Source organism: Bactrocera tryoni, chromosome 4, assembly GCF_016617805.1.
Source record: "Bactrocera tryoni isolate S06 chromosome 4, CSIRO_BtryS06_freeze2, whole genome shotgun sequence".
NCBI lineage: Eukaryota > Metazoa > Arthropoda > Insecta > Diptera > Tephritidae > Bactrocera > Bactrocera tryoni.
The window spans coordinates 61,093,422-61,165,510 of record NC_052502.1 but is presented as its reverse complement, the minus strand read 5'-3'; the positions used below and the strand labels follow the sequence as shown (position 1 = coordinate 61,165,510).

Below are 72,089 nucleotides of genomic sequence, written 5' to 3'. Positions count from 1 at the left end.
CTTGCAAAAACTGTTTACCTCTGATGCAGTAAACACAAAAAAGGCGGCAGACTTCAAGTGACATCTGTCAAACATTAGCAAAAACTGGCCATTTTTGGGCATTGTTGCCTACTCAAATTTGGTTAGTTCAGCTAAATGCACGGTTTTTTTGTGCATTACTAAAATGCATTAACAGGGGTCAAATGAGCAAGCTAATGCAAATTAAGCCCGCTAAAGCAAATTAGCGCTGTCGTCTGTCAGGGCTATTATGACATGAGGAAGACATGAATTACAGCTATTTAAAATGAAAACTCTCTTCTTACAATTAGCTTTATTATACTCTGATCAGGGTATATTAGTTTGTCAGAACAGAAGCAAACATAGGAGAAAATATAAAATATTTAAGTATATATAAATCATCAGCATGATAAGCTGAGTCGATTTATTCATGTGTGTCCGTCTTTCTTGTATATGCGAACTAGTTTTAAGACATGTTTTTTATTTTATTTTGAGATCTGAAATTTTTCACTTCCTTCTCTCTTCAAGAAGCTGCTCATTTGTCGGAATCGCCGATATGGGACCTCCATAGGATATAGCTACTATAAAAACTCACAAAAATCAAATCTTTGCATGCCTAAGATGTCACCATAAAAAATTCCACAATAAATTATGTATGTACAAATGTGCTAATTTACCCTATAAAAGTAGTTTATAAATAACGAGTGTTATAAAGAATTACTTTAGAAGATAACAAGCACACTAGAGCCTATAATGACTCGCAACTAACCTCAATAACACATACTAAATAGTATAATGGATTATTATTGGGGTTAGTGTGTTTGCGGAAGTGAAGAGTGGTTAATGAGTTCCAAGCATTAAAATATGTAACCAACTATTTAAAACTTTATTACTTCAATATTTATAATAACTAATTACTTTATGTCGAACATTTAATCAGTTAAGCCATTGGACACGCCGCGCCACGTCAGTACATAAAGATTTTCCACAACAACCAAAAACATACTTTGAATAGCAATTTGGGATGTGTGTGCTTCGATACACACACACTCTACACTAAATGTAATAAAGATATACATACATAAGTATGTATGTACATGTATATACATGGGTGAGTTATGGTATATAATAATCAGTTTTTTTGCGACGCAAAATAAATAGAATGCCAGTAAACGATTCAGAGTGCGATAAGAGTAACGTGTATATAGGAGGAAAAGTGTCGTTATCTAGAGTGGCAAACAAGTAATTGTTATGAAAAAATAGTTGATAAAACAACAATTCTGAATCACGCATCTTGTATATTTATATAACCTAAATAAGAATATAAATAAGCCTTATCTACATACGTAAGTTATGATAAACCAGAATATTATATGAGGATAGCTTAATATATTTAACTAAAATTTAAATGCTATTTATATAATGACAGCAGCTGCTCTGATTGGCGCTTTTCCCCAATATGTAACTATTAATTAAAATCATTCTTATTGACAGAAATCTTATTTGTAACACTGTATCACATTTCAAATTACGATATGGACGTAAAAATTGTTATTTATTGTGGTTATTATAGTTAAATACTCATTAAAGCGGCTTGTTAAAACTTAAAATTTATTTTGATTTCATTTATTTTTAATATTTGTACAATTTCTTTAAATTCCACATTTTTACAGTTTTTTTATAAAAAAAAATAATAATAATCTACTACGGCACAAAGCAAATTCTACTTTTTTTTCATTTCTTATTATATCTCTTCCTCTTCACTATGTGAAGCAATTAATCACAATTTTATCGCAATGTTCTTGAACTTCAGCATTTTTGCACATTTATACTTGAATAAAATTCAATGAAGGCTGTAGATTAGATAGCCAACGTGCTGAAGTTGTTTAAGATTACTTACTGCTTAAAACAACAAACAAGTGCAATTCTATTTCAATCCGCAAGTATTATTACAACTACTTGGACATTTAAAATGTATGTACTTATGTACATACATAAACATACTATATGGGTATTCAAAATTTTCTCATTGAGATTATCAATAGCGCCAACAAACAAAGCTGAAATAAAACAGTGAATATTTAGGTTATCACCAACATATTTCATAATTCTTTTCTTACGAAATAAATGCATCAGAAAGCACTAATAAGTCATGTGATAGTTCAGTTACTCAAATATCGCATTAGCGTTATTTAATGCTTCTAGCAAGAAAATACATACATATCTGAAAATAGTCGTGTAATGCTATGAGAGAGATAGAGGTACTAATTTCAATAGCCTTTTTTTGGCAGATCGCGCGCGAGTCGTGTCAAGCTGTTCTGATATTTTTTATTCAGTATTGTTTGATTTTCATCACTGGAAGACTAAGACTTGAACAACGTTTACAAATCGTTCAACTTTATTACGAAAATTCACGTTCTGTAAAGACTGTTTTTCGCGCGCTTCACTCAACTTATGGTCAACATAATCGGTGTACTATTTACACCACCATCACCCATCCTGAGACTCAGCATTCATTATTGGATAATATTCGACCGAATAGGCCACGTGAAGAGCAAACTGAAAAGACTCAAGAGCTGTTATTTCATCCAGAAAAAATAACTGTTTGGTGTGGTTTGTGAGCCGGTGGAATCATCGGTCACGCGTGTCATTCGCCAGTTACCAGTCGAAATTCAAATGCTTGACTATTTGACGAAATAATGTAAATATTTACTTATAAATTTTATTTCATCAACTTATATTTGTTGTTTACATACTGTATTGTAACGTTTTTCATGTACTTACTTGATTGTAAATATGAACGCAGTAGAATTTAGCCGCAAATCTTACTTTTATGCATACCCTAGTATCGAAGAATTCTACATACAATTTTCTTCGGAGCATTCTTCAAAGAAAAATGTAAGCGGTGAACCATTATCCCGCTGGGAACTATCAGTATCATCCTTACACATATGCAAACAAAAATTACTGTACCCACCCAGTACCTGTTTTAAGAAAAACGCGTTTAAAGTTTCGCGTGGGGCAAATAAACAAGCGAAGACAATGTTAACTCAATGTTTAGTACGTAGGCGTATTGGTCTCTGTATTAGCGGCCAATACGAATCGTGCATACCGTCCGGAAAAATGACGGTATCTTTTGAAGATTCCTCCTCCAATATCAAAAAAAAACCCCAGTACCTGTGTGATGTTATTATTTGTTTTTTGAAGCAAAAAGAATTCGAATGATTCTTACATGAGAATTGAACACATGCTTTATGATTTGTATGTATAGTATATTAATTTTTGTGTCTTTGAATGCCCGTTCCGAGGTCCCAAGCTACCTCCTCCCCAATTTTCCATAATATGGGTTGATTTGTAATAGTTGAACCGTTGTTCGGTTATAATTTCTCTAATGGAAATTTTTATTTTTTCAAGTAAATACCATGGTAATGAACTGTGAGAAATCAGTGAGAGAGGAATGTACAAAGGAAATTGATATACATATGTACATACATACATATGTATTACAGCTTAAGGGGGTATTCTGGTCTAGAAGCATGAATTTCAGGTAATTTGTAAAGTGTTGTAAAAAAAAGGCAATTAATATTTTTACTATCCATTTTTTTATTAGTTATTTGTTAATTTTAGAAGAGTACAGAAAAATATTAAAAACTAAAAAAGTAAAAAGTTTCGAAAATTATGAGCTGACGAAGTGGGTGGTCCCTAAAAATTCCCACGTGACAATACCCATGGTTTCAACCCTCCTAGTTATCTGAAACCAAAAAAAAAGATTATTAATCTCGAATAATGTCGCAATGGCCGGAACTACGGAAAAGTGGGAAATTTTTTTTTTCACAAAATGGCGACTGCCTGAAAAAAAGTTTTTTTGGATCACTTTTTCTGACTATTTCGAATTTTTTTAAATAATAAAAATAAAAATTTGGGGATGGGGCTAGTTCCAACCATAGACTAGCCCATAAAGAAGACTCTATAAATATTTGAAGTAAATCGCTTCAGTAGAACCTGAGAAATCGTGGGTATCGTTCAGAAAAAGTCAGTTTAGAGAAAAACGCGTTTAAAGTTTCGCTTAATGTCTTTTGTTCGATTAGTTCCGGCCGAACCAGTTTGGATGCCGGGTCAGAAAAATGCCTATAACTCCGAAAATAATTTGAATTTTGAAAAATCTCCTTGTACACATATTCTTGAATAGTTAAACTTTGAAAATGTAAAAAAAAAATTTTGATTTTTTTAAATTTCTAGACCACCTACCTACTTTTTAAGTCTAGTTTCTTTATTTTGTTATTCCTATACCCCCTTAAAAAGTTGTTATTCCTTAAGGGGTATAGGAATAACAAAATAAAGAAACTAGACTTAAAAAGTAGGTGCCGTTGAGTGATTAGGCAGGAGGTAGGACGGCAGAATAAGACGATTCAAACTCGAGTTTCTCTTTTTTCGAGTTACTTTTCATATTTCAATTTACATGTTGTTAATACATTTTGGCATTTGTGCCAAAACATGTAAGTATTCATAAAACTACACACTGACAACACCATATTCATGTAAATTAAAACAGCTGATCTTTACAAAGCCGTTAGACTGCAGTAAACGTCTAGGCTGACTAATTACAACATTCATTACACCTAAATATTCAACACTGCAGCAATGTACTTGTAAGTAGGGAGGGGTGTGTAGCAGTGTTGTAGTCGTTAAACTCACAAAAAAAAAAAAAACAAATAAATAATAATAATGATTACCATTAATTTATTACAGACGACGAGTCAAGTGTAGTGTTATATGGTAAAGTATGTTATTTAGATTTCAAGGTTAAAGGCACCACTAACTCTAAAGCTACATAGCAGCTGATAGTTTGTATGCTAACCGGTTCAGTCTAAAAGCAAAACTTGGCTGCAGAGTTTACATGCAAGAACAATTCAAAAATATTTGAATTAAAATAAATATAACGAGAAACAAACGTAGTTAGGTGAACGGTATATTCTTATACTACTATAAGGAGTATAATATATACACGTTCGATTTTAATAATAAAACATTTTAAGAAAGCGCAAGAATATATGTACCAAGGACATATCTAATTCACATCATTATTTACATATAAATATGTATGTTTAGAACAATTCAGAAAAAAAATATTTATTACACTACTCAACAAATCTGAGAGAGAATTTGCGACAGATATTCTAAGAGGTTTGTGGGCTATTTGATTTGTCCTAATTACTAATTTGAGTTTAAAAAATTTTCCATTACTTACAGATATTTTTTATTCATATTCAGTTAAGTAAATGGTTGTGGTTTGACTCCTACAACCCTTGACTGCAACACAATTCTTTCGTGTTATGAAATTTTTACTATCAGTTTAGTTTTTATCAACTCAAAATTAGCTATAAACAACCTCTCACATCATAGTCGCAAAATGAGTATAAACTAGTGTTACAGTGTAGTATAGTATAGGTTATTAATAAATACGTACACATATACTTACAAATCTAAGTCTTCAATGGCCGGCAATTACTTTTGTGGTGTATCACCGGCCAAATGACCACTGTTGGCAGCCAGTAGAATAATGTGGTTTGGACTAGAGTGCTTACCTGGAATTATAAGTAAAAAAAAGGTTGGTTAAAATGGTTTCGCTATATAATTATAGCTAACATTTGATGCTTCGATGTTAACAAGCAAAAGTACATAACCTTAAAATAAATATACAGTATACATAAAGCTAACATATTTTATCTATACTGTTCGCAAGGCATGCTGATAACTTCCTTGGGAACCAGAACAGATTTTGTAGTTAATTGATAAGTTGAGCAGAATTGGTGTGGTTCCATGTAGTTGAACTCTATCATTTATTCATTTTGTATTCGCAAGTATTAAATGCAACAAGACATGTATTATTTTACCGTCAGCTCAGCTTAAAAATTTAATGAAAACGAATACAAGTAATAAATAGAATAAGGAAAAAACGTTAAGTTCGGTTGCATCGAAGCTATAGCATATTTCACAAATGCAAAAGATCACCTAGAAACTCTTGATTTGGATCTGTCAGTTCCATGTTAAATTTGATAAAGATATTCTGCCAAAGTAAAACGTTTTCCATAAAAAAACTTGATTCCGTTCGTTATGTTTGTATGGCAGCTATACGCTGTAATGCTGCGATGTTGACCGTTCCGACAGCTCCTTGAGAAGAAAAGCATGTGTGACTTTCGCCCATCTTTAGAAACTGACAAACAAATGAACCGAATAGATGTGGAGAAACAACTTCACAAAGAAGGCATATTTCGGAACCCTTAACTAAAAACATTTCTTCTTCTTTATTGGCGTAGACACCGCTTACAGCTTATAGTCGAGTTTACAACAGAGCGCCAGTCGTTTCTTCTTGTGGCAAGTTTGCGCCAATTCGAGATATTAAGTGCAGCCAGGTCCTTCTCCACTTAATCTCTCCAATGGAGTGGAAGTCTTCCTCTTCCTCTGCTTCCTCCGGCCTTATACCTTATAATTTATATATATTTGAATATCAGAAGCCACTTCGGTGATATCGTAGACAGTTATTATAAAAGTAATTCGCGTGTCAAACGCTATTGTTGCGACAGGTCTTCTTCTTACTTTATAGAATTTTGTTTTGTGTTTATGGCCGCACGCTTAGTATAAACTGGCCAATATGTTGTCAAGAGTGTGAAATTTTCAATTAGTTTCATAGCTCGTAGCTTCTATTATTTATTACCTTTTTTAATATTGGTCAGTTTGGGAAAGTTAAAATTAAAGAATTAAAGCTGGAGATAAGCCAATAAATGGCTTAAGAAGAAATGTGAAAACAGTTTGCATATGCATAAACCTATTTACTTGTATGTATGAGCAAGAATGGAGAACGTGTTTACACATATGTATGTACATACATATGTCTATGCAAACAGTGTGAGAATTACGTCAATGAGCCAAAACGAAAAGCGAAAATTTCGTTAAAATTTTCAATGATGTTACTTGTCGATCTGCCTGTTGGAGTTTACATTTGACACAACGGGAATAAAAAAAAACAACATGACTGAAAAGGCAAAATGCATGCTTCCATACAACGAGTAGTACGTATGTGTGTGGTGCAGTTGCTTGTCAATAAGTGCAAATAAGTATTTAAAATGCACAGCGGCAGCGGTTTGTGAATGAGCAAGTACTCTGCTGCCTATTAGGTACAATGACTCATTCAAGCATATTACAATAGGTTCAGAGCAACAACTTTATTTTTATTGTATATAACATATTCATGTGCACATACATATCTACATATACTTATTCATGGCTAGGTACGGCAAACGCCATTTTCCGTGTTTATAATTTAGTAGCACACCGCATTAGGTAATTAAAGCCAAGTAATAACTACTGTCTAAAAAAGAAAGTACGGGCAGTTGCTGTATATTTATAATGTAGGTATGTACATGCCATACTGTATCTAAACACAAAGCTCGTTTATGATTAAAACGTGAATGCAAAATCTTTTGCAAAAAAAACAAATGTTGCAAGTATACAACAATGTAATATAGATTTCTATTTCTATACCCTGTACAGCTTATTTATGGAAAATAATGGATATAATGACTCATTTTGCATCGAAATAGATATGGAAATAATTTTTAGCTTTACCACAAAAGAAACCTGTTTTTTTAATAGTTATTTGTTCTTCAAGTAGACGAATTGCTTTTGCTTTGTGAGTCTTGTCTGAGAGTTAAATTAATTTTGAATTTGAGGCTGTTGCAGGTATCATATCCGAAATTCTTGTTGCAGTTAGTGGTGTACATCCCAAAGTTCGAATGCCTTTTAATCCCTCAACTTTTATATATAGAGGTAAAGTGTAACGCTGACATTCTTTTCAATGGAACTTAAAATTACTTGTTTAAGGTATCCATCATCTATTCCAGAAATCACTTATTTTTTAAATCGATCCAAACCTATAAGGTAATGAAAATGTGTTCTTTATGAAAATCTCTTAGCTATGTCCTGGGTAGAACTTCATTATGTTCACAAGGGCCTCAAATGAATTTTTGTCGGTGCAGTTTTGCCAGTTGGCTCCAAAATTCACCTTTATAACCGAATTTAGTGCTCAATCGCATTTTTGTTTAGTGCTAAATTTATCCACTTAATTTCATTTAAATATCACACATTTTGAACAACCTATACAGTTTAAATTCGTCAATATATGAGGTATATTGGGAACAGAGAAAGTTCTGGGCATTAACCTTTGACTTTTCTCTGGTATATTTAAGAACATATGTATTTATTTATATAACTCGCACACTGATCGAAATATTCTGCATAAGCGCTTTAAAAAAAAATATATAAAAAATTCATTATATACCAGCTGACCCCGCAGCCGTTGTCCTGCGTGAAATTATGTGTTTTGAAATCAAAAGAAAGATGAATTTATATTGTGTTGACAATCATTAATTTGCGATTTTTCTACATTTTTTTAATGTAGTTTGATAAAAAAACATTTTTTGGTTTCTGTTCTGGTGCGTAAATGTACAGAAAAGATGGGTTTCCAGCTCGTGAACACGCCTCGTATATCTGGCCGTGTGAAAAACATAGCATTTCCAGATTTATGCCACACTCTTCCTGTTGTGATGAATTTATTGAATTTCGAATATGATTCAAGTCACTGGCGACTGTTTATTGACTCTTCAAAAACTAGTTTGAAAGCAGTGTTACTGCATAACGGAAACAAACTTCCTTCAGTGCCGATTGCTCATGGTTCTAATATGAAAGAGACTTACGAAAATATGAGATTTATACTTGAAATAATTGAATACAGTAAACACGTAAGTTTGTGGTGATTTTAAAATCATTGCACTTTTACTTGGACTACAGTTTGTTTATACGAAATTTTGCTGTTTTATTTGTGAATGGGACAGTAGAGACAGAAAAAGATCCTCTAATGAACCCTGATGACATACCACCGTTGCACATAAAGATTGGCCTGATAAAAAAATTTTGTAAAAGCTATGCCTAAAGAGAGAGATGGATTTTTATATCTAAAAGAGAAATTCCCTAAACTCAGCGAGGCGGAAATCAAAGAGGGAATATTTGTTGGCCCACAAATACGGCAATTGATGAAGGATAAGAGCTTTGAAGAAAAACTGAATGATCAGGAAAAACTCGCCTGGAAATGTTTTGTGAATGTTGTTCAAAATTTTCTAGGTAATCATAAAGCGGAAAATTACAAAGATTTAATAAATGAACTTATGATATCATTTAAAGCCTTGAAAATACATATGCTGGACTCTCATCTGGATTTCTTTCCGGCAAATTTGGGTGCTGTGAGTGACGAACAAGGTGAGAGGTTCCATCAAGACATTTCCTTAATGAAGAAGCGTTATCAAGGGAAATGGAGTCCAGGAATGCTAGCAGACTATTGTTGGAGACTTAAAAGGGACCTACCGGAAGCCAAATATTCAAGAAAATCATTATCACAATATTATAATTGGTATAATAGAGATAGTGGAGTACTAACTTACTACCATATTTATTTATTTTAGGCACAAAGATGCTCTGTTGTTAGTAAAACATGCTCTATTAATTTCAATAAGATAACTCAAATATTGGCTGTTATATGAAGCAATTAATTACATTTTCCATTAACTGCTACAAACTCTACTTCTTGTGTTTTCAATCAATACCAAACTTAACACACCAAGTAACTGGTGATTGCGTATTGCTTACATAATATAACAATTTCCATAATATATGTATGTATGCATAGGGAAAGGGAAGTGTAAAAATTAGTTAAATAAATTTTACACGTGTAAGCTTGCTTGCAAAAATTACGACACCTGTTTAATTTTTCATAGAAATTGGTGGGTCTTTTGCTGATTCATTGTACTCAAAGTATTCACCCATTCTGCGGTCTCCAAAGGTATAGTTAAAAATGTTAGAATAGTTGAACGTGGCAGCAGATGTAGTTTTTCGCTCAGTGGACCCAATCTTTAATTTGTTAAATGACTGTTTGTGAATACTCGGCCTTGCTATTTCGACGCGTGTTGGATTGCTCACAGTGTTGTGTTTATTTTCAACTTATCTTGGAGTTGATGATTTTGTTTTTGTGAGTGATTGGAATTTATAAATTTTTCATTCAAATTGCAGATACGTATATTTCAGCTTTTTATTCTGAAGTAAAAAAATAAAGCCATTATAAGAACCAGTTATATATTTAGATATACATATGTATAGAAATATACCGGGTATTTCACACTGCCTCTACTTAAATAGCACATTAAGATCAAAATACATAAAATAAAAATCGCAACTATCCGTAGAGGGCTTCTTTACGGTGTCGCGGAGGTTGTGCAAATAAAACGTTTTTGTATTGACGAACTTTATCAACAGCAAATTGTGGTTCAAACAGAGCATAATAAAGCGAGGGCATTTTAATATCGGTAGTTTCATAACATGACTTTGAAAGGCCCAGCTGCTTCGTCGGACATCTGTCTACCTAAGTACAATGCCCCAAACAAAAAATGTAAAAATTAATTTAATTAATTAAAATCTATTACGACGAGTTTATAATAAGTAAAGTGTAGCAATTGCTAAATAGAAATTTCGTAAAAGAGAATTATTTGAATTTTGTACAACTTCACTAGTAATTTTAAGTAAAATTCGTTTGTCGTTGTTCATGCTTTCATGCGAGCATCCCACGCTATTTTCACAATAATACACGAATTTTTGGTTCATTATTAGTGTTAGCTTATACTAAGAATTATTTTTCACTTTTTAGTTTCACGTGGTTTAAAATCGTGTTTTTTTTAGTTTTTTAAGCTATATTTATTTTTTGTTTAAAAGGGAACAAAAATATGTGATGAATGGCAGTTAACTTTGTATCAGCTAATCAATTCATCACAAGTTTTTGTATTAGCAACTACGAAATGCCAAAACCTCTTAAACTTTAATAATTTTGTGAAAAATGAGATATACAAACATAAAAGAGGAAACCCAAGAAATGGGAAATTTGCGTACGAAAGATGCAAACAGAAAAATTATTCAAAAAAAAAAGGCTCCAAAGAATGGTAGACATAGGAAATGAATGCGTGGGTGCAGCTGCGGAACAGGAGTACTCATTTTGTAAAGTTTTCGGAGCTGCTTTTGACATGCATGCATGCTTAAGTATACCTTAGAAAGTGTGAATACTTAAGGGGCGGGTGCGTTTGAGTGTGCTGCTATGTAAGCCCACCTACTGCTCCACTTTTAGAGCATTCACTTGAGGCAGCTGCATAACTCAGAAAATGTGGCTGGTGGAAACTTCTGCTGTTGGCTGTGGTTGCTACATATGTACATACATAGCAAAATACAAACGGTACGGCACTAGGCTGCGGTCGGTCGGAACTAAGCCAATGCGTTTACTGGCATTTTATGGCATCTAAATACTGAGTTATTTAGTAAAAGCATTGGTTAGGAACTCTTTGGTTTGCGTTTTTATTTAAATAGATCTTTATAAAAGCAGCTGCATGACAGGCGGTGAATGTATGTGAGCATGTACAAAAATATGTTGCCAATAGTGGTGTAATTTGCGAATATTTCTAATTCTAATTGAAAGTAGAACAAATTAAAAAGAAAACCAGCATTGTAAAAGGTTAAGCTAGTTAGGAAGTGGGTTAACGACAAAACTGAAATGAAAACATAGAGATAATTGTATACAGAAATATAATGCTGGTATAGATATTGACGAGAATTAAAATTAAATTTAGAAATTCAATAAATATTTGTATTTTTAAATGGAGTGTCCTGATTTTCAATAACTTAACTCAAACTAATTAGCGGAAGGAAACTGTAATATTTATTTTACAGACCAGGCTTGCAAATAATTAAAAAATAATTGAATTTAATGAATTTATTTTTTTTCTTTTGTAATCCCGAAAATCTTAATAAAATATAAATGTCACATATCACAGACTGAAAAAAGGTAATGAAAATTTATATCCAAATACATGATTAAAATAAAATTTAATAGCAAATGCCGTATTAAAAACCCAATCAGAAAGAACCAAAATAATTAAAAAAGAAATTGTTCTAGAATTGACATTTTCGCATTTGCGTACTTCGTGTTCTACCATTTTGCACAGACTTCTTTATCACTTTTAATATCCTAGAACACTCACTGGTCGATAAGCTTACACGAAATATACATACATACATATATTAACAATTTTTAATTCTTTTTTTAGGATTAAAAATTAAATTTTTGTCAATAAATTAAAAACTAAATTCGTTTATTTTTTATTCCCATACAAAATCGGAAAGTTAATTTTTAAAGCTACTATCTTGTATTAAAAATTGAATCAAATGGAATTAAAATTTTAATTTCTAATCCAAAAATTTTTCAATTGTTAATCTTGCTTTAGACGTATACTGGCATATAGTATGAACGTGTGTATGTTACATAAGGTTAAAATGAAACATTTTCACTTCCTTTTTGCAAATAAAAATAGTTCACACACCTTTAAATTTATAACTTTTCAATTGGTTTAGTTTTTATATGCGGAATATGACTAACATTTATTTATAAAATATGTAAATGTTTTTATTATGAACTTGGCTTTTCCGCCAAAACGACGCAAATAATAAGTCGGTTAAAATAATAAAAAATAAATAAACATTCTTTTAAACTCTTTTAATTTGGCAATGAGTTCAAGTTATTAAAAAGCAAATCAAATATATGTATGTATTTTGCTTATATATTTGAGAGTGTGTGTATGTGCTATTTTAAGACTCAAAAATAATTTAGAAAAAATCACTTAATTGATGAACTAAAATAGCATAAAATATGTAATATACATACGCTTTTAGGCTATTACGTACGTTAAGCTAAAGAATAACAACAAATTAATGTTTGAAATTACTTTTTCCACTCTACAACAAGTTTGTTCTATATATTTCTTTTTTAAATGCCACAAATATTTTATTTAATTTTCGCTTATTTTTTTTTTCTGTTGCTACCGACGTTCAACACATGTATCTACATGGGTACATACATCAGTATTTGTTGTTGGCGACAAGGTCACTCAATGACGTTGTTTGCGCGGTAGTAGTAGCTAGTGTCACATACATATGTATTTTGAACAAGATTTGTATATTTTTTGTTTTTCATTATTATTTAATTGTTCTATCGTACTTTATTGTATATGTTGATTTTATTTTATTTGCATTGTTTTATAGCTATCGTTCTGTGGTATTTTTACGGTTGTTGTTGTTGTTGCTGCTGATTTTATTATTACTATTGAACACTTAATTATGCATACAAGTGTTTATCTTGTCGCATTTGTTTTGATTTTTATACACTTTTTTGTTATGTTTTTTTTTTGCACTTGATCACGCCGTTTTAGTTTTTTCTTGGAAAAAAGTTGTCTAAACTTTTATATTTTCTTTTTAATTCCCTTAGAGGAAAGAAATGCAAAACCTTAACCCGTTTCAATTAAATGTTGCTACGTTAAAAATTCTGTTTCAAACTTCCAAAATTTAGTTAAAACCGATTAAACACTTTGTTTTTCCTTCTTCTAGTTTCGGATTTTTTTACGTGATGAAGGACATTCAGTATCATATGTTTGGGCAATAAATGATATTAATTATTTCCTTTATAATTTTCTTCTTTTTTACTATCATAAAAACCGCGACATAAAGGCAGCTCTTTTTCGTGCTGTCAAAAGTGGTGTGTGTCGATTCTCTTTTCACGGGTCCAAGATTTGGCACATGGTGAATATCTGGTCGATTGTTGATTTTCCAGGTACAAATATGCATATTTTAATCAGTTTGTTGACGGTGGGCTGTAATCTTTCACACAATACGCTTGATAGAACTTTATATGCCATGACTTATCCCACGGTAGTTGGCGCAGATTTTATGTGTGTGCCTCCTTTTTTGTGGCTTGGGCAGAGCGTACTTAAATTCCAATCGTTCGACCATATTTTACAAAGAGCTGCTCCTTATCAGTTCTTCGCCGCCCTTTGTTGTTTTTCAAGCGGGTAATTGCTAATCGAACTTCTTCATGGTCGGGCAATGGACCGTCTGCTCCATTTATAATTTTCACTTAGTATATTTTAGCATCATTCGCGTTTCAAAAGCGTTACAATACGCGACTCATATTTTACTTTCCTTAAATTTTTCTTAAATTACAGCTCAAGATTATTATTTGTTATTAATGTATCCAAATTATTTACAGAAAATGCAATAACCACAAAGTATTGTTATCAAGCCTGCGTAGTGACTAGTTATTCAACACAATCTTAATAAAAGGTTTATTTGGGACCACCAGTGGTCAGCTGACTGATGTATGCTGCATTTTCAAATTGAAAACTGTGAATGGTACTTGCTGACTTGCTGTACATTGCCGATACGAGAAGAATGAAAAACTTGATCAATACACATGCTTAAGTGAACTGCGTCAACTGCTGCAGCTGCTTGCATACAAATGAGTGATGGCGGCGTAGAGAAATGTGCAAGAATAGGATTGAAGGATACAGGAAACTCAATGACATGCTGTGAGAAAAAAATTATTTTACAATGCATATAGAAATACTTGGAAAACTTTTAATCGACAAATCCAAATCACGTCCGATAATCACAGCACGTTTTAGCTTCGAATTTATACAACACTTTTGCATTTTCATCGAAAAAAAAAACAAAAGAGAAGAAACGTTAACTTCGAATGTACCAAATCTACAATACCCTTCACAATTTCAATTTCACAATAATCTATGAAAAATTTCTTGACGTTATAAGTACTTGAAGCTGATCGTTGCAGCTTCTTCGAAAGAAAAATCGTGTCCCAAATTTCAGATCGATATCTCAAGAACTAAGGAACTAGTTCGCGTATATACAGACCCACAGACGTGGCAAGCTCGTCATGCTCCCAGTTTTCTTCTGGGTGTTGCAAACATCGTGGCGAACTTAATATAGTACTTTGCTCAAAATAGTATATATTATAATAAAATGAAAGTAAATGGAATTCACCAAATATGGTATCATTACATGTTTTGTTCTCTAGAAAAAAATTAAGATACAAATAAGTAATTTTGTAAACTTAAACTTTCCAATTTTTTGTATGAAACCCCCACTTTTGAATCCTAAATTGTGCTGGAAATTTGTTAAACTTGATTTTTTTAACATCTCACTAATACATGATTTGTAGGTATAGCACATCTCTAATTAATCGCGTTGTTGTTTGTACATTCATTAAATTCTATTAACTTGTCTCTAATTATTATAGGCGTTGCAATAAAATTCCCCGAAATTCGAGTGAAAAATTAGCATGTGAAAATTGTATAGAGAATTCTGAGAAATCAGTGATAATTATCATCAAATGGTTCACAGAGCCTTTATTTAGAAAGTTACAGCTCCGTTGCAGGTAATCCTATTACAATAAAATAGTAAACAAAAGCTGTTATTACAATACTATTATTTTTAACTAAACAAATACAGAACAAATTATCACAACTAAATAAATTTATGGTCTTATAAGCTATTCTATAGAAACCTATAAGTGTTGCGAAAGTTTTTATAAACACATTATTTACAGCCACAAACGACTCTCAATGCATAGCGAAATGCACAAAGTCATCCGCCTGACATCAAAATTAGTTATCACGAAACTGGCCTAGCGCATTTTAAACCTACATATATGTATATATAGTATATACCCGTATTATGTACATTTGTCAATGGCGTTGTATAGTAATTGATATACATTTTGTAATAAATTTGTCAAAACTCGTACTAAATTATTGTACCCTGAACAAGTAACAGTTTGCCTTCCTTGATGCTTGTAAACGTTGGAAACATAAAAACAAATAAGGAAGGGCTAAGTTCGGGTGCAAGTGAACATTTTATAATCTTGCAACTTGCAGGAAACAAAGCCAGGGAAATATGTACCTTAAGGTGTAAACCAATCACATAGAATAAAGTCAGCCGTATGTTCGAAAATCTTAATATTAGTTGTATGTATACAGGCTAGGCAGAGTTTTCGCTAAAATTTATCTATTTAGGTACAAAGATACACTGTTATGAATAAAACACGCTCGTTTTTTTCATTGGGATAACTCACTTATTGGCCGATATATACGATACGAAGTCACCCCAAATTTCGAAAATCTTTATAATAAGTATATGGGGACTATGGGAAGTATAGGTCCAATTCAACCCATTTTGACATATAAACATATCATTATAAGAGCAGGATTATCTTTAAATTTCAGTTACATATATCACACATTGACCGACATTTTCGATCAAAAGTCAACTATAGGTTCCGGGGTCTAAATATTCGGTACCAGGAGCTTGAACAATTTTTATTGGATTTAAACAATTTTTGATCATAAAATGACACACACTAAAGACATTATTTGTCCAAAGTTGTATCCCTTTAAATTAATTGCTTCTTGATTTGTGTACTGGAGACTGACCTAATCTATATCATATCTATATGGGAAGTAGGCGTGGTTGTTGTCCGATTTCGTACATTTTCACAATGTGACATAACAATATAAGAAAAATGTCACGTACTAAAATTTGGTTGGGTCCCGAGATATGGGATTTCTCCTAAATGTGGGCCCATCGTCCGATTTTCACACCGGCTCCCATTAAGCTCACTCATGCCATCTCGGTGTTAAAATTTAATGTCTCTGGCATAGACATGGAGTCATGTGTAGAAGTTCACACAAGTGAGGAAAGTTCTCTGATTACCATTCACTTGGGAGTGGGCAGAAACGATTCTTTTACATATGGTTCAAGCAGCACACGACTTCCGGTCCTAGAACAAGTATCCTCTGGGTAGCCAAAGAACATCCGTTTGAAGGCGAGCTAAAGTGAGAAGGCGAAACATCCTCTCCACAGGGTTGTGCGCTGAGTTTGGGACCCGCCACGTCAAAACCGCCCTCAATGAAAAGTTAACTCGGCTATAACCACGTGAGCGGTTTCCACGCCAGTAAAGAAGACGAAGATAATTAGTTATTGATTTATCTCGCTTTTAGTCGTTTTTAACAGTACCTTTAGATGGGGAGTCATCCATTTTCACACTGTCGGTAGAAGTTATTGTAAGATATGTATTCAGCAAATTTTCTTGTTGTAGCTTGAGGGGTTTAGGAGATATGTACATTCAACTTGTTAGAGGGTGGGCCCACGCCCACTTTAAAAAAAATTTGCCTACATTTGCTCCTTGCTACTATGATCCTCTGTACCAAATAACAGCTTTATAACTTACTTTAGTGTTTAGATATGGCACTTTATATGCAGTGGTCCGATTACGCCCATCTACGAACTCAACATTCTTTTGTACTAACGAACCCACATGGCAAGACGGACAGACGCTGTGAGTGCCTCAACTGAAGCACCTCCTACATTTGACAAATACGACAGCGGCGTATATAATATCCCACTTACGGCGTTAAATTTATTTAAATTGAGGTGCAGCTGCTAACTACACAGCGCTATATAGTATTTATGCATTATACTATTATTTTATTTTATATAATTTATATTATACCATATGCATATGCCATAAAATAAAACGAATCAACTTTGCACAAGCAATTGGTTGTAGTCCAGTGTCATCAATTATTGCATAGTTTTAATACTCTTGAAACATTTTCCCACAGAGTATAATAAATTTGTTCACCTAACGGTTGTTTGTAACATCTAAAACTAATCGCGATAGATATAGGGTTAAATATATAAATGACGAAGTTGAAAACCGGGAAACCTTCTGACTGTCCGTGAAAGTTGTAACTTGAGTAAAAATTAAGATATATTTCCGAAATTTGGCACACATGGTCTTTGGAAGAGTTCCTAGATGACCGAACTAGAACTAGAGAACTCAAATTTAGCACAACGAATCACACCTCTAATAAGTTTAATGTATATATCTGCCAAACTAATAAAGCAGTATCAACCAAATTTGAACAGGAAATTTTTTTCAACCCTTCTAATGATGAAAGAAAATCGGTGAAACCCTGCCTACTCTACTCTACCTACTCTAAGTTTTGTTAAAAACTACTAAAAGTGCGATAAATTAATTAAACTTAATGTGTCAGAGACAATAAATTTAACATTCAGGATGGCACAACAGGGAGCAGGTGTCAAAACTGGACGATGGGCGTGGCACGGTTCACTTTTAGGGGAATTCACGTGTATATCTCGGGACCTACCCGGCTGATACAAATTCGGTACATAATATTCTAATTGGTGAAATCCTGTATTTTGGGATCCGCCCTACCTATTTTGTCTAAATTTAGTACGCAGCATTATTTTATTACAACCACGCCAACTTCATAATATAACACAATTTTCAAATTCCATCTGATTCTCTCACATTCCAGAATATAAAGCAACAATTAATATAAAGGCATAAAACATGAACCTCATGACCAAAAATGGTACTAATCGAGCCAAAACTGTTCAAACCCCTAGGTACCGAATATGTGGACCCCAGTTGACCTTTTACTGAAACTGCATACGATTGAATAGGATCAATACTTCCCTTAGCCCCCATATACCTAGTATACAGATTTCCGAACTTCTGGGTGACTTTACACCTCCTATAACGGTTTACTAATCGTATTAACGTAATTGTGAGAGCTTGTTTTTCTAATACATAGCAGTGCATCTTTGTGTCTAAAACGGATAAATCGGGTGAACATTTTATCCAACTAATATTAGAATTTTCGATCCGGCTTACTTTACCCCGCATAGATTTGTACCTCACATACATACCTTAATGAATTCAGGGAGTACTTTATTAGAAATAAATAAAATTGAGTCAATACTACTCCCAAATCCCATACTACATATACAAGTAATAATTTTCGTTTTTATAAGAAATTTTATGCCAATTTTCGGGCATCTTCGGGCATCTCAGTATATTAGCCTCTTCGAGTTTGTATCACATTTCAGGATGATTTTAATATAATTTTAGCTGATATTTATGAATTCAAATACAGCAATAAAATTAAAGCTAAGTTAATGACCTTCAATATGAAACAAAAATATATCAAATTTGAATAATGATCGTTGAATCTTTCGCAACATTTTTTAAGGGTTTACATGGGTTTTCTCGGGTTAAAACAGCCTTCTCAACAATTTTTTTCTGATATAAAAATTAAATATTTTATTACAATTTTTTATTGGTACAAACAAACACTGTTAACAAGGAAATTCTGAAACTTTTGAAAAAAAAATATTTTAAACTCGGTCATTACGCCACCATGCGCTCGCGTTGACAGGATAACTCCTTACAGGATCATCTAAACTGAAAAAAATATGTTTTTTTTAAAACCTTAACTTAAAACTTGGACAAAGGAAAAAAAATAAAATTTCGCGACATTTTTTTCAAATAGTTGTAATCGAAAAAAATCGTTCGTCCAAATCGTTAAGAATTGTATCTCAAAGACCTGTGTAAAATTTCATGAAGATCGGTTGAGTAGTTCTCGAGAAATCTTACCAATCGACTTCAAAAACACAGATTCGAGAAAAAAACACGTTAAAGACGGCGCAGTTAGCCTATCTAGCCTTGAGCTCACAAGTTCTCAAGGCTTTATCTCCGAAACTATTACTCGGATCAACTTGAATTTAGGCCAATATTGTAGAGCTGTTGTAGAATTAAATAAGACAATAAAGAAATAGATTTTTTGAAACCCGTAAACCCATGTAACCCCTAAATATAAAGCAATTATAGGAATTTCACGGACTTTTATTGCAAGAGTATAAAATGTTTGGTTTCATCCGAACTTAGCCCTTCCTTTCTTGTTAATTTCATTTTTTGCTCTATTGCCAGAATATATTTTTACTGCCACGTTTGATTGTATTAAATTAAGCATACAAAATTTCATATAAATTTTGCACATATGTATGTATATTTGTGCATGGTTTGCATTGTAGTCAAATAATTTCATCTGTGCTTCCAGTCCATATCCACCGCCAATTGCATCACAAGTGAATAAGTACGGATGGTTTTATGACATTGTTAACAATTTTATTTGACGACGCTGTTGGTATGTTTGTAATTCACTTTTATTTAGTTATGTTTAACTTTTTTGTTTCTCACAATTCACTTTTATTCGTGTGCTTATTTTTTGCTACAATTTTCCAATCTCAGTACAGTGCAAAATTTGCATAATATTTGTGCCGCTGCTTTTTGGTGTTCATTATTCTTGTTGTATTTGTTGTCAAATTTTCATAGCACAGTAACAATTCTACAATCTTACAGTTTCTAATTTATAAATTGTAATCTAAACATTGCGTTGTGTTTGCACATTTTTATTGCTGTTGTTTTTATACTCAGAAAAGGATATATTAAATTTGCCACGACGTTTGTAACACCCAAAAGGAGAGGTCGTAATAAAAAGCAAATAGAGTTTTTTCAAACATTTCGTCTTTTCTTAAAAAGCCATCCTTTAAACTATTAAAAAGCTCTAGAAGATTTAGTTAAGATTGTGATACAGTTGTTGTAGCTGGAGCTCATTTTTGAAGCGCCACTTGATAAATTGTTGGACAATTTCGTAAAAGCAGGTCTCGTCACCGTAATGATACTTTTGATAAATGTGGTAACATTTTGGTTATGGCCGCGATCGGCACTCGAAGAGTTTAGCACTGACATGCTTGATACCCGAAACTTAACCAAAATGTTTCGTTGACTTCACGATCTTCCACTGAATATTTTGTGCCACTCAAACGATTGTATTCGTCATAAAGTAGACTGCCCAAAAACACTTCTGCACATTTTCAACAACTCTGTGTCTGTGATTCCACTGGAAACACAAATTTTCAAGTTTTTTAAAACGTTTCAAAATTTTTGGTAGTAATATTATTTTCATAACTTTGTAAAACTGTTTTAAAATGACGATGAAGTCAGTCAACGATGATTGAAAGTTTGCGATAGAATCAACGAAACATAGAAACATAGCATATAGACCATAGTGCTTACACTGAACTATGTACAACATCTTCACACCTCAGACTAGACAGTTTGACAACGATATTTAAATGTATGTATTTATTAGAACAGATAGGCTGTTCACGGTAAGGTGGTTATCGGGGTATGTGATTATTAGATTAAAAATAACCACTATGCTTCGTGAATATCCTATATATGGTTATTTGCTTATTTTTACACAAACAGCTGTGCATTGTTTACAATTTTAGTTCAATGAATTCCTACTTATAAAATGCCTAAACAAAGTTTAAAAAGCAAAATAATCGAATTTAAAATAAGTTCTGCTATTCAGGAAATGGACTTTATTGAAGGTGTGTGCTTATTAAATAATCCGAATTTTAAGGGTTCAAAAAATTCTTTGTATAAATAATAATTTTTGATAATTATTGATGATTTTTGATGCTTTGTGATGCTTTTTATTTCGGTTTTAATTTGCTGATTGTACACACAAAGCAGCGGTTAATAGCAGATTTTCCAATAAGAAAATCTAAATGGAAATGCATTCGCTTAGTTTTATTTATTTTTTGTGCCGCCATTTGGTAAAATTCCAACGACTTTCTAACACTAGAAATAAGCAAACAACCACATAATCTGTAAACAAGGGCCTAGGTTGGTCAAAGTAGGTTATTTTGTCATACCGCATTTTGTTGTTGTTTACTTAATCACATAACCACATAACCCGATAACCACCTTATCGTGAACAGCCTAAGAGTGTTTAAAGATCTCGAAAAAATATGCCAAAGTCAGTTAAGAAAACTACTGAGGTAAAGGAAACTCCCCAAACGGAGAATCAATTCCCTCCATTGCATGACCGCAGCAGCGAATTATTAATTGCAATCAAGCGCGCCAAATTCGCTTTATTTTCACTTAGATTCGTCATGGATATGGGCATAGCGGAACAATCTGAACAAAATAGGCTAACAAATAAAGGCCAAATAATAAATTTGAATTTCAGTAATCAAATGCACCGACTTATAAAAGAGCTGCTTTTAGACAGCGGATGTACAGTAACAATAGAAAACATGTAGTGACGATAAAAAATACAATAATTGAATCGATAATAAAATGTAAAGAGCGCAAGTACGGAAGAGTTAAGTTCAAGTCTAACAGAACATTTAATGCAATTGCAAAGGGGTTACTTTGGAGAAGAAGCTGCGAAATAGCTTCCAAAGAGATGGTCATAAAGGCTAGAGGAAATAGCTCAAACCCAATAAAATGATAGACCTCATAGAGCAGGCAATTGAAAAAAGAGCGGAAAAAATTCGATTTATAATTGCAGAGGCAAATATAAATATAAATACTGGAGACGAAACTGAAATAGAATTTTACCAAGACCGTCTCAAGAATTTATGGAGCTACATAGAAAGAAATATCCATGGAATGTCAACCATTGAAACAATTCTTATTTCAATGTTGAGATAGAAGATTTATCCTGTGATGTTACGCACATTATGAAAAGACTAAAAAAGACCGTCGCCCCGGGCGCAACGTCTTGGGGCGGCAAAACGATCTTCGCTGTTTTTTAATATTCAGAAAAATACTAAAACAATTTTTTTTACAAAATTTATTATAAAAGATAAAGAGTTGTACACTCAAATGTAATAATCTGAATAACAATGAAAAATATTAATTTTTAATCGAATACTCTTCAGTCTTTGGATTTGTCTTATATCTTTTGGCTTAAATAGTGATAGAACTTAAAGATGCACTTTTCTAGCTTTGATCGCTGCAAAATCACATATCATATCATTGCAATTTAAAGTGGAAGCAGTTTCACATTCTATTGAGAGAATCCCAAGATTGGACAGTCTACTCTGACTCATGGTCGATCTCAAGTAAGATTTGATCAATTTAAGTTTGCTAAAAGCTCTTTCACAAGACGCATCTGATACAGGTATAGTGAGTAGTATTCTTAAAGCTGTTGCTAACGTCTTGTAGGCTTTCAGTCCCATTGAAGAAATGTATAATAAAACTTTTTTATACTTAATATAAGATATTTTGTAAAAATTCACTTTTGTTCGAACCACCTCATGAAACTTGTAGGTAGGTAAATAAAGGGGGGCGGCAGAACATCCTTGGCCCCGGGCGCCCGAAGTTGTAGTTACGCCACTGATTATAATATTATCTATTGTACTGAAGCCAGCATGAATGTCAGACAGCTGGAAAATTGAAAATCACTTATCGGGTATATTGGGGACAACAGAAGGTCTTAACTGATAGCATAAACTTTTAGCATTATACTCAACAATATGTGCCTACGAAATTTTATAAAGGTAACTCACACACTAAATAATAATATTTGGCGATTTCAATTCTTATATCTAATTATAGTATAATAAATGAAACTGTCATACACACATACATATACATTTGTTCACAGTAAATACTTATGAGAAATCATTCCCTCCAAACACGTTATATGTCCATTTTTCCGTTGGTTCATTGTTAAGACTTGCTTTTGCATTGAATGACAGCCAACTAAAAAACTAACACAAATAACCACAATTACCTACTATGCGCGCATCAGCGAGCACTATCAACGCCAGCAGCACCGCTGTCGGGTCGTTGTAGTGTGGCGCACTAGTTGAAGGTGATTTCATAATGAGTGCAACGGCACAATTGCATGTACCACCATGCCCCCCTTAGCGGCCCCACCAAACGCTAAGAGTATTGTGCCCTCTTTTCGGTTTAGTTTTGTTTTTCGTAATAAACAAAACGAAAACTACATTCGTTGCATTGATGAGTTGGTAAGACGTTCAACGAACAGCAGATTTTTAAAAATAGCGTAATTATATCTTATTGTCTGAGCTGTAAAAATGTATATGCCTGCATGTATGTAGCAGCATTCGCATATTTATGTACTCTTCCGCGCGCTTTTCTACACTTTTTAATTGCAGTTACTGAAAAACTCTTTATTTTCTTTGTTTTTCTTAAATTTTAACCTTAATCTATTGAAATCACCGCAAAGAACAGTAGTTTGCTTCCTTCGATGGCAGCAAATCTGCTGATTGATACAGTGAATCAATAAAGTTTACATTCACCTAGTTCTATTAAATTACGACACGTTTATTTGATATAAAATGAATAAATTTTCTTTCCATTTCAAAAGATGTATATTTAACATTAAATATAGCATATCAAAATATTTTTTTTTGTTTACACAAATAAAAAAAATTAATGTAAAGCTTAAAATGCGTCTAATTCAGATCAAAAAAGTTTACACACACTAATGATTATTTATATACATCAAAAGTAATTACAATAGTTTTAAATGTACATACAGTAGAGGCCCGCTAATCCGGACATGGCCTAATCCGGATTCCACTGGACAGGGTTAAAAAACTCAAAATTTCTATTATGTCCCTTGTAATCCGAACCGACATTCTCTATCCGTATTCTCTAATCCGGATCACATGTTTATTATTCACTACATTCGCTTTTATGCTTTATTGGTTTAAGTTTTTTTTGTTTTTTTGGAACATGTGTAGTATTTGTTATAATAAACAAACAGAAATTTATAAATATTTTTTCATAATTCATAGTTCTGATATATCTTTGGTAATCCGGATTTCCTTATATTCCAGATAGGGGCCGGTTTTAATTGATCCGGATTAGCGGGCCTTTACTGTATGTATAAATAAAGAAAGGAGGGAACGGGCTTAGATGAGTATAAAAATTGATATCTATTAGTGCTATTCAAAGCTTAGTAATATCGTTAAGCGACCATGGCAAACGAAAGAAGGGCTATGATTTAAGGGCAAGCACCTGGAATGTCCACTCTCTTAATTGGGAAGGTGTCGCTGCCCAGCTGGTTGATGTCCTCGTTAGAGTGAAGGCTGACATCACCGCCGTCCAAGAAATGCGATAGACGAGTCAAGGAGTGAGGCGAGTAGGTCTTTGTGGTATTTACTTCAGTGGCCATATAAAGGAGCGCAAATCTGGATTGGGATTCGTGGTTGGAGAGAGACTCCGTCGCCGAGTACTGTCCTTCACCACGGTGGATGAACGTCTAGCCACAAACCGCATCAAAGCGAGGTTATTCAACATATTGCTGATTTGCGCCCACGCCCCGACGGAAGAGAAGGATGATGTGACCAAAGATGCCTTCTATGAGCGCTTGGAGCGCACCTATGAGAGCTGCCGTTATATCAACGATATCAAAATCGTGCTTGGCGACTTTAACGCCAAGGTGGGCAAAGAAAGTATCTTTGGCACTACGGTCGGTAAATTCAGCCTCCACGACGAAACATCCCCAAATGAATCGAGACTGATCGACTTCGCCCGAAATATGGTTATCTGTAGCACTAGATTCCAACATAAGAAAATTCATCAAGCCACCTGGCTGTCTCCGGATCGAAGAACCATCAACTATATCGATCTTGTTGTGATAGACGGAAGACACGTTTCAGGTGTTTTAGATGTGCGAGCGCTCCGAGGCCCTAACCCCGACCCCCGTCTCTGTGCAGCAAAAAACGCACGTCAACAAACACAAGGAAGGTTCGACGTCGAGAAGCTGCAATCACAACAGAGAGCCGAACAATTTTCTACTCGACTTGCACTCCTGCTCTCTGAGGGCACAGGTCAAGAACTCGGTATAAGGAAACTGTGGAACGGCAACTCCAACTCCTTACGTACAGCTGCAACCGAAACCATTGGTTTTCGGAAAGCGCAAAAGAACAGCTGGTACGACGACGAGTGCCGTGTCGTAGCAGAGAGAAAACAGACTGCCTACTTCACAACGTTACGATCGACCACAACACGTGCGGGATGAGATACTGAGAGTTGAAGAGGGATGCGAGGCGCATTTCCAGACAGAAAAAGAAAAAGGCCAAAATGCGTGAGTATGAAGAGCTTGATAAGCTGGCCGACAGGGGTAATGCTTGAAATTTCTAAGAAAAAATGCGGCGGCTAACCGAAGGTTTCAAGACCGGAGCATACTTTTGTAGAACCCCCAAAGGTAATCTAGTGACCCATGCCCAGAGCATACTTAAATTATGGGGGGAACACTTCCCCAGCCTGCTGAATGGCAGTGAACGTACATCGCCACAAGGCGTACACGATTCCCCAATCGATGATGATGACGCAGACGTTCGATTGCCTGACCATGAGGAAGTTCGAATAGCAATTACCCATCTGAAGAACAACAAAGCAGCGGAGGCCGATGGATTGCCGGCCGAGCTATTCAAACACGGCGGCGAAGAACTAATAAGTAGCATGCATTAGCTTCTTTGTAAAATATGGTCGGATGAAAGAATGCCCAACGATTGGAATTTAAGTGTGTTCTGCCCAATTCATAAAAAGGGAGACCCCACAATCTGCGCTAACTACCGTGGGATAAGCCGTCTCAACATCGCGTATAAGGTTCTATCGAGCGTATTGTGTGAAAGATTAAAACCCACCGTCAACAAACTGATTGGACCTTATCAATGTGGCTTTAGACCTGGCAAATCAACAACCAACCAGATATTCACCATACGCCAAATTTTGGAAAATACCCGTGAAAGGAGAATCGACACACACCACCTCGTCGTCGATTTCAAAACTGCTTTCGACAGCACGAAAATTAGCTGCCTTTATGCCGCGATTTCTGAATTTGGTATCCCCACAAAACTAATACGGCTGTGTAAGCTGACGTTGAGCAACACCACAAGCTCCGTCAGTATCGGGAAGGACCTCTCCGAGCCGTTCGATACCAAACGAGCTTTCAGACAAGACATCGTTTTATCAAATGCGATATTCGTCGTGGCCAATGCCCAAAAGACCATAGATCTTCCGAGAACATTCATCAGATGTTGCCATCGTCCATGCCTCTGCACCATATAGCAGGACGGGAATAATGAGTGATTTATAGAGTTTGTTGTTTGTTAGTCGAGAGGATTTTACTTATCAATTGCCTACTCATTCCGAAGTAGCCCCTCTTGGCAAGAGTTATTCTGCGTTTGATTTCAAAGCTGACATTATTGTTGTTGTCAATATTGGTTCAACGATAGACGAAATTATCTACGTCTTCGGCGTTATGACATGTCAGCTGTGACAAAGGAGCCTTGCTGCGAGTGCGACGACTTGTGACTGATAAAATATAATGTAATAACACCGAAATGTGTAACCCTTTACATTTTTGTCTGAAGTTGAATTCGATGTAATTGAGAAAAACCTCTTGATGTTCCTAGATGGCGGTTCCGGCCATAATTGTGCGGCGTAGTTGAGGACCGGCCGGCCGATTGCCTTGTTGCCAACATCGTTTTTTTTTGTCTCTTCTTTTCCCCATGCCGGCTGCTGGCTTTCGACTTGAGGATTTTGTTGCGGCTCTGTACCTTGGCGATAATCGTGCTCGTATGAGGTGCAAAGGAGCATAGACTATCAAATGTTACACCTAAAACACCGATCGCTGTGGATTTGGTGGGGGAGAGTGTTAGGTTCCGTGCAGAGAAAAGGCGAGAAAGGTTGGAGATAAATAGCTGTTTACCTTTTAACACATACCATCGGTTCCATTGCCCGACGTCAATATCGTGCAATTATTAGCGTACGAGGTTATGGAAACTCCCTCTGGTGGCTGTTTAATTTTTCCCAGTTTAGATTTTTCTCCTCGAAATAGTCCACCTCTTCAGTCCTGGAGGGAACGTAGTTTGTTCGATGTTCTGCAGTAGCGTTGTGTGATTGACAGTGTTAAGAGCTTTTAACAAGTTTATGACGCTAACTGCTGTGCTCTTTTCGGAATAAATGCTGGTGGTGGGCTAGGCTCAGCTGGTGAGCGAAGGTCGGGAGAAGCAAGGCCTCAAGTATCTTCACTACTGGGTAGAGGAGAGTTATCGAGCGATAGAACACCCCTTTGTTGGCGGGTTTCCCAGGTTTCAGTAGTGGGACCACTCTTCCGATTTTCCGCATATCGGGTATTTGAAGAGTGATCAGCGACAGGTTGAGGACTTTGGTGAGATATTTTACTCCCGTCGAACCCAGACGCTTTAGCATGAGCATGTTGTTTCCATCAGGGCCAAAGGATTTAGGTGATTTCGATTTGTTGATGACATTTTGAACCTTCTCATCGGTGAAAGTAAGTGGCGCGGAGTCTTTTTTCATTTTGCGCAGCCATCGGGAAACACATTGCTTGGTTTTGTCCTTTGAAGGGTGAATTGCCGACTAAAGTCGTTCGCGCATTACTTCGGGTCCGAAGAGGCATGACCAATTAATTGAACTTCAATTCGGTCATCATGCCTCTTCGGGTTAGACAAAGCCTTGACAATAGACCAAAGCTTACTCACACCGGTGGAAAGGTTGCAGGACTTCAGGTGCTCTGTCTATTTCTTCCGCTTATGTTGGTTTACCAATCGCCGAATCTTCAAATTGAGATCCCTTATTCGGGGATGACCGTGATCGTCATGGTGAAAGTTTCCGCTTTTCTTCCAACCCGTTCCTATTATTAATCTCTGCCTCTTCATTTAATTTTGAAAATTTTCGTTGTTCAATATAATATGAGTTAAAAAAAATGTACTAATACATAGCTGACAGTATCAATTTATAATAACAGTGTGAATTATTTAATACTTAGCCAAAGTGAGCTTAATACACTACTAAGCCGCCGATAACTATAGATTGAAATGTTTTATTATCTCAAATCCGTAAACTTTTGCTTTCAAATAAATATTTTGCAATAAATTTAATACTTACACGGACAAATGTGCATACAGTGGAAGAAAAGTTGAGTGAACAATATTTACCTGAAAAGAAAAAAATATATTAGTGTTTTCATGTACAGAAAGTATATAGTATAAACTTAATTCATATTAATAAACACTAATCTACCTACTTTTATTTCAGAGCAGTATCGACCGATTGGCAAAAATTAAGGAATAATTCCATGCACCACTGCCGATAACATTTGCTGTGAACCTCCGATAGGTACGAGTGCGAACAATTGGTAAGTGAGTGATTCTCATATTTGGCAATTAATCGATGGCAGAACATCACAGGCATTAAACATTTGCATATTTCAATATTTGTAGCAATAACGACAACAAGATCAATACTGCCAATAACACACACGCTTATTCATTTAGCTAATAGACGCTTCAAAGGCAACAAAGTAGCAACCTTGACCGTGGGAAGACGATTATTTTTGTCGAATAACACAGACGTTTGCCTGGCCGAGTAGATGAATGGGACGTAAAACAGGGCGAGATAAGAAAGCAGACAGGAAAATAAATAACTACGTATAGCCTCGCAACGCAGAATGAAATTTTTACTAATTTTTATACCCTGAACAGGGAAACGTCGCAGACTCTATAAAATATATTCAAAAATATACAAATTAAATAAAGCGTGTCCTATTGAGTCGACGCCTGTCTGTCCGTCTGTTTGTATATAAACGAATAGTCCCTTAGCAACACATCCGTCTCTCCTCAAGGAGCTGTTTATTTGCCGAATTTAGCGATATCGGACCACGATAGAACACAGCAGCCATTCAAAATGACCGTTCAGAATCATGATACAGATGTTCATAATTTTTTTCCTTATTAAGTACAGTCGAACTTCGCTATTATAAACTTTTGTGCAAGTTTACCTTATAACGAATTAATTTCCAGAAACGCAAATATGTGTGCATATGTATTTTAAACCTTTAACAAAGGCTAATTTTGTTTATCCAACTGTGCTTAAAAGTTTTGCTACGAACAAGCATTTGGTAAAGTCAACCTTAATCTCGGTTGTTCGCGCAGTGTCAGTCATACGAGTACAACCATCATTGTACGTTGTAGAGATATTTTGTGTCAATATTTGTAAAGCAAACACTAAATGTAAACCAAACAAATAGACGTGATCTGCTTTGTGGTACCTAACAATGTAAAGCAAAATGAAAACTATTAACACCATACGTCAATGTGTGCGAATTAACCGCAACCGTCCGGAGATTTTGTATATAATCTTGGAATTAGCAATATACTGCACGATCATTTCGTTCGTTAGTTTTATTTCTAGCTTTTTATGCTTCCTCTACACACCAATCGTGATGCGAAATCTGGTAAAGTCATTCAGAAACCAAAAAAAAATACAGTCAAAAATACAGTCGTATTTAAGTAAATATTTTTTCTAAAATTACTAAAATTTTTTGTAACTTGAGTAAAAATTAAGATATCATGATGAAACTTGATAGACATGGCAAAAAAGTAAAGACGAGTTCAAAGATAGGCGTATTCGGATCACTGTCACGCTAACAAAAGGCATCACGTAGCACTTAAATTATAACTGTAATTTGTCACAAGAGATCGCAGTAGCAAGGAGCACCTGTAGGTTAAAGATTTTGAAAAAATTACCGTGGCTCGCCCTCTAATTGGTTTAATCTACATATCTAGAATTAGAGCGTACAAAATGTTCTGTTTTACTCAATGAAAATCTTGCTTTCCTTACTATTACTCAGAAACAAGGGTGAAGCAGCTACAGCAAGCAAAGTTATTTTCTCAAAATGAACTCAGCGATTTAATACATGATGAACAAATTAGGAATAATAAAATGAAGGAAGTTTATTATATTGGTGATTTTAGTAAGGCAAAGTTGAAAGGTAGTACATTTGGTGATCCTCAAATACGGAAAGATACAGATTATGTCTTGCATTGATAGTCCAAAATTTCCTTGGCAACCACTAAGTACCAAATTATAAAGAAGTTGTGCAAAATATGCTGACGAACTGTAGCTACATATGTATATCTAGGAACAAATTTAGGAATCAAGTAAGACAATTTCCATAATTATCTGGAGACATTTTCCGATAATTTTAGAAATTATTGTAAACAAAGGGGTTCAACATATGCATGTATGTATGTACATACATATATAGTACTTTTTTTTTTTAAATCGGAAGAGCGCAATAACATCAATTATGGTTGCTAACAGCACAAAAGCAAAATAAGTCAGACGGTAACAAACCCAGAATTCACACAAAACACAGAGCAAAGGAGAAACATATAGAATGTACCTACATATGTATATACAGGAATCTATGAGAAGTGAGTAAAGTGCACAAGTAAGCACAGTCATCTACAATGAGGTCGCAAATATTATTTCGCAAACTTATTTGCATGTGTACGTTTATATAATACACATACATATGTACATATTTTGTATAATGTTATGAACAAGAAAAAAAATGCTGAAACTTGCAAGTAATAGAAGTAAAGTGAAGTCGTCTATAAATTTTCATATTTTAGCTGTCAAAAATGCTTTTTCAGCAATTCTCTGGTGAACTTTGCATTACCGCGAGCTGGCAACATGCCAATTGACTTACAATGAACAAAATAAAATACTAAAAAATATGTACATGCACATATACAAACAAAAATCACAAAGTATGCATTTCCAGCATGAAGATGTAAGTTCATGGTGATCCAAACTACTTCACCTTATTCTTTCTTTCTCTGTCACTTCGAATTGTACGTGGCTTGTACGTTTGCCTCCTTTGGAATTTAATAGTCATTTTCGGTCTTGGGCGCAGTCAAGTGGAAAATGCTGCTGGTTGAAAGAGGAGGCATACGATTTTTGCAGCAGTCATAAGTGAAAAAATATGGGATCTTTGTATAATTAATTTCTGTGCTGTCAAGACTACGAGCAGAATTTATATTTTCAGACGCACCGTACTTTTGTGTTCATGTACAAATACAAATTTTTGGCAACTTAAGGGGCTATACCAGTGTGACGCATGAAAAATTAGGCGATTTTCGTGAATTTTTTTAAAAGAAAGTACTAGATTGAATGTTTCGACATTCTATGGACGTAAAAAAGTTTATTTTTATCTATATTAAAATTTTTTTTTTTTACAAAAATATTGAAAAATAAAGGAGTTATGTGCAGTCTGCGGAAGTGCCGAAAAAAAGGTGCTTCAACTGCTGGCATGATTCCGGTCGAATGAGTAGTTGAAACAAAAAAATTCAAAATGTTGATAAACTTAAATATATTTTCTATACAATCAACTACGATCTTTGAAAAATATCAAAAATTAAGAAAATGGCGTAATTTTGAAAAAAAAAAATAGTTTTTTTACGAAAAAAATGGTCGTTTTTTTAATGCCAAATTGACAATTTTCAACCAATCAAAAAGATCGTAGTCCATTGTATAGCAAATGTAATCAACTATACCCAGTTTTAATTTGAAGTCGATCGGTCAATTTCTCGTTGAGTTATGATGTCAGCAATTTTGAAAAATGTTCGAGAAAAACGGGTTAAAATTTCACTTAAATATGTTTGCACCTCTGAGCGGTCGCTGACACGCTCCGATTTCACAGGATATTTTTGAATATATAAACTATCGAAAAAGCAAGAAAAAATTTTTTTTTGAAAGTGTCACACTGGTATAGCCCCTTAGGGGGTTATATACTTTGCGATCGGTCAAAAAATCGAACATTTTTTTATTGTTCCATCAGAATGTATAAGTCGTAGAGAATGTTCTCCCAAATTTTCATAAAGATACAGTCATGTGAAAAATAATAGGGACACTTGCTTGAAAATAGGTAAAAAATAAAATCTGATTAATTTTAAAAAAATTATCAAAAATGTAACATGCAATTTTTTGCTGGGATGTCAGTGAAGTAAAGAACCGTTATGAAAGAAAAAATATTTGGCCTCGTTTCGCAGTTATTGATCATTTTGTGAAGTAAGATCGTTTTTGAGTGTGCGAAATAATAGGGGCGGGAATATTAAATTGGTGTTAGTTTTGAAATATTGGGATTCTTAAAAATTTTTAAGCAATAAAGGTATTGTATATGAGATTTTATATAATCATAAATTGGGAAAGTTAACATATAATTTAATTTAGTAATTTATAGGGCAGAGGACAACACTGAGCTGAGCTGCGTATCCTGTGGTCAGATGAGACCAAATGCAATCTTTTTCACCCTGACTGCGGTACTCAACATATGCGCAGGCCAGTGAACACAGCTTTTAACCCGCAATATACAGTTAAAACTGTAAAACACGGAGGAGGATCAATTATGATGTGGGGATGCTTCTCTTACCAAGGAGTTGTTCCAAGATATCGAATTGAGGACACAATGACAGCGGTGACTTATTGCAATATATTAAATGAGGTTATGCTGCCTTATGCTGAGGAAAACATGCCCCTTCGATGGGTGTTCCAGCAAGACAACGACCCAAAACACACATCGGAGCTAGCAAAAAAATGGTTCTCGGATAACAATATAAACGTGTTAACTGGCCTGCTCAATCACCGGACTTAAATCCCATCGAGAACTTATGGCAACAAGTGAAAGTAGCTTTGAAGGGTAAAAAAGCAACAAACAAAGATGCACTTTGGCTACTGATAGAGGAAGCGTGGAAAGCTATTCCCCGGGCCAGGTGCCAAAAAATAATTGACTCATTACCTCGCTGATGTCTGGCTGTCATTCAAAATAAAGGATTTGCAACGAAGTATTGAAGAATCAAATTCTAAAAGTCAAAAGAATTTTGTAAAAAAAATTAATTGAACATTTTTACGATTAACGATTTTGAAAATTAGCAGTTCATTAGGAAGGGGACCAGATGCATACCCCGTGTTATAAATATTTCGTTAAAATTCTTTACTTTTGTTAAAGAAAAATGTTCGTGCTATATTATAAATATTTTTTCATGATCCATTTGTTTAAATAACAATATTTTACATAATTTTTTGTTAAACAATTGAAATTTTTTAAAATAATTGAAACGTATGTAACACAACGCGGAAAATATTCACCTTTAATAATCTGCAAAAAAAAAATGTTTGTTCATTCATACCATTCCAAAGATATTGAATTTTTTGTCCCCCTACCGCTCTTAAAACGTATAGAGCATCGATCGTTGCATAGTGCGCTCGTAAGCTCCCGACATCTGTGCCGCAAGAAAAGCATAAGCGCTGTGATCAAGTTACATATATACAAGTGATGCAAATTGCTCATTTGCTTTTACACATTTCTTTTTCAAATTATCTATTAATATATTTACTACTTTATTTTTCCTAGGCAATTATTTAATTATCTATTTTTTAAACTAAAATTTTATATTAACAGCTGGATCAACACAAGTTATACTTTCGAATGTGTTATATACACCTTAATATTTTGAACTCAAAACTCAATTTTACATTTTTAAACCCAGATACTGAATTAGGAAACTATAACATACATATTTTATACCGCAATCTTGGATTTAATAAGTAAATTTTTAACTCAAAACGTTGAAATTTTAAGTAAATTTTTTTAATTTTTGAATAAAAATTGAAAACTGAAATTTTTTAATTTGAATGTGTAAGTTTGCCGATCATATAGGCACACTATATGTAGTATTGAAGATGGCTACGTGCGAACTTCAAAGTAGTAGAACACGAAATGCGCAAACGTGAAAAAATGTTAATTCCAAAACGATTTCTCTTTTTAATTCTTAATTATATATTTCCCATTTTTAATTTTTTTTCAACGGTACTTATTTTTAATATTTATCCGGTTTGTATTATTAATATTTTTTAATCCGGTTTGAAGAATTATTTTTTATTGTTGAACCCCGTATATGCAGTCAGTAGGGTAATCTTTAAAATTGTTTTTTTGGTTTTTGCATTTTCTGTTCCCTTATACCCATAGAATTAATGTAGAAACCAGCTTTACCATAGGAAGGTTTCGAAAAAGGCCCAAAAATAATAATACCGCTCGACGTTCGGAGCGCTCGGAGTGCACTCCTCAAACTTTAAACGCGTTTTTCTCAAAACACACTTTTTTAAACTGGCGGACATGATTCCGGTGGAACTACTCAACCGCTTTGCTTAAATTTTTTTTTTTTTGTTAATGTTCACAAAACGCCTAGCTATCGTCCCTACTAGATTCATAATTTTTTATAATTTATTGACAGTGTTATGACAAAATTTATATAAAAAAAACATGGAAAGAAATAAAAAAAAAAACGTTAATTACTTTTTTATTTATCAACATTTTTTCATGAGTATATTTTAAGCATAAATTGGGTTTTTGTGTTTCAGATGATCCAAACATGAGAAATCGTGTCCGCCCGTGAAAAAATGCGTCTCATTCATCCAGCCATTTCTCCGATAGATGTCATCAAGAAATTCCGAAAAAATTTGTTTATACGCTCATATTTATAAGTACATACTTTTGTACACATTTTACTTCGCCATTTATCACTCCCCATAATTTGGGTGCAGCGTATGAAACCTAAACTATTAGTATTGCGGCCAAAAATTACTGCCAAACAGAGAGCGCCACATCACGACCAACGGTGAGGTGAGGCGCTGTTTTTAATTGTTTTTGTATTTATTAATAGCTTCGTTACTTCATGATACACACAAGCTGACCAAATAAGTGTGTGTGCGCATTATTTTTTTCCTGTTAAAGAGACCACCACAATCTGCACCGATATACTACGCTTTCCATTCCAATTAGTATTCGTCGTACATTCGCTTATGAGCATACTATAGTATAGTCTTGTATACATATACGCAGGAATTTAAATGTGGCTCTGGCTAACCAGCCTGACGTGGACGTAAAATAAATTTTTGTGAAATTTTAATAGTTGTCTAACGGTAGCAATTTTTGCATATAAATAAGTGATGAGTAAACTTCACCGAGGATATTATCGCATTTAATTTATTATTCAACAATAAATGGCACATTTTCATTTAATATGCGTGTGCACCACCATACCGTCACTATACACACGTATAATTTCGATTAATTGTACGTATGTTTGTTCTGTTTAGTACATACAAACATAACTATAGGTAGTTTGGACACACAAATCATGGGCACAGCGAACTCGGCAAAAACAAAATGAACAATAATTGTTGTTTTATGTCATTTAAAGACAAGCAGCTTGTGTGTTTTTTGTTATTTGTATACAAAGCGACCAAAAGGCAATGAACCATTTTTCACATTGAGCATTTAAAATTATTATGAATATTTGAAATAAGACACGCACAAACAAAAAATATTGTGTCAAAAGCTTCGGAAACTATAAAAGTTAAAATATTTGGCCATGACAACTATTCGAGCTAATTTAAAAATTTAGAGGTCAAAAAATAATACGTCCAACAAAATAATTTAATTTTTGACTTTTTTTTGAATAAAATACAAACAAGACTTTGATGATGAGCGAAAGAAAAAATGAGCTTAAGACGTTCTTTAGCTCTCCTCGAACGGGAGAATTTCCTAGCCAATTTTCTTGATTAAAAGCGGTTTAGCTCCTGGTTTAGGCGCATTCTCCTCTAAGTGCCGTCTTACCGCTATAGAGTTTTTAAAGCGATCATTTAAAGATGGTCTATGGATAACACCATCTGTTCGAAGAGATGTCTTCCTCCTAGTCCCAACTCTACTGTAACACTCCAAACCATGGTCCTGGTTCATTTTTTAATAAATTGATTGTTGTTGAATGGCTACATCCTTTTTTCTCATTTCTTTTCTTTAACGTAAAAGTAATCAATTTTTTATCACGCGTTAATTGCTTATATTTAGCGCACATTTTGAAAAACGTTCTATTTACTGTAATATTTTCCACAAACTATTCAAATATATTTGTCAACATTTTACTATCAAATAACGGTTCTTGCCCAGATAACAACAAAATTTATTCAATTTTCAACATAACATACAATATACACTTTTCATATACCATATATGAACAGGATATACAGTCGAACTTCCATAACTCGAATCACTATTATCCCAAAAAAAACTTCGACTTAGGGAGACTTCGAGTTATAGAAAAAATTTTTTTTTTAAAGAAACTCAATTGCTACTTTAGAGTATATTAAATGATGAATATGTATTTGTTGTTTAAAACACACATTACAGAAAACTGTAATAAGTTACAGTGAAGTAAAGTATTCAGAAATTAGTGACTGAAAATTTTCTTTTTTTTTTGTATTTTCAGTAAAAAATGACTCTAATTTGTTTAAAGCCGTATAGTGCTCATCAGTTGTAGTGTCATTTGTTTGCAAATATAAACTCAATGTTCGGAAAGCATTTGGAGGCTGGTGAATAGTTTCTTCTACCGATCCCTCGCCGTCACTCTCCGTTCCGCTTAATATTGGATCATCTAATTCAGGGCAGTAATTCTCAACAATATCAGCATCTGTAGGAAAGCCAGTTGTGCAAAGGTCATTATCTACTGCAATATAATCCTGAAGAGTAGCACTGCAAGTTATTTTGTTTGCTTTTAACCATGCTTCGTAATCAGCTTCAATTACATTTCGATATTCATCAGTAGTACTTAAAAACTCAGAGGTATGTCATCTTCCTCTTCCCATTCAGAGTATTGACCAAATCCAGCTTTTTTGAAGCAATTCGCTATGGTTTGATTTTTGACGTCAATATCCCAAGCTTTTGTTACATGATTGATGCAATCCGTAAGTGTAATATCTTGTTTTTCGTTTGCCTCTATACGCTTTAGTGCTTCTTTTACTATTCTGGTACGATAAAAAACTTTCAAGTTTTGAATTACTCCCTGATCCAACGGTTGTAATTTAGAGGTCATATTCGGTGGAAAAAATGCCAGTTCAATGGCTTTCAGTTTAGAATGTGCTGGGCAATTTTCAATAAACAATAAAATTTTTCGGCCAGTACTTTGAAAGCGCTTATCCAAATTTAGAACCCATTCTTCAAAAATTTGGCCAGTCATCCAGGCCTTGGAGTTATAGGCCAGGATACTGCGAGTTGTAGAATAAGAGAAAAGCACATTACTTCGAGTTATAGAAGTCATAATTATGTATTTTCGTTCGAGTTATGGAGAACTTCGAGTTATGGAAGGAAATTTATATGTTAATTACTCTCTTAATGCTACTGCCAACCCATTTAGTTCGAGTTAGAGAAAATTCGAGTTAAAGAAGTTCGAGTTATGGAAGTTCGACTGTATTTGCTAGTTTATAAGATAGTACATACTAAGTGTTCAAACCTACATTTACCAAATAAGGAAGCGTTAATTTCAGGTGCAACCGAACGTTTTATACTCTTGCAATCAAAGCCAGGTAAATACCTTAACAGGTTGTACCAGTGTGACACTTTCAAAACATTTTTTTTACTTCTTCAATAGCTTATATATCCAAAAATATCCTGTGAAATCGGCAAGATCGTATCTTGGAAAGGTTTTTTAATGGCAGCGTATATAAACATATAAGTGAAAAATTAAACGCGTTTTTCTCGAAACGACATTTTTCAAAATTGCTCACATCACAAAAAATTTAGCGATCAAATTAAAACTGCGTAATGTAGAATAAATTTACTATAAAATGACCTACGATCTTTTTAATTGGTTGAAATTTGTCAATTTGGCATTAAAAAAACGAAAAATGTTCACATAAATATCTATAAAATATACCTTATTATGTCCCCAAAGAACTTCGAAATAATCGATCGGGTACCATCTTTGCGCATATCTTGCGCATGTTCAAGTGCTCCGTCGCAATAGCATGAACCAGAGATTTTATAAATTTATTATCTGGGCAATTAAACGAATACTTAGTCGACGGTTTAAGTTCAAAACTTTGCGCACACGAGTCACATTGTCGGTGTTTGTCAAAGTCCCAGGTCGTTATATGTATGAGGGCTGGATCAAGTTTTCGCCCAATTTTCGCAATTGACCGATATACATATGCGGTATAAAGTCACCTGGAAGTTTTTCTTGCAAAGTTTTATACTGTTATAATAAGTGCTTCTTGATTTGTGAACGAATATAGTGGTATTAGTCGGAATCGGGTCCCGAGATATGGAATTTCTAACTCATACCATCTCGGTGCTAAAATTTAATGTCTCTGGCGTATTTAGGAGGGGGGTAGGGTTTTCACTTTCGAAAAATCGATATTTTTTTGTCTTATCTTATTTTTTAACATTTCAAGAATATGTCCTTAAAATTTTAAGTCGATAGAAGTAATATTCTTTGAGTTATCGTCTTATTAGTCTCCTGGCATTTAACGCTCAAACTCTAACAGCTGAGGGCGGTCGGGATAGAAGTGCATAAACTTTAGACGCGTTTTTCTCAAAACTACTTTTTCAAAGTCTGTGTTCACTGTCATTTCAAAACTACTTGATCGATTCATTTCAAACTTTGAACACATTTTTAACATATAAAATACCGCCCCCAACGTATATTAAATAATGTTTTTTTTCATTAAGGGTGTTTTCCACCCACAAAATGGCGGAATTTTTAGTGGAAAATAACAGTTTACACTTTAGATGGCCGCCAAAAATGTTTGAATGCAAAAAAAATTATCAGAGAACGTTGTGGGGAAGATTTGATTATAGTTTAACTAATTTTTCTTTATTTTTTTATTTTCAGATAATTTCCGGCCGAGTTATAGTGAACACCGCAAATTCTTTTTTTCTCAAGACGTTCTGCGGAAAGCACTGTTACCAGCTTATGCCTCAATATTTCTGCATGAAAAAATTACCTTACATTGTCAAAAGTGTGCTCCTAATGTACAAAAGGTCCGAATAAAATCACTCAATTCAGATTTGAGGAATAAATTCACAAACAAAGTATTTTTTTACCTTGAAGCAAAAAGGTACCTCCTATTCAAGCATGTAACTTCCTATTTTTGGGCAACGTTTAAGAAAGGCATATAATAATTAATTGAATCGCAACTAGCCATAATAATTAGAAAATAAATAAACACATTCGCTCAAAAATATAAATTCGCTCGCAATCAAATTGGGTCATCGAAACATACGTCGACATATTTGAACATTCCACAAATTTGAAAATTTGTAAAAGTTTTCGAACATTCCTGCTTATTTCGAACAGCAAATAAATGAAAATGTTTTAAACAGAATACCGAAATTTAATATATAAAAATAAATTTAACGAGTGCCAAGAAATCGCGTCATTAAGTTTTCTTTAATACGAAATTCTAAGAGCAACAAAAGAAAAAGTTACGAGATTTCAGTGTGATTATTTTTAGAAGACAGAAACGCAATTCTACGAAATACATAAAGGTGCAGGCAAACAAAAAGAAACACAGAGAAAAGAAAGAAAACGTTTAATTTGCATCTTGTTTTTACTGCATTAAAGAGGAAGAAACCCCAAAACAAAGCAGGTGCCCGGCCACATATTTTTGGAAATAAAAAGTAAATCCGACGTTGAAATAAGATAAGCAACACAGACACAGGAAGGTTCAGGTAGGAGCAAAGGCTTTTAACGAAACGTCATATGAAATATTGCCAAAACAAAGGCGAAAGCGATGTATTCTCCGATTTACTCAATTTTCACACTGCTAGTAGAATTTATAATATTCGAGCATAACAAATTTGGTTGTTGGAGCTTTAGTTTTTTAGAAGATGTGCACATTAATTATATTAGAAGGCGGGCCACGCCCACTATTTTTTAATTTTATTCGAAGGTGAAACGTACAACCGTTAGGTGAACAAAACTATAATACTCTGTAGCAACAGTTTGCAAGAGTATAAAAAAAAACTAAAAAAGGAAGAACGAATGCGTGTGTTATGTTTAAAAATTAATATAACAGTAGGTCCGTAAATGTATGCGCAAGAGTCGTGCAAAGGTGACACGAAACGGCGAAGAGTGCAGTAACAATATGTTAAATGCATTTCTAGCCACTGCGCAAAACTACAACCGCTGCCAGCTCATAAAAATATTACATGAATGAGGATAAAAAAACCTTTCATATTTAACCTCACGTTGCTGAACCTGAAAATTTTGTTTGAATGACCTTATTTTGTATTGTTTCACCAGATGTGTCTTAGCTTCGCAAGTTTGCAATTTGAAACATTAAGGGGGTGTTCTGGTTTAGAAGCCCGAATTTTAGGTATTTTTTTGACGTGATAAAAAAAATCAAAAATTATTTTGACTATCCATTTTTTTACATGCTTTTTATTGATATTCTAAGAATACAAAACATAAATAATATAAGAAAAAAAATTAAATTTAAAAAAACTGCAGGTCGGCGAAGTAGAGACTAATTAAACAATGGCTTGTCCTGGTGTGCAGGATATAAATCCTTTCCGTGACCTAAAATGAAAATTTATGCGAAATCCGTGAAGAGTAAAAGTATAGTTATCGCACTACGAAACGTTTTTGGCAAAAAAAAATTTTACAAAATGGTGGAGATTTGAAAAAAAAGTTTCGTCTTTTCCCTGTTTTTTTGTGGTTCGGAATTTTTTAAAAATAAAAAAAATCTTTCGAAAACTCTTCGTAGTGTGATACTATAATGTATAAGAAAGCTTTGTGTAAAATTTCATGTGAATCGGTTGAGTAGAACTTATGATATGATGCACACCGTTTCTAGAAAAGTAGTTATGAGAAAAACGAGTTTAAAGCTCCGAGCCGGCTGCGAAACGGTTTTGTCGGCGCGTCACAAAATGAGCTGTAACTCGGAAAATAATTTGAATTTCGAAAAATCCTCTTACGGACAATTTCTTGAAGGGTTATACTATAAAAATATGCAAAAAAATCGATTTTTTCGAATTTCTAAACCAGAATTCCCCCTTAAGTATACCCTATTTCTTTTACTTTTAGCTATTCTTCTAACTGGTAGCTGAATAAATACATTCATAATTCAATAAATCTTCCGCACATCCCAACTTTAAAGATTAGTTTAAATTTAAGGCTTAGGTGTTATAAAGAAACACATACAAAAAAAAAAAACAAATAAAAAAGGAAGTTGGCGCTCTCAAGAATTTTGTTTCCAGATTTGCGGGGAACGCAACAATTGTTTATTAAAACTCTAAATTAAAAACAGCCTTGGATCATGTTTTCAAAGGCTGTATATGTTTATTCCATTACAATCTTCTGAGCTCATTTCAAGCTGCAGTGGTCACCAGTTCAGAAAACATAGATTTGGAAAACGAATTTGTAGTTTTCCAGAACGAACGAGAATAAATAACCCCACTTCTGGTTAATTCCCTTCTTGGAAAGTAAGTAATAGAACATGATAATAAACAGCAGAAGCTCCGGCAGCTGAAGGAAAAGATTAAATATTGTGTCCGTTCCTACGACTAACCGGGACGGACCCGGATTTGTATACTGTGGTAGTTTTCACACAATCGGCTTCGCTCGGAAGTAGAAGGATGACAGATCTCAGATATTTCAAAAGTCACAAGGTCTACACATATGTAAATACAAACGGTGGAAGAAATTGCTGCTACGTCTCTTGGAAATGGAGAAAATGTGGCATACCGAAATTAGGCAAAAATCTGAAAAAGAATAGTATGGAAGAAGTAATTTGGCAAGAATGCAAAATAAAGAAAGTATACAAAAAAAACTAAATCTGAGGAAATACAAGCGCGCGGAGAGCGGATATGCAATAGCACCACAAACAAACAGCGCAGGTAGGATTTCAGCCATAAAGCTATAGATTATTTTATTACACTGGTAAACAAAAGTCCGCTTGTTTTTTGTGACATGAACAGAACAAAGTGTTTATTATGTAAAAATTGCCACAAAATGTAGGAAATAACTACAGATTTCTTCTATCACCTATAGTTTTTTTGCTATGAGGATTTTTGATAGATATATTAATGTTATATTATTTTATTAACCAAAGAGTTCCTTAAAATGTTACTGTCGAAGCTTTTCGGCGATATTTTGTTTTTGGACTATCCCTTAACATTGTCCAGCAGTAATCGGCAAGCAAACTGACACTCCACTTCCCTTGATACCGTTTCTCCACAGCAGAAAAGTCTTTTTGAAACCGTTCCTTATGTTCGTCACTTACGGTCCCTAAATTTTCGGCGAAAAAATCCAAATGGGAGTCCAGAAAGTAAAATTTAAGGAACATGTTGCAACCCATTTTTTTATAGGCAGTAAGTAGTTCAGTCACAAGATCTTTGTAATCTTGTCAGCTTTCACATTTGTAAGAAATTTTTAACAACGCTTTTAAAGGCACACCAGGCTCTTATTTCAGTTTCATTTAGCATTTCCTCAAATGTTTCTCTTTCATTAGTTCTCTTATTTGCGAACCCACAAATATGCCCTCTTTAATTTTTGCTTAACTGACTCTTGGATATTTTTGTTTCAGATACAAGAGCCCTCTTCGATTTCTGTCCATTGCCTTAACAAAATTTTTCATTAAACCCAATTTATAATACCTTTTTGGGATCAACTAGAGCCTGTCGTACTGGCCACTGCTTCTGTACATAATGAGAGTCTCTATCAATAGTCTATATTTTGTATATCCTATTTGCATCCCAAAAAGAAGGGCTAGTACTTTTAGGTCTCCACATATTGCCCAACCATACTCATGATAACGGATGTGCTCTAAAGGAACTCTCATATTCTCATATGATTCCCTCATATGAACCGCATGAGTTAAGGGCACAGATGGATATTTGTTACCGTCATGAACCAATACCGCCTTTAAACCAAGTTTAGAGGAATCAAGGAATAAACGCCAAAAAAAACGTGGATCATGTTTCTGTCCTAGTGCGTTATACAAAAGGTTAACTTCTGAACAGTATTCTAGATCCCCTTCTTGAAGAAAGAAATTTGTGAGGTCTTTCTGCCTTTTTCTATAAAAAGTAATATTTACATCACTTTGGAGAAGGTTTCAACCTTTTAGTCTGACTGCGATTTTGAAAGGCTTAGATCTCGAACTAAGTCATTAAGTTCACCCTGTGAAATTAGATGCGGCACTGTTGAACATTCTGGTAAATCAAATAAAGGATCGGTTGTCATTTCCTTTGCGGTTTCTGTAACATCATTTGAAGAGCTAGTCGATTCTAGTTCTTCATCGAGACTCCAAGATTCTGGTGCTTTTGAAATAGAAAGTTTAGTGAACAACTTGTTTGATAGGTCTTAAAGCTTATGGTAAATTACAGTACTTAACCGTATGTTTAGACATCGGTGCAATACCATTAATATTCGTGAGGCAAAAAAGCAGTCTGTAACATGGTCTTTAGGTTCTCTCCAAACCATTGGCACTGCAAAGGGCATTTTACGATATAAACCTTTTAACCAAGCTGTTAACATTGTTACACAAGTTTTCGAACAGATGTGAGAAAGCCATGCTTTGTCTTGGTCTCCAACTTTAACAGCAAAACTTTTAGCACGAGCGGAGTAAAATTACGTAGTTCTCCGCACACATAACAAAAATTGTTGGCACTATTTACGCATTGCCTAGGCATTGTACCTAAAAATCTCAAACACAGTAATTTTAAAAACGTAAAAGAATGTGAACTCAAAAACGTTTTGCTATCCAAAGCTAGAACACATAACCGATTCGGACACTGTTGTTCTACTGATAAATTTTGTAAAACAAAATGATCGTAAAATACGCTATTTACTTCAATCAAGCCGGCAGAACCGGTCTAACCGGATCGTATGAAAATATGAGATGATGCAATATAATTAGAGGTTTCGCATACTCTCATAAAGTTATAAGTTATAACGATCAGATTTGTATTTGCGTAAACTTATTTTAGTTTTTTTTTTTTAAAAACACCATTCTGAGAAAAACGCGCTTAACGATTGGAGTCACCATGTTCCCCACACTGTTCCCATTCTACAAGAAACGCTGTAGCGATCTTAATAATTTGAATTTCGATTTCAAAATTTGATAGAATGTTTTTTACAGTGTATACTACCCGATAATGCAACAAAAGATATAGATTTTTCGAAAATTTCACACTGCGACGATCCCTTAAAACTGATTGATCAAAATCAGAATAAAGCTCTTATTATACCCTTTTATACTATAAAAAACAACTTAAGTACAGCCAAGTTAAAGTTTTTTCTTGTTGTTTATTAAAAAAAAAAGATAAACAACCTTATCATTTTTACATGATATGTACTATGCGTCAAATCTTTACGATATTGTCCTAATTTTTAGTTAAAAATTCGAAAACGATTTTCAGAGGCTTTCCTTTTCAAAAATATATTATTTAACAACATGCTTAATTCTATCACACAGTAACCTTCTCGATGACTTTTTATTTCTCTGTTATCCATATGCACAGTACGTTTGTATAAGTTGGTGCTTTGACGCTTTAAATTTTCCACTTACAATTATTAACTACAGCCTGAGCATGTGTTTTGGGTCGACTATCTTGGCATCCATTTCAATCTACAGTTTCTTCAGAGTAAACGCTTTTTCTGCGCTCTCTTTTCACTTATCAAAATTTTAGTATTTCGATATTTTGCTGTCGTCTGTCCTGCTCGCTTTGCTTTGATACTTCTCGAATTCACTGCCGTTATGTCAGCAAAATTATGTCGTTACTGAGTTTCAGTTTTGTATAAAAAATTTGAGAAATTACCATAAGCTCCAGTCAGCGGTTAGTAACATACAACCAAAGCTCCAACAACGTCGACCGCCTAACCACAATCAAATTTAACACCCAACAAAGAACGCAACCAAAGTTCCGTGCGCCCGCCTCCATCACATTGTGAGTTAAATTGCTGGTACGTCATGGCAAGCAATTTTCAACTTTGCCATCATCCATTTACATAATTTCTCGGGATTCATAGTGAGCTTATCTTCTTCGTTTACTTTTCACCAGCTGCCTGGCTTGTCGCCGTTGGATATTAAATGGATGTGGAAAAAATCGTATGTGAGTATAAATTTATATATGTACACACACATATGTACATATATTAAATTTTATATAATATTTTATAAAACACGCACAGTCACATTTAGTTATTGCTTGAGGAGCGAGGTACTAGCAGCATCGCGGATTAGCTTAGACATTGTATTAAATGGTCTGAAGTAAGAAAGCAGAAGAAGCGGAAAAGTTGTACTAGAATTGAAATTCTTGAAATCTCTGTGATTTTATCACGATTTCGTAAATTGTTACGATTCTGAGTTGTTTTGCTTATTCTTTGACTTTAATGGCGGATGAAGCAATAAAAGCTCAAGCTATTGTAATAAGCCGGTTTTCATTTCTTTTTTTTACACCACACTTTTGTTATAACGTATGATTTTATTTTCGATGTCCATGTCAAATGATTTTTTACGCTTGCACAGATGTAGATAAGTAGGTACAACGAACAAATATCGACAATAAAAAGACGTCGTCAACTCTAATTTTGACTTCAGCTCTACTTTTTTGATTTGGATTTTCGCCTTATTCATTTAAGGGGGTATTCTGGTTTAGAAGCCCGAATTTTAGGTATTTTTTTGACGTGATAAAAAAAATTAAAAATTATTTTACTATCCATTTTTTACATGCTTTTTATTGATATTCTAAGGATACAAAACATAAATAATATAAGAAAAAAATTAAATTTAAAAAAACTGCAGGTCGGCGAAGTAGAGACTGATTAAACAATGGGTTGTACTGGTGTGCAGGATATAAATCCTTTCCGTAACCTGAAATGAAAATTTATGCGAAATTCGTGAAGAGTAAAAGTGTAGTTATCGCACTACGAAACGTTTTTGAAAAAAAAAATTTTTACAAAATGGTGGAGGTTTGAAAAAAAAAGTTTCGTATTTTCCCTGTTTTTGCGTGGTTCGGAATTTTTTAAAAATAAAAAAAAATCTTTCGAAAGCTCTTCGTAGTGCGATACTATAATGTATAAGAAAGCTCTGTGTAAAATTTCATGTGAATCGGTTGAGTAGAACTTGTGATATGATGCACACCGTTTCTAGAAAAGTAGTTATGAGAAAAACGAGTTTAAAGTTTGAGAACTAGTCGCGCGCAGTTGGAGTCGGAGTCACAAAGTGAGCTGTAACTCGGAAAATAATTTGAATTTCGAAAAATTCTCTTAGGGACATTTTCTTGAAGGGTTATACTATAAAAATATGCAAAAAAAATTGATTTTTTTTCGAATTTCTAAACCAGAATACACCCTTAATTAAATGAAAGACTCGATATGTCAGTATCTCCCTATATATAGTAAGATGTTAAGATGCTTACCTTAAAATTTAACACAAGGAGGAACGTTAGAATAACCTTCTCAAATGAAAAGTTTCCACCAAGAACTTGATATTATCGTTCATTTTGTAGGCTATAGCAGCTATATAGTACGATACAGCGGTCCGATATTGGTAGTTCCGACGTTCAGCTTCTTGGAGAAAAGAACATATCGATATCTCAAAAACTAAGGAACGAATACGAACTAGTATACATATAGACAGACGGACATAGCTAAATATACTCCGCTAGTCACGATGATCATTTATATATACATTTAATAAGGTCTCTGACGTTGCCTTCTGCATGTTACAAACTACGTAGGAAACTTAAAATACCGTGTTAAAGGTATAAACTCTACAACTTGGGCCATTTTGAATCCAATTGTTTATTTTTAACTATGATTTTACTCATAAGTATGTAAATGTAGTTATATTTTTTTTTTGTTTCTTTGACTTGATTTTGTAATGATAAAATATGCAAAGTAAGATTGAATTAAATTTCCAAAATTGGTTTCATTGTCTCTCAAGAAAATATTTCTCATTTACTTGAGGCTATGGGCTGCTAAATCACAATCTCGCAAATAGAGGATGGTGAGGTGAGGATGGGATCATGTGTAGAAGTTCACGCAAGTGAGGAAAGTTCTCTGATTACCATTCACTTGGGAGTGGCCAGAAACGATTCTTTTACATATAGCTCAAGCAGCTCACGTCTTCCGGTTTTTGACCAAGTATCCTCTGGGTAGACTATGAACATCCGTTTGAAGGCGAGCTAAAGTGAGAAGGCGAAACATCCCCTACATAGGGTTGTGCGCTGGGTTTGAGACCCGCCACGTAAAAAAAAACACCCCAATGAAAAGACGCAATAAGCCTCGGATGATGACCCCCCTTTTGATGACGTCTATGGAAAACGAAATAAGGACTACGGTAACTCTTGCCAACAGTAGCGCCTGAACTCAGTAGGCAATTGAGAAGCAAAGTCCTCTCTCGACGAACAAAAACCAAACTCTATAAGTCACTCATAATTCCCGTCCTGCTATATGGTGCAGAGGCCTGGACGATGATGAGTCGACGTTGCGAGTTTTCGAGAGAAAAGTTCTGCGAAAGATTTATGGTCCTTTGCGCATTGGCCACGGCGAATATCGCATTCGATTTAACGATTAGCTGTACGAGATATACGATTTGCACTGGCCAGCAAGACCGCCTGATTTGACCGCTCCAGACTTCTTTTTGTGCGGCTTTTTGAAATCGCGCGTTTATGTCAACAAGCCTCAGACTCTTGCAGCTCTTAAAGACAATATCCGTTAAGAATGTGAGGACCTATCGCCGGAAGTTCTGCCCAAAGTGATGGAAAATGCCATAAAAAGGGCTCAAATGACAATCAACTGTGGCGGCGGCCATTTACATCATATCATATTCTCGACTTGATGTAAAGCAAATTTAAAAGTTCAAATAAAAATAATCCAAAAGCAGAATCAAAGTTTTTCATTTTTTAAAAAAGTTTTTAATTTTCCCAAAAACATCGGAAGGTAATTTTTGCGCCACCTGTTACAAGAGATACAGATCCTCTTATTATTTGGAAAGTAAGTATATTTCATGTTTTACAGAAACTAAGATTGAGATTAATGAATATACCCTCTTTCTTTTACAGATTTCAGCAGACGACTTAAAAACCACTACGGAAGATGATGACAAGGTATTTCTGCACGCCATCGACGTCAGTATATTCCGAGAGGATGTTCAGCAATATTGGACCGCAGGTCAAGATTAAAACCTAAGTATGTGGATATGATGCTATTTTTAAATAAAAAGTGATTTTTATTATAAATATGTTTGTGTTTGCATTATCGAAAACTATCGATAGTCAATCGATGTTTGCCAAATACTATCGCACACTATTGATAGTTTCAGACCTCTAGGTCTATTCATACATATACAGTTTATAAAGGAGGTAATTTTTGCACAATGTTACCAGTACAATTTTTTGCGTTTTCGTATTAGAAAAAAATGTTTTTACTGAGGGAAGGAGTCGTGGTTAAATTAACCAGAACTTAACTAACAGATGGCTGCTAATCAGACATTGAGAAAACGGCCTTAACATATATTAAACGTTCACTAACCTGTGAATCTGCGACGGACCAGACGCCATGCGCTGTTGATAAGCTGACATATTAGCCTGTTGTTGATGCTGCTGTTGTGTACTGTTACTACCGTTATTGCTATTTTGTTGTTGTTGCTGTGCAGCTGATTGCTGCGCTTGCGGTAGTTGGTGATGTTGATGATGGTGTGTGGGTAGATTGCTAAGTTGTTGATGATACTGCTGCTGCTGCTGATGCTGTTGTTGTTGTGGCGATGGTCCATTATCATGCAAGTGCAATTGTTGCTGGGGATTACCGCCACGTTGCTGCGGCTGCTGCTGCTGTTGTTGGTGGTGGTGCTGTTGCTGTTGACCACCTGATGTGGGTGGTGGACCACCAACCTGCACTGATGAGCGTATGGCCGCTTCCATTTCATGCCGAACTTCTGCTCCCGCTACTTCTGCTGCTGCCGGTTTCGGTGCTGCTGCTGCTTGTGCTGCCGCAAACAAAGGCACACCTCATTACGGCGATAGCGGGAAATGTATGAATTCGATGGCACTCACTAAAATAGCTCGTTATGGATTTCAAAATCAACAATCACACACAAACACAAACGATTTTTTTATGGGGACCAAAGGCAATTCCACGGCGCTTATTAAAGGACTCAAACGTCGTAACAACCTGAATAAACTATATCAAGTTGATTCGAACGGAAACGACGCGATTAAACTATATCGGAGCGACGGAACACTCTTCTACCTGCGCAGTACAGACCGCTGTATACACTCACGAATATCGGACACGCATGCGCCAAAGCCTCTGCCCCGAAGCCCCCAATTGCTGGTAACTTGCACAATTCTAAAATTAATTTTTGTACAACATCATTGCCATATTATAAGACATTTTGTATTTTTAACACTTATAATTTGTTTACTCAAACGCAAACTTTTAACCACACCTTATAAGAAGCTATGCACTTTTTCAAACTGACCAGATCTTGATGCTTGCTGTGGCTGCTAAAGACAATTATTTATAATTATGTATTTCTCAAAATTTTATTTTATTACTAAAGCTTTGAGCTTAGCCACTATATTATAATTTTCGTATGATATTTGAAATTCACTTTAACTTTTCCATAAAAACACTTGCGATTAAAATTGATATTATTAAATTTTATTTTTTATAAATAATATAATAGAATAATTTACTCTTTATAGCTTATTTATTTTTATATTATCGGAATATTTTTTATGGATTTTGAATTAAGTTTTATTTTTAGATTTTATTATGAATTATTTTTGCAAGAACACAAGTTTTCTCCAAAAATATGTATGATATTTTTTAAATATATATTTAAGCGGAGAAAAACATTTTATTTTATTTCCTCACATCCTGTAGAAAAAAAGAAAAAATATAAATTAAAATTTGGTTTATTAATATTAAAATAATACGTGATGGGATTTTAATAATAACGATTTTTAATTTTTCATTTAATTCTACGCAAACGGAAATCGCCTGGTGAAAAGGCGGATACGAGGCCAAGTGCGTAAATTAGGCCCATTGTCTTTAGCTGATTGCGTTTGTTGGTACACCGGCGACACGTTAAAGGGTAGGATGTCTATGACAGTTACACATAACGAAGTTTAAATATTAAATCGTTGAACAAACTTTCAAACACACACAAGCCATAACTTATATAAATTTTATCATTCGCATTTAATTCGTATCCTTATTTTATTCGTATGTACTTTGTGATTTCACATTATATTATATTTCACATTTTACTGGTTATTGGACACCCAAAGTCTAAATTGCTACAGCGCTGAAAAAGAAGAAATAAGACATAATTAGTAAGTAATATATTATATTGTTAACAAAATCATTATTTATTTAATATAAATAGTAATTACTGGTAAGAATATCATAATGTTAACAATTATTAATATTTATTTTTATACCTACATACGTATAAGAAAAAATTCATATTAAAAATCATACTCTCGAATTTATAACGAGCCTTTCACAAGCGATTGACAGTATTTTAATATTTTACCATAGAAAGTTATGTTTTAGAAATTATATGTTAATTTTAGTGAGAAGTGACAATTTTTTAAGAAAATAATTCTAATAAAAAAAATCATAAAAACAAACACTAAATAAATTTAAATAAGCACTTTAGATATTTGTAGATTATAGAACTAACGCAAAAGCAATGGTGTTCACAATGCAGGGAAAGTTGTTTTATTATATATAATATATTATCAATAAACAGCTAAGAACTTCAGTCGCACGCTAGTATTTCGAAGAAACGCTCGCTTAAATTAAGTGTTTCTACAAAATGTATAGTGAATGAACATATAACTCGTGTTGAGAAATATAAAATGAAGTTTGGCTATTAAAAAGTTCAGATACAAACCATGGTAAGCTAAATATGTGCACGAAAAAAACTGGTCACATAGAAATCCGCACAACTTAGAAATTTCTAACGTCAAAAACAAAATTCAAATTTACACGCAAAGTTTACTATATTATTTACATAATTGCATTATATTTTTTACAAAAATATGGTTAGTGTAAAATTTGTCAGCAATGTATATACACGTTCGGGAATCGCTTTTGCGCAAGAAGCTGGAAAATCCAGGCATGTCTCACAGCGACATCGCCAAAAAATTAAAAATTGCAAAATCTTCGGTATCTTTCGTACTTAAGAGATACAGTAACTCCTGATCATTGAATAGAAAGGCCGTAGTGGCAAAAAACAAGGATTTGAATCTCCACTTATAGCAAAAAAAGTGTTGACCTATTTGATCTTGGACTTTCAGTACAAGATGTCGCCAAAAAAATGCAAGTGTCAGCTTCATACTTATGTACAGAAAGTACGCAAACGAATTGGATGACGTTCGTTCAAAGTGAATGCAGCACGAAACCGCAATGACAACCAACATGTTTTGGCAAAACGACGTGCTCGACAATTATTGAAAAGTTAATGCCTAATTTTAGCTGCGTTGTAATAGACGATGAATCCTGTGTAAAAGCGGACTTTAAGCCAATTCGAAGGCGACAATTTTACACAGCAAACAAAAGGGGAAATGTGTCTGATAAATCTAAAAATAAAAAGCTTGACAAATTCCCAAAAAAATGTCTAGTATGGCAGGCCATTTGCCAGTGTGGCTTTAAAAGTGAACCTTTTAGAGGTTATGAAACAATAAATCAAGAAATTTATGTTAATGAGTGCTTACAGAAACGTTTTTTGCCTTTAATTAAGCTTCATAAGGATGCAGTACTCTTTTGGCCAGATCTTGCGACATGTCATTACGGAAAAACCGCTTTAAACCAATAGAGTGGTTGGTGTTCCCAAAGAGGTGAACCCTCCGAATTGCCCAGAGCTCAGGCCGATTGAGACTTATTGGGCCATTATTAAAGCGAAACTGCTAAAGACGCAATATACAGTGAAAAATGAGAGGGAATTTAGGAATAAGTGGCGAAACGTCACTAAAGACTTCAATAAGGATTCTGTGCAAGCGCTTATGAAGGATGTTAAGTCTAAATTACGTTTATTCGCTTATAAAAAAATATCCTGAACATTAAACATTGAATTCATATAAATCTATATATAAACTATAAATTGTATAAATATTTCTGAAATTGAATAATAAACATAAGTTTTATAACGTTATATGTTCGACCAATTTTTTTCGTGCACATACTTTAGATAAATTGAAATTCACTTATTTAGTATAAATAAGTATGTAAATACATTCACTTAGTTTTTAATTCAAATAGTTTATTAATACACAACAATATTACTTAAGTTGTGAAAGCAATATTTCGTTAAATTCAGAAATACAGGGTGGCGCACGAATCGTGCTACAAAAACAAACCGTAATAACTTTTTTACTGTGTTAGTAATCGACTAACTTTTTTATTTGACAGATTATTATTTAAATTTTTAAAAAGTATCGCAGACCGTACCATAGAGATCCGTATGTTGGTATTCAAGAAAATAACGTGGCCGTTGCATCGTCAATTCAGGCAATTACAAGAGTTTTGCTTACAACTTGGCATTTAGCAGACGGTCATTACAACAGATGGCCGGCCAGTTAAACCTTCTAGAATTGCCTATTCGTCTGGGATTTGCCAAAATTATTGAAATAGCCGAAGAAGACAATAATTGTAAATTGCTTGTTTATGTTTGATTTTGGTTAAACGGAAATGTAAACAAGCAAAATTGCCATATATGGAGTAAATCAAATCCGGGAATAATCCAGGAGACGGAACTTTACCACTGCGTGGTGCGTAATTTCATCAAGGTTTATTGTCGGGTCATACTTCTAATGCCAAAAAAGCTTTTCGAATTTTAAATTTTGTATTTTTTTTAACTTTTTGAACGAAAAAATCGGCTATTTTGTTAAGTTATGTAAAACACTCATAAGTGAACCAAATTTACGATTCGACGTACTCAATACACTTTCATAAGTTTACTGGCAGCGACGATATTATATGAATATGTACATAATATTATGTACAATAACGAAATAATTCTGAAAGTATGGAAATGACATGAAGCGGGAAGCTTTCACAACATTTGTCGACAATGTACATACCTAAATATTTATGTTTAAACGTCCATATTATATACATACATATATGTATACATATCAATGTGCTTACTTGTCAACGAGTGTTGAATTATATTTCACTCCAGTCAACTGATCTCAATGCATTGAATTGAATGTGAAAATTAAATTGGTTTGAATTGAAGCGAAACTGAAACTGTAATTGTAGACGAAATATATGAGTGTAGCACAAAGATGACAGCGAAACGAAAAATGAAAATAACACTGAGAAATACTGAAGCAAATTAATTTAATTGGCAACTGTAGGTTTTTTTCATTTTCTTTAATATTTTCCCTTTTTGATTCTTATGGCCTAAACTTCTATTTTTTTCTTACTTCTGTTTTTATGGCGTCTCTAATTAGACAACGCCGAGTGCCAGTTAAGCTTTTGAAATTAAATTGAACTTGTGAACTTTTGGCAAAAAAAATATGTTTACCTAAGTATATTAAACCAAATAAGAAAACCCGTTAACTTCGGTTGCATATCTTCTTTACAGACGTAGAAACCGCTTACGCGGTTATAGTTAACAACAGCGCGCCAGTCCTTCCTTCTTTTTGCAATGTGGCGCCAATGGGAGATTCCAAGCGAAGCCAGGTCCTTCTCCACCAGGTCTTTCCAATGGAGTGGAGGTCTTCCTCTTCCTCTGCTTCCCCCGGCGGGTACTGCGTCGAATACATGACCTAGCCCGGGTAGCCGCTTTCTTTAAATTCGCTGAACTATGTCAATGTCGTCGTATATCTCATCGTTCCATCGAATGCAATATTCGCCGTGGCCAACGCGCAAGGGACCATACATCGTTCGCAGAACCTTTCTTTCGTCAGTTGTTGATTTTCTAGGTCTAATGCCATAATCTTTCACACAGTGCGCTCGATAGACCCTTATATGCGATATTGAAGAGGCTTATCCCACGGTAGATGGCGCAGATTGTGGCATTTCCCTTTTTGTGGATTGGGCAAAGCACACTTAAATTCCAATCGTGGGAAATGCTTTCGTCCGAACATAATCTACAAAGAAGCTGATGCATGCTCCTTGTCAGTTCTCCGCCGCCGTGATTGCCGTATTTCGGTTACAACAACCCTTCACAAAAACAAAAAGTTCCCTACCAAAACCTTATTTTTATCGGTCAGTTTGCACGTTGTTTGTACAAAATGTGTTGAGAATTTTTAAATAACACGATGTTCGACTTTTGAATGTCATATCCTTTACTTACGCTGACAAGGTCCGTAGGTCTGTTAAGGTTCGTCTTCGATTTTTGCTTATTCCAAAAATTAATCAAATAATCTGTGTAAAACTTTGTGTGAAAAATAAAACTAAGTGCACGGACGCAATACGAATTTTGAGTGTGACATATGTGAACGACGAAGAGCGTGCCGGACACCCGCACACGTCAAAAAAAGGCAAAAGCATTCATGAAGTGAATCAAATTTGCCCGCAGTTCGATTTTAACCAATGATTTGGGAATGAGCTAGAAGCAATCCGTCAGAAATACTGGGATTTGTGGGGAAAAAAATTACTTTTGAATATTTGAATTTTGCGAATAATTGACCAAAAACAACACATTAATGGTGCCAAAGTCACCGTATTTCGCAGACCTGGCCCCCCTTTTTTTATTCAGAAAACTGAAGACGCCCATGAAAGAACGACTCTATGCTACGATTGAGGAGATAAAAACTGCATCGAAGTATGTAGCTCCTTCTCCAAGATCATAAAAAATATTTTTTAAGTGCTCTAAGGATTAGAAAAAACGCTGGCAGAAGTGCAATATACATATGTATGTATCTAGATTACATTACTTTGAAGGGGACAAAAAATAGAGATTCAGGAATAAACACTTTCTTATGAAATACAAAATTCGCAAGTCCCGATATATGTGTCACCTTATTTCCCCCGTCTTTCAAAAAGCGGTCTCAAACTATCTCGGAGGTAAAACTTAATACCTCTGACGTATTTACTTATTGATTTATCGCGCTTTTAGTAATTTTTAACAGTACCGTTATGTGGGGAGTAAGAGAGGTTATAATCCGATTTCAGATATCTTCACACTGTCGTTAGAAATTGTTATAGGATTTTTTGAGCGAATAAAATATCCTTTTAAAATTATATTGTCAACGGGAACACTTAACAGATTGTGAAATTTAACCAGAGAACTGCAACGAGTAATAAATTGTTGTTCATAATCGAGTATTGATCCGTTACTCTGTCTGATTCTGTCAGTTCGATTGATGTACACGAATCGAACCCTTTGTCTTCAGCGATAGAGAACAACTTTGATTAACTAGCGATCAGCTTATACATGATTTGTTTATGAACGTTCGCATTAGCAGAAAATACCCGAAATGATCCCTACTCATATTTCAACGTTTGAAATGATCGACAGCGTTCATTTTGTATATTTATCATCATCTAAACACTGATTTTAACAGTTTGTTCATGTTGCATCAAAGCAGTTGACGCTGGCGGGTACTCGAATTGATCAACTATGTTGTCTATGATGAACTGAATTGACTTGATTTGATTTGATTTTAACTTAACTCAAATTTTTCGAAATTATAGACGAATAATTATTATACACATTCATATGTATGTACATACAATTATGGACAAAATAATAGGGTCCCCATCTTAGTCTTCATTAAAAACGTAAAAGAAACTTTAAATTAAAACTCCAAAAGGAACATCTGACCTATTTGGAATTTGGTTGGGTACAAAATAAGGTCAAAACCAAAACTTATTTTTATAAAAAAAAAACAAATTTCAAAATTAGATTGAATATTTTAAAGCAATTATGTCCATAAAACGTTCGGCAAAGAATCTACTAACTCTTGTAATTTCTTTTACAAGATCGAGTACCGTCCAGACTTTACTTTTTTAAAAACTTCAGCCTTGGTTTTTACTTTTTATTGGACCTCTGCGCTTCATCACTACTTTTCACAAATTTTTTATGTAATTTAAGTCTGCAGGTTGCGCAGCCCAATTCATACCTTCAACTGTACTATCAGAAAGCCGTGTGTGGGATCAATGTTTCGCTGATATACCAATTTTAAAAGCATTTCTCACTGAACAAAAGATGGCTTAAATTCTTTAAGCATTTGGACGTTAATTTCTTCCACACTTACGACAATACTGACCCAACGCCAGGCAAGGAAAAACAACCCACACTCCAATGCTCTCATCTCTCTCAATTTTCTAAAAGAAATAATTGGAATTATAGCTCAGATGCTCTTGCATCATACTTATCTTTTAAGATGATAAGCGTTAAAGCTATTTTTTACTGCATACTTATATTTCTGCAGTTTTTCGTGACCATTCTTTTCGGAATGCTTGATATATTCACTTCTAAGTTACAATAAAATAATCAAAATGTGCTTTAATTTAGTTTCGCATCTTGTATATACAGTATCGGACAAAACGTTTGCAACTAGAGCGAAGCCCTAGATTTTTTTGTTACAATGCTACTTTTCCTTCGAATTGCCTTTTGTTTCTTGTTTTTAAATTTACAGCTTTGAAGTTAGATATTTTGCAATGTTTGTCGTGATCTTTTTTTTATTTTGCTAGTTATATTTAAAATGTATGGCAATCCGCCGCGACAAAACAATTGCAACTCTGTTTTGTTCGTTTCATTTCTCCTTTGTTCGATTCTTTTTCTAATTAAATTGATTAGAACTTTTACTGAGCATAATTCTGCGCTAATTTTTTTGCAAAAACACGTTTTTATTTTAAATTTTTTACAAAAAAAAGTAATGGCTGCAAATAAATTCGGTGAAGGACTTCGAGCAGGTGTTATTGATGATTATAATAACGGAACTTCTCAAAAAGAAATTTCTATAAAGTACAAAACACACAAGTCATAAATCTCACGAATAATTTCGAACAAAACTGTCGCAGTAGGTCATCGTGGAGGTTGACAAAGATAAACTGATGAAAAAACTGACAGCTCCGCAATTGCTAAAGAAGCTTGGGTTACCAAGCGCTGATTTACGCAGTTACCGATCAGCGAAGAAACCGCTTATTAGCTAACGTAACCAACTAGAACAATTTCAGCTCGCTAAAAATCATATAGAATGGCCGACATGCAAGTGGAAAACTGTTCTTTTTAGTGATGAGTCCAAATTTAATTTGGTATGAAGTGATGGCGACAGTCAATCATAGTTGCTATGTTATGGTCTGGGGAAGCTTTTCTGCTTATCTTTTGGAGCTACTTCATCGTATTAATGATACCATGGATAGGTACTTTTAGAGAGACATTATGGAATTCGTAATGTTGCCACATGCTGAGTGGGAAATGCCACTTAAATGGATCTTCCAACAGGACAACGACACGAGTCATACGGTAAAGGTCCTAAAATTATGGTTCCACAGGAATAAAGTGGATGTAATGGAGTGGCCTCCACACTCCCCTGACCTTAATCACATAGAAAATTTATGGGAAATTGTAAAAAAAAAAATTGATCGCAGTAATGTGGCAAATACAGATCGGAGGCATGGAGAAATAGACCCCAAACCTTATAGATTCAATGCAGTGGCGTTGCAAAGTAGTTATTGAGAGTAATGGGTTTGCAACAAAATACTTAGTTTTTCTTTCATTTTATTAAAAATAATGTACCGTTTTCTTTGAGTTGCAATTGTTGAGTTTAGTCTTATTGAATATAGATGTTATATCGTTCTTTTATATACATTAAACAAATAAGCTAAAAATATTTAAAATAAAATTAGAATAGTAGGTCTCCGGCAATTATTATCTGTGTAATGGATTTCAGTTGCAAATGATTTGTCAGTAAGTACACACCTGGTCAAAACAAATTCTCTTTTATTCATGTTTAAAGAGAAATAATATCATATTTCATTTAATACATATATGACTTATATAACAAAAAAAAAGATATTTGTAGTAATAGTTGATATAGGACCTTAAATTTCTAGCAAATAATTAAAAGACTAAACAAAATTGCTGGACAAAATGTACTTATTATTTTGTATCAGGTACACATATGCATGTGAATGAAAAAATGTATTAGATTAAGTTTTCTGTCTCCTATTTGATTTTTATTTACTTATTTCATCTCTAGTTTAGCAGCCATTATTTTCAATTCCTTTTGAAAATCATTTTGACATACTGGAGATAATTGGAATCTCTTACAAGGTTTTTTCAACAAAATTCCCTAACTGGTCCTTATTTTGAAACGATTGCTTCCCAATCCGTTGCTTTAGCTCCCCCCAATTTTAATTGGATTCAAGTCGGGAGATTGACATGGCCATATAAGAGAATTAACATCATTGTCCTGGATCCAATCTTTTACCAACCTCGAAGTATGCTTAGGATCATTATCCTTCAGAAATTTCCATATTAGTGGCATACTTTCCTCAGCATGTGGCAGCATCGTGTTTTCCAAAATATCTTTATATTGGAACCTATTCATTATGCCTGAAATACGATGTATTGATCCTACGTCATACCACGAAAAGCAGCCCCAGACCATTATGCTGCCACCACCGTGTTTAACGTTCTTTGTTGTAGACTGTGAATGCAATTATTTGCTTTTCGGACGACGAACATTCCATCAGGCACCATTTCCGCACCAATTAATTTTTGTTTCGTCGCTCCACAAGACGTTGCGCCTACTTTTTCTCACCATTTGGGTCGGACAAATTTGCATGATTTTTCGCGCATTGTAATCTTACCTTTACATTTTTTTTGCAACAATGGTATTCTTCTGGCTATTCTGCCATGTAACGATGTAACCTGCGTCGGTCCATTCGGAAAGATATTATGCTACTAATATCGGCTGATATTATTATTGAAGATATAAATGGGTCCTTTTTACCAAGAGTGACGATACGGTTGTCCATTATTGTTGATATATTTTTTGGTCGACCGCGAGTTCATGCAATGAACGGCCTAATGCTTTAGCGATATTCATAAGACTTTAGCCCTCTTTTCTGAGGTTTAAAACGATTTCCTTCTTCTCCGCACTGCAATGCATTTTTCTACCCATCTATACAATTTTTTAGTTTTTAATGCGTTTTAAACATGGATACAACCGAAAGAGCAAACCAATACAATAAATCGTCCGATTTGCTGAAAATCTTAAAATAATTAAATTGCCACGCCCACTTCAAAGAGGGGATTCAGCATTTTTTTTTTCACTATAAAAGGTAATACCATATCGAATTTAATAAAACCAACCCGTAGATGCATTCGTGTACTTCACCAAACATTTAAAATTCAATCATGACTGCAGCCTAAAGCAATGTACTTATTATTTTTACCATACATACATATGAACATATGTATGTACGTATGCATTCACCTTCTTTTAACTTTTTTCTATATTTTTTTAATGCAAAGCGACACAAATATTTTCCAACTTGACCTACATACATGCAAATTATTTGATTTTTCGCAAAGAATGCCTTTCTTGATATTTCACAATTTTCCAAAAATTGGGTTTTGGAAACATTGATAGAAAGAATGATCTTCATACTTATAGTATTTATGGCAAACATAAGCATATTAATTTTCTTTTAATTAAATATTAATCAACGTACATACATATGTATGTATGTACATACATATTTGTGTTGCAAACGAATTTTCATTGAAAATGTTGCAGAAACCGAAAAAACCACCACCAACCATGCTCACTGTTTTCTTCGATATTCGTGGTGTCGTCCACTATGAATACGTTCCAACTGGTCAAACCGTCAACAAAGAGTATTATCTTGGTGTTAAGAGGCGCTTACGAGACGCTATCCATCGTAAACGTCATCATGATAACGCACCATCGCACAAAGCCATCATTGTGAATGAATTTTTGGCCAAACATTCAAAAAATATCATTGAGCAATCACCCTATTCACCTGATATGGCCCCCTGCGACTTTTACTTATTCTACACACTGAAATATCCACTTCGGGGAACACGCTTCGACTCAATTGAAGACATCAAATGGATGTTACTTTGAAGGCGATAAAATAAATTTGGATGATTGAAACATTTTCGTTTTATTTATAAATTCCCAATATTTTCTTGACAGAGTGTAATAACAATTTATTTTATTTTTTTTAAGCATTAATTACAATTTTCTAAGCACACAGGCTTACTTAAGTTTGTATACAAATATGTACATATGCATGTACATATGTATGTACATATGTATATAAGCATTTGCTCTTACTTGTTAATAAAAACGCAAAATGGAATAGTAAAACTTTCAAAAAGGAAGAAAGTGGAATTTAATTAATTACGATTAAAATACAGGAAGAACAAGAGAACAAATAAAACAGCGCCGGAATCAATTGTTTAGAGAAAATGAAAATAAAACACTGGAAATGCAAAAAAAGAACCACATGAAACCGTTCATTCAGCTGTTGGCGATGACTTTGAGAGGGGCAACAGTTGATGCACAGACAAAACAACAACGCCAAGAGCAGCAATGTGTGTCGAATGACTAAATCGGAATTAAATCAACGAACAAAAAATTAATACTGAACAAAATATACAAATATAAAATAATACATACCTACATGCATACATAAAACAAGTATAATCTAAATACAGAATAAAAAATGAGAACAAAAAATATATATACAAGTATCAGTAGCAGCAGCAAGAAAAAAAATTACATGAAATCAAAATATCAATCGCAACGTTGCCAAGTTTACATCCAACACTCATGCGAACACCCATACAACGCGCAATAGTGAAAAGATAATGACATATAGACGCGTGCTTTAAAGGGAACGAGTGAACGTAAACGAGTGCGGCAGAAACGTATAAACATACGAACATGTATGCATAACAATTCATAGATACCCGTTTAAACATATACGCAAATATACATATAACCGTAACAACTCATGCTGGCATGCAAGCAGTCCGGCAATCGACGTCATACCCAACGTTGCCACATTTCACCACACGACTACCAACGGCAACAGACATCGGCAGCTCAGTGAAGTAGGCGCATAAACTTTGAGAACAACGAGCGTGCTTGTGCCAACAAATACACAATCGTAATATGTATAAACAAGCACATAGCTTACACTCACGAATAGACATTGCCATGTGTGCAAGCGATGTAGGTACTCGAATGTGCTTATATACCGATATGCATGAATGTACGTACATATATAGAAAAAACAACCACAATAAAAGACAACAGACAGTGAGCGAGTATATGGCGGCAAAAATATACGATTTAATGATAGCACAGCAACATAAAAACAAGACACAACCAAACTGAACGTCCAAACCGGCAGCGACAACAAAATCAAAGAATACAAAAAAAGCAAGTTCACAATTCAAAAGAACAAATAGAAAGATATAAAAGAAGTAGGATATAGAGAAATAAAAAAATAGAAGAGAAAAATGTTGCCGGGCCACATGTTTAAATAATGGCATGTCCACTGATGTGGAGACGCGATGGGACGGGCCGGTACGGCATGCGTTAAGCACACATATACATAATATACATATGTATATATATTTAAGTATATATGTGTGTACATATTTACAAACCCCTATAAACTCACTGAGAAACTTGACCGGGATGAGAAAGGTGAAGACAAGTTAAGGTAAAAACAGAAATAAAAAAAACTGAATCAAGGCAAGCGGACAACACGGCAGAAGTGAAGATGCAGGAAAAATCAGCGCCACATGACGATAGACATAATAACTATGTGATGACGATGAAGCCGACGACGGCAGTGACTATTGTGACGATAAATGCTAACGGACGGACAATAGAGCGAAGGCGAAATGTGGCAACGTGGCTACTGACACTGGATAAAATGACAGGAGGAAGGAATGTAACGAACGACAGGCAAAACAAGTATAAGCGAGAGACTGAGGCTTTCGATAGGAAGCGGGCGGTAGTGTACAGCAAGTGTATCTACACAGATGCTGTATTTGCACTATCGAGCCAAGACCATAGGATGTGAATGCATGTGGTGCAGCAGGCAAGAACGACACCGACTGGCCCTAAAACGGGTAAAATACAAAAATAAAAAACAAATAAGACTTGAAAGGGGTAAATAAATGTGAACTGTTTGAGAATTAACAAACAGGCGACTGCCAGGCAGTCAGACGCACCATACAAAGAGAAGTAAATGTTTTGAAAAGCTGTCAGGTCAGAAATTAATAGGGAAACGTAAAGTTGCGTATTATGTATGTACATCTGTATGCGTGTATACATCAGCAGACATCTCCAATTTTTCACGATATAAGTATATATACATATATGTATGTATTTATTAGAGGGTTTTTTTAACTATTAATTTTTTTTCAATCCCATCATGAGATTTCCTTGGATTCCCTGAAAATTTGAGCCCTTAATATTAACATTAAGTACTGGAGCAAGGCATGTAAAAATTTTCCATTGAAAATACACCACAATCGAGATTTTTTATCTTTAAATTTCTATAGCTCAGAAGCATTTTATGGGATCGCTTTGACTTTAGACACATATTTCTCAGAACTGAACACTCTACAAAAGTGTCCATTGCGACAAAGTCGAAACTCACACCGCTGAGGTAGTACAGGGCTCTAAACCTGATTTTTCCACGAAATCCGCATTTTTCTGTCAATATCCCGTAAATGACAATAGCTATAGAAAAAATGTACTTGCCTAACTTGTAGGAAATTTTATTTGCTACAAAGAGGGTCCGAGGTCAAAATCGCTATCATTAATACTTCTCGAGATATTCAGCTGTTTAAGTAAGGCTTTATAAATATGTAATAAAAAATACAGTATCTATAAAGTTTACATACACCTAGTTCTATTAATCTACGACACGTTTATTTGTTTTAAAATTAATATATTTGCGTTTTCTTTTATCTATTTCAAAAGATATATATTTAACATTAAATCTAGCAAATCAATTTTTTTTTACACAAATAAAAAGAAATAAAAACAAAAGCTTAAAATCCGTCTAAATCTTATCAAAAAAGTTTACATACACTAATTAATGATTATTTATATACATCAAAAGTAATTACAGTAGTTTTAGATGTATTTATTATTTAGTCGATGAGGCAGCTTTTAGGCACTGTTTTGATGAAATTCGATTAATGTCTGGTTATTGCGAGGGCGTATGGAGTTGTTTGCAATTATACATACATATAACAACCATTCACGTACAAGATAAGATCTATATTTTGGTTCGTTATCCTGTTGGAAATAGAAGTGGCTACTATAACGACCCAATTTAAGGTAAATAAATGGAAATAAATTATTTTTTAAAATGTTCAAATACGTATGTACATGTGCTTATACATTTTTGAAATGTATACAGAAAAAATAAATCCCCAAACGGTAAAAAAAACCGTATTCGAAAACTTCAATTTCATCAAAAGAGTGCCTAAAAACTGGCTTATCAACTTAATGGGTCAAAATGTCTGGAAATAATACGAGAAATCGGGAAGCAAGCGTCCACATGGGACAATAATTGCAACAAAATAAAGACCAAAAAAGTATAAATACATCTAAAACTATTGTAATTACTTTTGATTTATATAAATAATCATTAGTGTGTGTAAAGTTTTTGATATGAATTAGGAGCTTTTTAAACTTTAGCATTAATTTTTCTTATTTATGTAAAAAAAATATTTTCATATGTTATATTTAATTTTAAATACATATATTTTGAAGAAGATAGAAAAACAAAATACATAAGTATTTTCATTTTAAAACAAATAAACGTGTCGATGAGGAATAGAACTATGTGTATGTAAACTTTATTGATTTACTTTATATAGTTTCTGACAGACGCGACCTCAATATCCGTGAAAAGAAGCAACAACCGTAGCCACAACCAACCAAAGTAATACTTTTTATGTGTACGCCTTTATTTTTTGTACATCTGCAAATAACAGAGAAAATTCCCAGAGAATCGTGATAGATGCACAATAAGGCCTGGGTGATTTTGCAGTTTTGGGGGCCTTCCGCAAGCGAAAACATAACAAATACGTATGATACAAATGTGCAGATACTTACATACTTATGTATGTATACACACAGAATGTAAGTTCTCCCAAGTAGAAGATACTGGTTAACTCTATAACTCATATAATTATATTGCTTTAATGTAAAATTAAGAAAAAATACTAGGAAACAAGAAACTACTTTCATTTCAGAACTGCTAAAACATATATTTTTTGAAGAACAAATTTTTGTGAAACAGTTTACTTCAAACCACTGGTTTAATCACCAGACCATCGACTTCCATCTCTATTTAAGTAATTATGAATTATGGATACATATTTGAAATAGTTCGTTTTATATGTATGATCCGTAATTACGCACTGAGTTCATTCCGTCTATATAACATTTTATCCTACAAGGGCTGAATTTTGACAAACTCGGCGGCGATCCTTTATCTCTAATTACGTAACACGTGATCGACTGATAATAATGTGGCGGAGAAATCATTGATTTTGGATGCAAAATTTCAATTTAAAAAATTCGTTCCACGAACAATGTTTTCCACTTTTTAAATTTTAAATAATGCTGATTTATGAATGTATGCAGTATTTTTTGTCCGGATCAATTTTAGCTTTTAATGATAGAAATCTCGAAATTTAGACCCACGTATCGTACTTGGACGGTTCTATTTGTATGCATACCTATTGAACTCCGATTCAGAAACCGAAAATTTATTAGATTATGTATGTAAATAGCATTTAACAACTTATTTAGTTTAGCAGTTGAAATATACTAACTTCAGAAACTTTTATTTTGTACTAACACAACTCAAACCACTTTTCTATTAAGGGGTCAGTAGGGTAATCTGGGCTGTTTTTTTGACATTTTTTTCATAAAAATTTTTATTCTACAATAGAAATTTTTTCAGATATCATGAGGTACATATGTATATCGTGGAGTGTATACATAAATTTTTTCGGAATTTTTTGATGACATCTGTCGGAGAAATAGCTGGGTAACTGAGATGCGTTTTTTCACTGGCGGACACGATTTCTCATGTTTGAATCATCTGAAACACAAAACCCCAATTTTTCTTAAGATATACGTGAATGGTTATCGTCCCTGCCAGAATCATGAAAAAATTTTGAAAAATAAAAAAGTAATTCACGTTCTTTTTTAATTTTTTCCCATGTTTTTTACATACATATATTTTGTCATAACATTGTCGGCAATATTACGATTCTTGCGACGGTATTTGTCATGACATGTAAAGAAAAACAAAACAAAACAAAATAAGAGTGAATTGCATGTAAAATTGTGGAACTTTAACTGAGGACGTGTATATATTTTTTAATCCTGAGGACCTCCTCTATCCATCGGTACCATCAAATCGCGGCGCCGCAAGAATCGTAATCGTGCCACATTGTCAATAAATTACAAAAAATTATGAATCTAGTAGGGACGAACGAACTTGGAATGTTTTGTGAACATTAAAAAAAAATTAAGCAAATCGGTTGAGTAGTTCGACCGGAATCATGTCCGTCAGTTTAAAAAAGTGTGTTTTGAGAAAAATGCGTTTAAAGTTTGAGGTGTGCACTACGAGCGCTCCGAACGTCGAGCGATATTATTATTTTTGGGCCTTTTACGAAACCTTCCAATGGTAAAGTGGGTTTCAATATTAATTCTAAGAGTATAAGGGAACAGAAAATGCAAAAAAAAAATTAAAGAATACCCTACTGACCCCTTAACGTTAATGAGAATGCAGCAAAAACCGATAAGACTTCAACATCACTCAATTAGCGTGAGAGCGTGGAATTCATCAACCAACAATTTTAGCATAATGTTAATATTAATGATAGGCATTTAGTTTTATATTCTCAGTTTTCCAATTTCATTGATAGAAGTTTTATGATACGCTATGAATAAATACATTTTTACTATTATCTCTCCCTAAAACATGTAACTTGTTTTTTATTAAGAGCGCTTCAAAGGTTTTATAAATAAAATAAATTTGAGATATCAAAGAACTTCTTTATTCCTGTGGAAGTACATTCGATGCCATTATGTATGGAACTCGATTTCTTTTGCATGGCTACCACGGGCACGCTTGCAGAAGTCCAAACTCTGAACCAAATTTTCGATGGTTTTCAAGCATACATAAATCGGCCAAAACTGCTGCAAACTCTTAATATACATATGTATATACTACTAGACTAAACAGATTTTTATCTACTTATCTTTTAACGACTGTCAATGTAATTTTGAAAGTAGTCGCACAATTGTTGTGTAATGCTCCATAGTTGACAATCCACGGGTTGCTAAAAACCCAGGTCTGTTCCGGTTATGCAAATTCAATTATAGCACGTTAAACTTACTTACGAATGAAATTTTCATTTTGATTTCACATACATAAGTATGTACATAAATCTTTCAGATTTTAATTGAGAACGGCGGCATTTTGAAGCAAATTAATTAATAATTGATTATTTTGTTAAAATTAATTTAAAATAATTACATAGAACTCGTTTCACATTAGTCTGACTAAATTTAGATTTGACCACAAGAGACAAATAAAAAAATTTAACAAAACAAATACTCAGTTAATATATTTTAATTTTTGAAACTAAACTCACTTGAGAACACCTATTAAAATATATTATCTTTGTAAATTGTAGAAACATACAAAAAAATATATTCATTTATTTCTTATTATTTTTTTTTTATTTTGAAAATAGCAAATGTACATACTTACTATTAAATAATAATAAAATTAATGGGTAAAATTCTTTTCAAAAATAGCTTCATCTGACCATAGGATATTGCACCTTTCTCCACTGGCCAATTGGCATGCTCCTGACGAAAGAGTAGATTTTAGAAACATTTTGTTTTGACAGACAAGCTACTTTTCTCTCTTTTTCGATTTTAAATCTTCTGTAAAAAGCTTTTTTCTCGAATGGTGAAAGTATCAACGTTTAAAAAAAATCGATTTTTTTCCTTTGTAGTTGCAAAAGCGTTTTATCACAAATTTCCTATATCCTTTTCAATAGTGGTGAAATTTCTAGTTTTCGTTCACGTGCTTCCCTGCTGCAATTTATATATTATTATACTTTCTACCATTTTCTTATTTTATTTCTTCTCGTAGCTGAACGCTATTTTATTGCAGTCTTCCTCCCAGTTTGAATCACTAAACCATAATATTTCCTTAATCGTTTAATGTATAATTATTTTTCCAAATAGCTTTAATACTTTTACCGATTATGAAAAATTAAAATCCAAAATATTTAAAAAAAAAATATTTAGTTATGCTTTGCGTTCCTAATTATAACCAAAAGCTAAGCTGAACTCACTTCACAAAATGATCGACAATAATGAAACGACGAAATACATTTGTTCTTTGATAACGGGTTTTTCGACATCCCAGCGGAAAATAAGTATATAATTTCTAAGCATTTTTTTCATTTCTACCCAGAGTAGGGTTTTAAAATGTTTTAATATAATTTTCGCTATTAATTTTCACATGTCTGTATGTATAACATATCTCAATTTTATTATTATTAAATAATATATAATCCATATGTATGATACATTTGTTATTTTTGAGGCACGATTCTGATTACTTTGGCGGTCGCGAAAAAAACACGAATTTCGGTATAAATGGGTATGTACGAATAGGGGATCTTCTCCAGAGGAGGAATATGCAAAAGTAACGTTGCTAAGACTTATATAATTTAAAATATTCCCGATTAAAAATTCAAAAATTTGTATTAATAACACTTAGTATTTCACAATGTTTCACTTTGATTATTTAAATATACTTTCTAAACATTGAAATAAGTTAACATTTCACTTTTATTTTCTTATATTTTAGCTAAATTTATTAATTTAAAAATCATTTAGAACACTCATCGTTGAAAAGATTAGATTGTTTACAATTATGAAGAAACACATCTTAAACACCAAATATGTAGGATTTTCAACGTTTTTTCTTTGTTTGTATTTTCGCGCCATTCTTCTTTCTATATTAACTATAATAAAAAATTCTTTCCAATTTTTCAAGTTACAATTGAGTTGTTAACACTTTTTCTATATACATATGTATGTATATGTATAATATGTGTTTTATATTTAATAAACACAAATAAGTTATATCAAATCGGTGTGACTAAAGTACTTTCGCGTAGTACTCCTTTTTGCTTTGGCGGCCTTCGGACGCACTTTAAAAAAATAACCCTGGTCGAGTTTTTGATAATATGTACGTTGTTTTGTATTTTAGGTGACAATATACATATATAATATTATTATATAATATGACTATATAATATTATTTATTTGTTTATTAAATTAAATAAAGAACATATACATACATGTGCATGGAAAGAGTGTTTATACTGCATACTTTACACTTAATTAGCCAATACCCGGGGTAAACTAAGATTTTTATTATTTTATTACGTAATATTATTATATAATATTACCTAGTAGTTTATTAAATTCAAATAAGAAAAAATTCTTATGCATGGAAAGATTGTTTATACTCATTTCAATTTGAAATATAATTTATAGACACAGTTGTTTTTATTGGAACTAAGATTGCTAAATAAAGAAACAGGAATTATATCGAAATGGATATGGCAGCGCTCCATATCCTCATAATTGTTAGCACATCCATATGTAAATGATGCTCACTACGAGTGTAAAAACTAATTTTTAAAATAAAAATTTCTTAGGGAAAAAAAATGCAAAAGGTGAAAAATGTGGATGTATTAAATGTTTACACTTTATTTTAATTAATTTGAAGTAAAAAATGTGCGAAAAGTGTGGTGAAATAGCTTGTTGAAATGTTCGAATTTTGGGAATTTTTGAACTTTGAAGTTGAATATCTCGTAAACTAAGCGTTTGCGGTACCTATAACCCTATTTTTTAATCAGGGGGACTTCCTCTTTCCAACGGTATTGTGCCATTTTTGAACCATTGTCTCTTTATTCGGAAAACAAAATTTGTTTTTATCATTTTTTTATAAGAAAAAAATATTTTTGATTTACATATGTATGTATAATTAAATGGATGTCAATTGAGTTGTAGGTTTTTTTCTTTTCTCTCATATTTTCTAATAATAATTGTTTAATTTTTATCTTTTGTTTTTCTGAACTTGGAAATAACTGCACTTTATCAAAAACATATGTATGTATGTACATATATATAAAAAATTGCATAAATTAAGGTAAAATATTGACCTTAAAAAATTGGTCTTTTGAATTTATGCATGGGTTATTTTTTTGAATCGACAAAATTTTAATTTTCTTTATTTATAATAATAATAGTCGAATTAAATGTATCTTTATTTTAAATAAAAAATTTTAAATAAAAACAAACCATAAAAAATGCGTTTGCATTTTGTATTATTTTTGACATGTTTCGAAACAAGATTAAATTTTTGACAGTTCTTTCGATACGGAGACTACCTCTTACGAGGTAGTGAATTTCTATACATAATGTTAAAATCAGCTGTTTTTCATTTAACTCATAAATTTTCGGTATAAATTTAGATGATTCTGTGTTACTTATAATCTATTCGTATTCAGTTATTACTCAAAAAACGCATTTTCATTGGTCGAAATTTTTGAAAATTTTATTTCTGAATTATAAAAACAAAACAACACGAAAACTGTCTTTGACCTCATGGATCCAATTACTTTCGATAAATTTCTTTTTTGGGCTATCGACACAACCTTATATAATTGAATCATGGAAATAGCTTGATTCTTCAACTTGTCAATATAAGAGGCATAGATTAATTCACAATTAATTCTTAAGATTTTAAAAACTGTGTGATAACTGAACTTGAAGTTATATGTTTCATATAACTAGAAACACATATTATTCAGAAACTATAAAATACTACTCACCTTTACATGTAGAAGTAAGCTAAATTAAACTTATAACATCTTCTGCATTCCCGTAAGTTCGGAGTATTAAACAAAACGTATTTAATATGACGTTCATTGAACATTTTTTATAACATTTTATTATTTAAGGCACCGAGTTAAACCTTTTTTTCTATCAAAGCACAAACACATAAGTGTGTTACTTTTAAGTTAATTTCATTTTTTACAATTTATTTCTTTACGTTTTAAGAATATCATACGGTTTACCATTCATGTAGAGAATGAGCATACTATATCTATAAATTATTAATAAATTTCTGTTAGTTTTTATTTAAAACTGTAGACTTTTAAATAGCAGTACTTCGATTTTTTTTAATGTACATATCTGAAATACTGTATACACAAATGATTAGATAGGTTTTTAAAGCTTCAGGACTTTTCCAAAAGTCTGCCCCTTATGCTATATAAAATACATATACTAAGTAGTGATAAGATTGCTCTCAAATTATGAATTACTATTCATTTAATCACTTGACCTTAAGCTCATTTTCCGTATTTACTCATTCTATTACTTTTTAGACTTTGTTTTTTGCGTTTTACTTTATTAGACACAACCATTACACAATTGATTTTATGCCTCGCTTTCGACATTAACTCTTTTATTTGGCATTTTTTTAAGCACTTTCACAACTTTTCACTAAACCATCAATATTTTGGAGGCTATATTTCACATAAAAAGATTTTCATATATTATACATATTTAAACTTGCACATCTCCATTCCATTTACTTATTTACACCACACCGACCATTCAGTCACTCACTTCACGATTTATTGCATCAATCTTCATACATATATTCACAAACACGTATGTACTTATACAAGAAAATCTCCGAAATACATATATTGAATATAACAAATTAAATAATTTTTGAATTTTAGAAACATTGTTCCAAAAAGCCAGGCTCAGCTGGCTGTTCTTCATATAAAAAGGGAATGCCGACATGCGGAGTTCAGTGTGGGGGGCGTGCCGTTAGATGACGTAGTAGTGAAATTCAGAAAAAAAAACACTTTAAATCGTCAGTGAGGGGTACCAGCCAAACGCAACCACCTCCCGTTGATTCATATACACTTTAGATTTATCTATTTTTACCTTTTTACAATAAATTCTGCAATTTTTACGAAATTTTCGCAATTTCTTCATCCGGATCACAAAACGCACCGCCGACGAAGAAACTTGCTAAAAAATTTTATTCCACATCTTCTATGTTGCTTCTTCTTCTTCTACATTGCTCACACGCTCGCTCACTCACGAGACCAGAGCGAACGAGAGAACTTCAAAATACAAGACTGAACGACATCGAACATCCAACAAATAGGTCGAACGTGCCCTTGTTCGATTGCGCACAATACAACATAAAATAACATAAAACATTAAAAATATACCCGCATATTTACAAATTTGTTGAAAATATTTTTGTCCTATGTGAGTACTAAGTTTTGATTTCACATAACCAACCAATAAACTGGAAAATAGTCTTTTTTGTGTTCTCACAGCAGTTGGACGGACATCACACACATTTTGTAACATATTTACAGAGTTCGAAAGAAAAATTCTTTGGTTTACACCACAGTTCACCACAACGAACATTCCTTTCTCTGCATTCTTTTTGAGTTCTGCGATAGACCGACCAAAGACCACTTCTGGTGTTGCCATTCAAGCGTGTTTATACATTTTGTTTGAGTAGTTTTTGCATTCTGCATCTCCTTTACTTCGTGTCTTTTACTTTACTTTACTTTATCATGCGCAGCCAAGGATTTATCA

At 33.6% G+C, this 72,089-nt stretch overlaps 1 protein-coding gene across 1 annotated transcript; it reads right to left on the bottom strand.

Annotated features, from left to right (window-relative positions):
• Positions 1 to 37,173: 37,173 nt before the first annotated feature.
• Positions 37,174 to 49,271, bottom strand: LOC120774639 (G-box-binding factor-like). Its single transcript, XM_040104363.1, has 2 exons — positions 48,883 to 49,271; positions 37,174 to 37,369 (listed from the first exon to the last, which is right to left on the bottom strand). The coding sequence occupies exons 1-2, from the start codon at positions 49,269 to 49,271 to the stop codon at positions 37,174 to 37,176; spliced, it is 585 nt and encodes a 194-aa protein (XP_039960297.1).
• Positions 49,272 to 72,089: the final 22,818 nt, after the last annotated feature.

Bases quoted from the DNA above. Each gene is read 5' to 3' on its own strand.
- LOC120774639 (XM_040104363.1), bottom strand. From the start codon at position 49,271: ATGGAAGCGGCCATACGCTCATCAGTGCAGGTTGGTGGTCCACCACCC. The intron at 37,370-48,882 runs GTTAGTGAACGT...TTATCGTACCAG, and splicing joins GGTCCGTCGCAGATTCACAG to AATAGTAAAAGAAGCACTAA.